Here is a 72,089-nt window from a genome sequence, read left to right as displayed (position 1 = left end):
ATATATTATTAATATGAGGAATTTTTTAGAAACAGAAAGCAAATATTTTAAACCAAAACAATACTAATTTACAGTAACTAATCTTCTAAGTGCATTTAAATTAAAAAAATCTCATTATTTTTACAATAATGATTAATATATGTCAATTTATAAAATATTATAATAATTTATATTAAGTAATTTTTTAATTATTTTTAAATTGTTATATTTTTTATTTTTTATTAATTAAATATAATAATTATTAATATATAATTTAATCAAATATTTTCTAAATATTTTACTTTTACAATAATTATCAATATATGTTAATTTTAAAATATAGAAATAACTAAATAATACTCAATCTTTGCGACAAAAGTAAACAGAGTTATAGTTCCCCGTGATCGCTGGTACAGATGTTCTCCCAGTACTCTACACTGTAACTGTATCTCCCTGAGCTGACTTGAATCCTGTCTCCTCCACGTCAGCACCTCGTAGCCGTTGTCCCATTCGGGTCCCACTCAGATATGCCGTAATTACCTGGCCAAGACTACCCACGTTAACGCCGTTAATCATGGAAGTCGGTATCAATACTATCAAATCTCAAGTCAATCCCCTTTAAAATCTGTCTTGTACAACGTCCGTCGGGAACGGCGTCACTTTTGTGGGCTCCACTTTTCACGCGCAAATTAAAAAAGTAATTAAATTAAAATAATTTACCGTCTTTTGTATTTTTCTTTTAACTTATAAGGAAACGCGCACACTGTCTGGGAAAGGACTCAACGGTTATATGCACTATGCTGTCGTGTGGTACATGTTAGAATTCATAGGATACAAGATAACTAAAATACGCATTGGGTGAATCTCCATGCACGCATGCATGGGAACTTTTCGATTAGATTTTTACTGGTCGAGGGATCCCAATATGCATCCAGGATGATGCTATTTTCAATACAAAATTAGAATCCCAACATTAGCTTCTGTAGCCAATCTCAGCCGTTGATTAATAATAATAATATTTAGATTAAACCAAAGTGGGTAACTTCTGTTCTTCTACTAAAGTTAGCGACTACAGTAAATATTTTTTAATATAGTCGTAATATAAAAGTAAATATATATTTATATTAGATTAAAATTTTAAATATTTATTTATAAGTTAATTTTTATAAAAATTTTAAATCAAAATAAAAATAAAAACATTATTTTATCATTAAATCTTAAAACTCTAAAAGTTAAATATTTCTTTCTCAAAGTTTAAAAATCAATATTTGATCTGATTTTTAAAATTTATAAAGTCAACATTTTATTTCTACGGTTTCATTTCCTCCTCTTCATTCTCTGGTGATTATTCTCTAATCAATCTCCTATCTATTGTTACACATTCTCACATCTTAGATGACGACCCAATGACAAAGCTACAACAACATCTTAGATAATGACAAATCTCATTCATCAAATAAGATTTGGAATGAATTTCATCATCCCTATCATCTATTTGGAATATATCTTGTTATTTTTGTCATTGAACATATTTGGAAAACCGATTTGAAACAAAACTAACCAAAAATGAAGGAAAATGAATTGGAGACAATTTTGACTCAACAAATGAGATTTGGTGGATTCAACTGATTCCACCAACCCTTCTATCATCAAGAGAGAAGGCGGATAGAGAAATCGTTAAGAAAGAAAATTGTTAGCAGAGAAAGTAATTGGAGAGGAGAAGCGGCCTACAAAATGTAAGAAAAAATACCTTAAAGAAAAAAAGACATTTTTCAAAATAGAAAAAATTTAGAAATGGTAGTAGTTGTTGGGTTTCAAAATTTTGAAAGAAAAATAAGATAAAATTATATATATTTTAATATTTATATTAAAATAATAATTTTATCTTTATCTCTAATAAAAATTAATTTATAGATAAATATTTAAGTTTTTAATTTCTTATAAGTGTGTATTTGTCCTTCAATTAGCCGTGATTGGGAAATAGTCCTTTGGCCTTTAGTTAATATGCTAATTTTTATATATTATGAATTTGAAGGAGATTGAAAAAAGGAGGCGAATTGAAGTAGTCATGGAGATACAATTGGATGCCAAGATGTGGGGCAAAAATTAAAAATGAATTGGTTGGTTAATTGCTGTCGAAATTAAGACACATTAAATATATAGTTGACTATTACATTTTTACTTTTTTGACTTGGCATACTCCATTTTGTTAAAAAATTAAGTGTATTTAATTTAAATATATAAATATATATATTTTTATATATTATTATATAATTAAATAATTTTAAAATAAAAAATAATATTTAATTTTTCATCTTTTAATTTTAAAAAACCAAATTTTCACCGTTATTCACTTTTATTAATAAAATTTATTTGATTCTCTTAGAAAAAACTATTTTACTTTTTAATTAAAATTATAAAACTACCATTAATACTTAAAATAAAATCAAAGTATAGATATATATTTTTACTAATTTAAAAATTATCACTAAGATTTTTAAAAAATATCAATACTCAAATTAACTTTTAAATGCAATAAAACTATGTTTATAAAATTTTGATATATATTTTAAATATACAGTGATGTGTTATTATATGATTAAATGATTTTAAATTAATAATAATAATAGTTGATCATATGATGATATATTATTTATAAACTTAAATTATATACTAAAAACGTATACATATAACATTATTTATTTAAAATATTATATTTTGTTTAATTTTTTAAAAATATAACTGATATTTTTTAAAATATTGAGAGATATATTAAAATTTAAAAATTTTTAAAAGCACCTTCAACCTTTTTTAATTTTTGAAAATTTCGTTAACACTCTCAATAATTTTAGAAATCACAATGCATCTTCCAAACTTTTAAGAAGAAAAACAAAATAGTAGGGGAAAATAAAAAGTATAAAGGAAAAAGATACTATATAAATAATAAAAGGAAATAAAAAAATCTATATAAAATATATTTTTTATCATTTTATTTTTCATAATTCATTATCAAAATGGTGAACGATTAAGAATATTGGGGTGGGAATTGTCATTTCAACAAATCTTAGGTAGGAATAGTCTTTTAGTCTTTGGGAAACTATTAGTTAAACAAAAAGATTGGCAATTTTATGTAAGTATATTTGATTTCGAAAATGTGGTAAATTAATATTTAAATTTGGAATTTAGATGGTAAAAATAATTAAAAGTAAAAGAGGGCAAATTTCGGAGAATAATATAAAAGTAGTTGGAAAGAAACAAAACTACAAGGCTGAGCCACAAGACAATAACGTTGGGAAGTAGTTGTCTGACTTACGGTGCACACGTGAAGAATCTGTGACAGGACGGTAATATAGTAAAGCCCACATGGGTATTTAAGTCCATTAAAATATTAAGAAATTATTGTTAGGATGAAATAATTTTTCTCTAATTCCCTACAAATTTAATTAGAAACCCAATTCAAGCAATTTTAAAGACAAGACTGGGTTTGAACTGAACTCATTCAAATTTGGATTCGAATTTGGTTCGAATGAGTTAGCTCCAAATGAGTTTAAGTTTGAGTTCAAGTCTGTAACTTCGAGTTTGGGCTCAAGTTCAAACTGTTCATCAAACTTATAAATTAAAAATTTTGATATAAAACGATATTGTTTTGATTAATATATAAAAAAATAATAATATTGTTTTGATAACGAGTTTGTTAAAGCTCGACTCAAATCGAGTTCCAACCAATCTTGAGCTCAAAACAAGCTGAACTTAAGCTCATTTGCAGTAGATTCTATAAGCCTGAGCTCAAGCTTAATGAATATAAATCGAGCTGAGCTTTTGAATCCAACTATATTTAAAGATAACATTAATTCTTAATAAATATTTTAAATACAAATCAATTTTAAATATATAAATAAGTATATATTTAAGTGAGCAAGTCGAAAACTTTCTAGTAAAAGAGGTTATAAATCTCAAGTGTTACCGGGGGCTTTTTAATTAAGTTTGATTAAAAAAAAATCCTCCTTTTTGTGGCTTGTTAATGAATGTATAAACAAAATTATATTATTTTATTCTTCAACAAAATTGTATTATTTATTAAAACATAAAAGTCTGAATAAAAAATGATCGATTCTAAAAATTAAAGATAGCTAAATTAAATTTATAAAAATGTTTTCCAAGTTCTTTGCTTGACTTTCCAAAAGCAAAAAAAAAAAAAAAGAAATACTTTTCTTGTTCCAGTCACAAACAAGGGGATGCTGGCCTTTTTATTTATTTATTCTAAAATTGGCTAATTTACATTCAACACGTGTCAACAGTGGATTGTTTATTGACTAGTGATCTGCATGGTCAGTATCTGTCACGTCGTCAGAACAGCCTAGGGGTTTCTTTCTCTTCCTTGGATAGCCGAATTCGGGTTTATCCATTTCATACTTGGGCTGCCCCACCAAAATGGTCCATACCCATCTATCTGTTATTACACAGACAGATGTGTTCAAAACTAATTAATTAAACTGGTGTAATAATTTTTCGAATCGAATCAAATTTTTAATTTAGAAAAAATAATAAATTGACATCAAATTGACTTAAAAGATTAATTGAACTAAAAATTTTAATTAACTAAATCTAATTTTTGATTAATTAATTTTAAATCAAATTTTAAAGAATTATTATATTTTATAAATATATTCACTTTTTTATTAATTTTTTTAAAAACTATTCCAATCCAATTAACTAATTTTAAAAAATTAAAAACTAATAATCAAATCGAAAAATTAGTTTTTTTATATTTTTGAACTGATTTTTCAAATACCTTATTTTTTGGCTCAATTGTTTGGTCAAAAATTTGTTCAATTTGATTATCAAATATTTTTTAATATCCCTAATGCTTCTCATTTTAAATTATAAATGTCCCTACTTGAATCAACAATTTATCCTTAAAAATAAAAAAATTATATATACATATTTTTAATATAATATTTAATATATAAATAATATATTATTATATAATTAAATAATTTTAAATTAAAAATAAAATAATAATAAATCATTTAACCATAACGTCCAAAGAGATGACTTTGAAATACGAAATAACTGTAGAAGGTCAAAACAAAGCTCGTGAATGGTAGTGTGATTGCCAAAGTTGGGCAGCTAGCTAGCAATTTGTTCTTGCAGAGAAAGCCAGATTGAAGCTGACCCTCAAAACCCTAAAACGACAAACCATACAACAAAACTTGAGAATCTTGCTTCTAATCTTCAACTTGTACGCTTTTAAAATCTTTTTATAATTGATTTTGTACCGGACTCCCCCAGTAACCAACATCGAATAAAACAAAGTTGGTTGTAACTTGTATAAGAAACGGTTCATAATCCACTATGCAAAAAGTAATGAATATTTTATTAAATAACTTTCGGTTCACAATAATATTATAAAATAATATATATATATATATATATTGAATTCATAAATAGATACATATTTATATGTGTAATCATATAATAAAAATATATTTAATAAAATTTTGGAGACAAAATGTTGTTTATTTTTAATAAATAATGAAAGTAATAAAGGGATTTTTTAAAATATGTCTATCCTAAAAATTACATAATTTTATTAATAAAATTTGATAAAAGATCTCATTTTTTAAGATTAAAAGTAGAAAAGTGTGTCTAAACAGTTATTTCAAAACGATTTTAATATAATCTATAATTCATACGGGTTATGTCAGGTTTAAGACTCATATAGTTGTTGGCTTTCGTGCCAATTTGACCGACAAAATTTAGACATGTAGTACAACTTATGCTACAATGGCTCGTGGCCAAACTTCACGGCTCATGGCACAGCTCGCGTAGCCTGTATATTAGTCTATGAATTGTTATAGTGTATGTTGGATTTCCATAGATTAGACCAAAAAAAGAGCGTTTAAATCAAACCCAAATCAATCGATCCCCTTCAACATATCTAAGTGTGCCAAATATGATTGAAGAATAGTCATTATCCCTACCTATCATCATATCTATTTATATTTTTAGTACTTATGCCAACTCACAATCTAACCTAAATTTATGATTTACTATATGTATGATGATTTAGAATGATTATAATTATATATTAAAAGAAAGGTTTTAATGAAAGCATGAAAGGAAATAAAAATTTAAAAATTGATGTGCATAGAAGTGAATAGATTCCAAATCCACCGAAGCAAGCAAGGAAAGGACGCCGAAAACAAAAAGAAATAAAAAAATATATATATTTATATCAAGTATGACCAGGTGGTGGGGAAGGGGGAACTGCTACATTTGTTTCAACGACTCTTCCTTCTTATTATCATCGACATTAAAAATTTTACAAGAATAATTATGTAGGTCCATTTAAATCATTTATTCCCGACACATCAAATGAATAACGCAAATTTCAACTCCCCTCTCCCTCTTTATCTTTCTCTTTTCTCTCTCTCTCTCAAATTTATGTATGATATAACACATATTATATGATTTTTATATATATATATATATATATATATATATATATATATATATATATATATATATTAAAATATTTAAGATGAATATGTCGATATTTTGTAATCTATAATGCTGTTAAAAAAAAAACAACAAATTTAGTAGACTTAGGTGGATTCAAACTTTTAGATGGTTTGAATGCGTTACAAGAATTAACGAAAATAATTTTTATAACACATTTGATTAAAGTACAACAATTCTTAAGAGATATGAACTGTTGTGCTTTCGGTTCTTAGGGGAAGAAATTTTTTATTCTAAAATTAATACCTTCATCTCTACTATTGGGTGTAGTTTTGAATATATATATAATAGTTTAACTATCATCTAACTGTCACGTAATTGTCTTTCAACAGTTTTAATGAAATTGGGTTAGATCAGTCTGCTATTAGTAGATCCAAACTCAAAAACATATTATTAATATAGATTAATATATTTTTTGAAGAAGTGATGACATAATAAAAGTATATCTGAAAAATTTAAAAATTTTAAATGTATTTATAATATTTTTTAAGATAATACCAAAATTTCATATTTTTTAATTATTTTTTAAATAGAATTATACAAATAGTCAAATAACCACTAGGGTATCATGTAAACAATCATTAATTAACAAGTGCTATTTTATTTAGCCATTGAATTCCAAGTTGATAGCTTGATGAGATGACTATACTTAGAATTATTATAATCTTAAATATATACTATTATATATTTATTTAAAATTGGTATCCTTTGTATTAGTTTGATTAGTTATAATTTTAAATAAAGGAGTGGGTAAGAAATGGGAGGCGGTGATAGTGAGGAAATGAAATGAAAATTAATTTTAATATGAGTAGTATTATCTATATAAATAATACGTATAAACTTATATATAAATGATGATATATTATTATATGATTGAATATTATTTTATTTTTAATTTAAAATTATCTAATTATATATACATATATCTCTATTTATCGTTTATTAATAAGTTGGTGGTAAGTTAACAGTCTTTGTCTTCAACAACTGTATTAAAAAAAACAGAAATGGAGATCAACATCATATTATTATATGCAGCCATGCTGAATTTTGGCATGGACTAAAATCCCACATCGAATGTGGGCCAAAAGCTGCCAAACACTCTTTCACCACTTAAAATTTCATCAAATTTTGTGTTCAGATGTGCATAATCCCCTCTTACAAATATCCTTCCATCTATCTTCTTCCCTCTTTTCATTTCAGTATGGTCCAATAATAATGTCGCAGGTTGCAAAATAACATAATATTAGATTTCATATTCCAACTATATATTACATGGTGGGGCAGAAAATGAACAACCCATGTTCATAGAAGAAATGCCCTAACCAAGCAAAGGGAAATATGATGGCAAAAAGTGTGTTGCTTATTTAGTAGATATATGACATGGGGTAGGGGGTGCCCACAAAGCCAAATAACAAAAGCTATATCGATATCAAAATGTTTATTGCTATTGTTGAGAAATCAAATCAACCACTTAGAAAAGACTACACAATATGATGAGAATTCCAAAAGTTTCTTTTTTAAATTGCTTAGCTTAATGGTTCATCTTCTGATTATGATCATATTTGCGTATTTTCCAAGTATGGAAGTACTAATGTGTTGTTGGCTTCATAATCACATATTATTTAGAGTAAAGTAGGAGTTATTCATTAAAGTTTGAAGAACATGCACATAGTTATAAAGTATGTAAATTGCTTTTGAATAATCTCAAGTTTGAGATTAACTACTTTTATCGATTATGAATAATATTATATATATAAATAAATTATTTATACTATATAATATGATAATATTTAATTAAATAATTTTAAAATAAAAAAATAAATAATTATATTACCTAATAAAAAATTACCATATTTTATTTTTTGTCGGGCGTCATTGTCAAAATATATAACAAAACCCTAATTCCAAAGTAGTGATGGGATGGGCTCGAGCAAAAAAGTCTTCCTGAAAGAGCTCAGAAAAGAATGCTTATCTGACAACCACTAAATCCTGCCATAATTTATTTTACAAAAGTCCAAGTAATCATGCCAAAACTATATTCAACAATTTATTGGGAATGCCTTTATTATTTATTGGGTAATGCTCCAATCATAGCTGCTCTTTCACTCTTATTTTCACTGCCTTTTTCCCTCATTTATATGCTCCATGTTTTGGTTGAATTAGGAAGGCTAATGCACAGAATATTTAACCCAAAATCATAAATTTTATGAAGGAGTCCCCAGGAGTTTTGGTGTTTTTGTGTGGCCATGTGAGCTTAACAATTCACTGTTTGTCACTATAGAAAAGCTTTGGAATCTTTTGACTCATTATGCTTCTTGGACCATGAAAATGTATGTTGTCTAAACAATTTCAACATGTTACATAATATTTTGATTTAAGTTGGACTTTTATTCGGTTGAGTTGAACCCAATAAAAAGTTATCTATATTCTTAACAAGAAAATTTCATCAACCTCATCAATTTTTTAAAAATAAAAATTATATAATTGGAATTCTACCCTATGACATGAATTTTTTAAAAGAAATTATCTTTGCAAACATTTTCTTGGAACACCTATTGCAGAAACATTGACGGTAATAGAGTTCGGGCCTGTATAGATTGGCCCCTATTATTCCTCTCATTGTTTTGGTAATATTTTTTACAAGGCCATTTTTCATTTCCAAGTTGAGACTCCATATTAGGCCTAAATTTGGACTAAAAGCCCAAACCGATCCATGGAGAGTGAAGTTTTGTAAATGAAGTTAAATTATACATATTAACAATGTGTATTAACAATAAAATTATATGTACATATTTTAGAGATGTTATAATATGATTAGGTGATTTTGAATTAATAATAAAATAACATTCAATCACATAACGACACATCTATATGTGTATACACATTTGTGTATCAAAAGTGTGTATACATAACATTGCTCAAATGAGTATACACTTATATATGTCATTATATGATTAAATAATTTTGAATTAAAGATAAAATAATACTTAATCACATGATAATATATATAAGTGTATATTTATTTTTATACTCAAGACTAGTATGTATAGTATTGCTCAAACTAATATGACATCCTAAATATGAACATATATTTTTCTTATTGAATAAGATAACTACCCATAATGTAAAACATAAAAACTTCCAAATTTGATACTACAAACTTTATATATGAGATACATAACACGACATTACAAAACATTAAACACATAGATGGATTTTGAAATATCGGTAAAGAGGATTTTTACAAAATTTATTGGTATAAAATTAAGACATTCGATCCTAAGAGTTAACAAAATTGATAGAGTATTAAAACTTTTAAAGTAAAAGTCTAGGTTTAAATCTCTGTCATTTTTTAAAATCATGACTTACTAATGCGATAATTATGGGTCTAGTCATTATACTATAGGTTTACTCATCTAATAAATACAAGCGGAGTCTCCGATTATTAAAAAAAGAATCAAGACATTCAAGAGTATATAAAGTTTGGTAGCATAAGCTTTCCATTTTTTTTTTAATAAAATGTATAGTTTTGATACATTTTAAGTGTAATAGTGTGATTAATTATTGTAATGCAGGGAGCACACTAAAATTGCAGAGTTAGAAACCAAAGGGACCATGGAGGCAATGGAATGTAAAGCATTTTTGTTATGGTTAAAAGTCGGGTAAGATTACAATGTAAAATTTTTTTTTTGTTAATAAAAAATATTGTTAATATCATAAAGGCTTTATATTGTTTAAGAGTTCCCTTTTGGTTTGTCAAATCACGCAATTGGGAAGCAGTGGTGACTTGAATTCATCATACTTTAGTCAGGAATTATTCACAATGCAAAGTCAATGGTGTTAGATTCCATGTAGACAGCCGTGAAAAAAAAAAAGACCTCCAGAGCTCAGACACAGTGTACTAAGGTAACATGGCGAATATTAGTTGCAAAGTTACGAGTCCCTGTTCGAGGTGATTGAGAAAAAATATATGAGTAAAAGCATAATAATATTGGAATATATGGGTCAACAGTAGTCCCATAATTCTTTAGGAGCTCCATGAAAATAACTAAAACATGAGGGACATCTGTCTAATTTTTCTATTTCATATATAAACACCTAAATATATGTACATTGTAACTTTAATTTTTATTTTTTAATAAAAACTACGCTTTCTCTCTCTCTCCTCCTGGATCTTTCCTTTCTGTCTCTCTCTCTCTTGTTTCTCTTTATCTTTTTTTGTAATTAGGGTCTTTTTTGTTCGTCTTTTTATATTTAATTATTTTCGATAAAAGAGCACAAAAATAGTTAAGTATAAGAAGGCAAATGTTTGTGCATGGTCAAGGTGCACATTTATTCATGTGTTTGTCAAATTCGAATTTGGATATAATACATTTTCGATGATTTTTGGGATATACCTTAATTGGATAACGACATGAATGGTCATTCTTGGATGAGGAATGGTCATTTATTAGGCTTGTTTGGCTCATTATTTTTACCCTAAACTTAGTTTCAGAGCAAGTAAAGCACAAAAGCTAAAGTTGAGTGATCAGAGAGCACCAACGAGTGTTAGATCTCTGAAATCTTCAAAGTCATGCAAAAAATTAGCAACTGTTAGAGGACAAGTAGTTGATCCTTCTTCTTCTCTTTTGTATAGTAAATGAATACTGGTTGTTGTGGTTTGATCAATGAGTATATATGTATAAGAGCATGTTATAATGATGGATTATGGATTAAACATTACAAAATGCATTGATTGAGGAATAGAATGACATGTTGAATTTGGTTTATATGTGCTTGCATTGACAAAGTATGCTCTTAGCATGGTAAAGATTGTGATCTTTGATAACCGGATTGATTTGATGAAATATGGGCTTAAAGAATGTAAATAAGATGGTTAGAGGTTGATTTGAAAGTGTTATGATTAAGAGATTGACATTGTGCTGATTGGCAAATAGAAACCAGTAGGGTACACAAATTCTAAATGTGATGAACACTGCTTGCAAGAATGTCTATTTATCTTCTAGATAGTAGACGAGTTTTTCATTCATGTGAGGAATGTTCATCCCAAGTATTAAGTTGGAACGTACATTTAGTATAGGATGAACGTTTGTTTTTGTCATTGTTGGGTAAACAAAAAGGCTAACAGTTGACTTGATGACGTTAGTCGAGGGTTAGTGCATCATTAGTCAAGGAAAGTGGAACATTTGTGCATCACAAAAGAAACAACCATTCATGGGTTTATAAAGGAACAATGAGAGAAGGCATAGTAATGTATGTTTTAGAGGTCTAGAATTACCATTTTACTCCTATGCTATGTGCTTTAATGGGGATTAAGTTAGAAAGGTCCAAAAAGGTAGAAATAAGATAGCAAACTATAATAAAAGTGTCAACTACATAGAAGATGACATAAATCTTAATTGAGTCAGATTCGAGTAAAAAATAAAGAGAGTTAAGGAAAACGATGTACACCTAAATAACCACCAACTGTGTACATAAGTGATAAGATATGAGAGACAGATACTTATGAGATACATTATGCACTGAGGCACATTAACCATATAGTACAATTCAATTTAGGTGTGCATGGTATGCTACACCAAATCCTATCACTCCATTTTTAACCTCTTTTGACAACTTCATTATTATCACCCAAGATTTTTATAATAACCTCTAAGAAGCTAGAGAAAATTTTTCAATAAATTGCTGAAGGAAATTCTTATCCAAAGTCTATCATACATGATTCACATTCCACACATAACTCAAACCAAAAAGATCATTAAAATTCACCGACCCTTTATCCTCCTATTGACATTAATGTTATGCTCCATATTTAATCACGAAATAATCAAATCAAGGATATCATATTAACTTTTTAACATAATTAGCAAAATCTTATTATAACAAAATATGGGCACTTGATGATCTAAACTCATTCATCACACAATCAAATATACACCAATTATACCTTAGGTTATCATAGTCATAATCATACACATATCCAAACATTAAAATACCTTAAGTTAATTACACAGATTGATTATCAAGCAAATTTCATGTATGCAATTTCAAGAATTAAGTTGAACAGATTAAAGAACCAACAGATTCTCTACTTACCTCTCTTACATCGATGCACTTGATCTTCATGTAGCCTTGATTAAGTTTTTTGGAGTCTCCCCTGCATATAAGGTCCCCAAAAACTCAAAAGCTTTCTTTTTTTCTCTATTTTCTATAGAAAATAATAGGGTAAAAATAAGTCAAACGTGTTTGCGATCACTTTTATTTTCATTCCAAATAACGATATATAAGCGTGTACTTAAGGCATGCAAGCATGCATGTTGTTGTGTGATTAAAACACATTTTGAAATCCTCATGAAACGCATTTTTATCTCAAATTCAAATCTATTGGCAATGCATGAGCATGCATGGGTGTGCATATCACCCAAACTTAGCCAAATATCAAACAACAATCAAGAAAAGACAACTTTGCCCTATTTACCACACATATACAAGTGTGTGGCCTCCCCACACGATATTATTTTGACTATTTCACACATATTAATTATTCAAATATCAATACACATATATAAAGACAAAAAGAGATATACCTTGGACACACCTACAGGTGTTATATAAATGGACAAGGATTAAGGTATTTAATCCCCGAACCCAACTTTGATCCTTATGTACCATTGATAACATATGTTTATCCACTTTCTTGGACCTACAATTTTGGATATTTGATCTCACCTTCTTATATTTTTCTCTTTTGTGTCATTTTGTTTTCTAATTTCCTTTTTGTTTAAAAAACCGTATGTGTCTGTTGCCAACTATTTGGTTAGGATGAATTTATTTTTTCTTTTAACTTTTGCCTTTTGTCTTATCATTAAAGAATTGGGCTTAAAGGTTATCTTTCCATTATCATTAATCTTTTATAAATACATGGATAAGTATGTTACAATAACATCAATTTTATCATACATTTGAAATTTAAATAATAAATTTATCTTATCTAATCGTAATTATATCCATCTTATCTATCAAAAATAATAAAATTAATCTTTTTCCTTAATTCTCTCCCAATTAATGTTATCAACATTAATAACATTAACCATATGTTTATTCTATCCTCATTACTCTTGCTCAAGTTGAGCTTTCTTGTAAAAAATTCTCAACTTGTCATTCAAGTAATTAAACTAATTCTTTGACATAGTCTTTTGAGCACATCAACGATTTGGTTTGTTATAGAAAGATGAAGAACTTGTACTTACTTTTGAGAGATCTTATCACGTACAAAATGGACATTGATTTACAGGATTGACACTTTAATAAGTTAGTCCAAGATTATCACACCACAATTTTGGACATTTAACTTTATAACCAAGTTCATGCAAAAAATTTTATATCCATGTAATTTCAAAACTAACATTGTCAATGCCCTATATTCTGCCTCTCTAGATGACTATGAAATCGCTCTTTGCTTTTTGCTCGACCATGAGACCAGATTAGCATCAAAATAAATCGTATAACCAATCATTAATTTTTTATCATCTATGTTACCAACCTAATCAGAATCTAAATAAGCATTGATATGATCAAAATTGGACTTATGCATAAGGCATGAAAAATAGTACCTCTTAGATAGCAAATTATCCTTTTAATAGTTGTCCAATATTTTTCATTTGGTGAATGCATGAATTGACTGGTTTTGTTGACTGCAAAGGATATATTTGGTCAAGTTAAGGATAGGTATTGCAATTCTATAACAATACTACAATATAAGGTGGCATTAGGAAAGAGAACACCATTTATGCTTGTTAGACCCCTAGGTGTTTTGATGATAATAAAACCCTATGTTAAAATTGCTAATATATCCAAAGAATATGTTAAAACATTATAAAATGGACAAAGTTTGAAAATTAAAGGAACAATCATAATGAATGACAGTTAGTGCAAGATGAACATCTATCACAAGACTAAAATTGACATGTTTAGCAAGTCATTCACATGTTGTTCCTCTGCTCATTCACACTTTTGGAATTTTGGACAAATCAATTGAACGTTCACCAAAAAGTGACATTCGTTGATGACCATTCTAAAGCAATGAACGAAAAAGATGCTTGTCATCCTTGTGCATTTAACTTTTTGATGAAGTCAACATGGGAAAAAGTCAACACTTGGAGTGACGACCATTCATCAAGATAGTGACAACTATTTATCCATAATTGTGACGGCTAACGAGGATAGTTTACGTTCATAGCACCCGTTCATGGTCAAAATCAAGGTAAAGAGATTTAAAGTCAACAAATTAGTGACAACCATTCATAAGAGAGTGATGCATGTTCCTAGTGTAAAATTCAGATGTTAAAGAGCTCGTTCCTCTACTGTCAACACATTCATTCTTGGCTTTGGAAATTTCAAAGACTTAAAAGTATGAAAGGATGAACAACTGTTCACTTTGAAAGTGATGATCGTTCAATCGTAGTGTAAGAAATTAAATTTGACCATTGAGAGCTCTGATTGATGTTAACTTAAGCTAAAAAGAAGATTTAGATGTAAAAAATGATCGTTCCTGGTAAGAGTGATGACCGTTTGCCCATTAATGATTGTACTTGGTAAGAGTGATGAGCATTCACCCATTACTTTCAAAAGGATATAGTCATTTTCGGAAATCAACAAATAGTTCCTCAAACTCAATGATTTTATCATGTTGTCCAACTATATTTGTCTATAAATTGAACACATTTGAAGTTGAAAAGGTTGGACAATATGTTGATACATTCTTTAAGCTTAATTCTTCAAAAGCTCAAGCATTCTCATTTGCTCTCACTAAACCTTGTTTCAAATCTTTGAGAGACTTTTTGGACTAATCTTGTGTAATACAACTTTGAGAAACATTTGTACACCAAAAACTTGTATTCATATTCTTATGGGTAAACTCCTATATAAATATTGTATTTGATGCAATCCCAAACAAACTAAATGTATAAGTTTTAAATGATAGTAGAACTTCAAGCTAGTTGTTTGAGAAAATGGACGTAAGAGGCTTGCAAGAGAAAATTCTAAACCACTATAAATATTGAGCACTCTTTTCCCTTAACTCTTTAATTTTTTCTCATATATATTATTATGTTTAAATTTAAATTTGTGCATTAAAATTTTTAAAGATCTTATTCAACCGCTCTTCGCTCTAGGATCATTTTAGCTTCTGAAGGTTTTTCAATTGGTGTTAGAGTTTGGGCTCCAATTTTAATAAAATCTCACGATTTTTAGAGTTAAAAATCATATTAGAATGGCTAGCACTTCTATACCTATTTTTGCTAAAGGATAATGCACAACTAGACCTCTATTATTTAGTGGCATAAATTAAACTCAATGAAAAATTAGAATGAGATTGCATGTTAATTTCAAATTATGGAAGATTATTGAGCATGAAGACATAATTCCTAAAGACCCTAGGACTACTGAGCCAAAACGCAAATTGGACTTTAATGAAGATGATGAAAAAAAGGATGAGTTTGAATGCTAAAGGTACTAATATCTTGTTTTGTGCTCTTGATACAACAAAATTTAATTGAAACTTGGCTTGTGAATCAAAAAAAGAGTATGGATTAACTTTAAACTACATATGAGGGAATAAGCCAAGTGAAGTAAAGGAATCTAAGATTGAACTTGTGTTCTGTGAGTACGAGCTTTTCAAGATGAAATCTAGAGAAACAATTATGGACATGTTCAAACGGTTTTCAAACCTTGTAAATGATCTAAAAGGGTTTGGAAAAGGTTTTGAAACCATCGAACTTGTCAAAAAGATTCTAAGATCATTGCCTGATGCATGAAGCATGAAAGTAACAACAATTGAGGAGTCAAAGGATTTAAATAAGGTTGGTATGGATGAATCCATAGGAGACCTATGAGATGAAAAGGAAACCTAAAGAAAAGGACACCAAAGCTAATAGGGATATAGTCTTAAAAGTAACTAGTGAGAAGGGATATGATGAGTTTTCCATGGATGAGTAAGGTGTAAGCCTCCTTGCAAGAAAGTTAAACAAGTTTCTCTTAAGGACTAATAGAAACAAAGGGAAAAACTTTTTAAGGCCAAAGAGTAAAGAGAATGGTGACAAAGGCAACAACGAAGTAATTTGTTATGAATGAAAAAAGTCAGGCCACATCTACCAAGAATACCTCTTGAGAAGAAAGAATAAGGAAAAAAAATTAAAAAAAGTATAAAAGGAAGGTTCTTGTGACTATCGAATGGAAGTGATGATTCAAACAATGAGTATGAGTCGGAGGAAGAAAGGGCCAATATATGCTTTATGGCCAATAGTGACTTGGAGGATGAGGTAAATGATTCTAACTTATACTTTTTAAATGAACTTCAAGAAGCATTTGACTCACTAATGGAAGAATGTGAATGCATGCAAACTAAATATAAATCCTTAAAGAAACGATTGACATGCAAGAAAAAGGAATTTGAGACACTTACACATGATCACATTGTCACAAAGAAAGAATTGGAAATGATCTTAAAAGAAAAAGAATCGAGCTTAAAGGAATTAGAATGCGTTTAAAAGCAAAATGAAGAGTTAAAGGAAAATGTATCTAGTTTAATGAAATATTAGAAAAATTCAATGTAGGTACTAAAAGGTTGATGAGATGTTTGCATATAAAAAAAGTGGTCTTAATAAAGAAGACTTAGGTTATAATAGAGGTAACCCTTTCACTAATACTCATAAGCCATTCAAAAAACCTCATGCACTACATTTGAAATGCAAGTATTGCTCTTTTATTGGTCACTCAATTAGACAACGTCCAATTATGAATAGTAAACCTTTCAAGAATAAGAAGGTTTAGGTTCCTAAAGAGGATGTTGAAGGCTAATCTTATGTTAAGATTTTGTGGTCTTTAACAGTATAATAACAAATTAAAAATTCAAAAAAACAATTCAAACATTCACAAAACCCCTTTTTGGATCATCCCCGTAGAATAATTAATTCACAAACATACAAAAACACGTAAAATGTGTTTTTTTGATATAACTGAGTTTATAACTCCTTTATCTTTTTTTAATGTATGTAAATTCTTATATATTAAATTATCTTTAAAAATTTTAAATTATTATAAATATATTTTAAAATTTAGTAAATATTTAATTATATTTTTATGAAAACAAAGAAAAATTAAGGTATTTAAGGCCTACCTAATTTATTGTCATCTGTAGGTGTATAATTTAATTTATGTTCAAGATCTTGGATCATGACTAAGTATGAAGCATACTGCCTCCGAGGTTTGATTACACGAACCTTGAACAAGTCAAGGTGAGTTCAAATTTGAAAACATTGCCAAAATTTGTGACAGAACCTAACTCGAAAGGGGTGATGGGATGGGATGGGATGGGATGGAGCAAGAAAGTCTTCATGAGGTCTCAGAAAAGAATGCTTACCTGACAACCACTGTATCCTGTCATAATTTATTTTACAAAAGTCTAAGTAATTGTGCCATAACTATTAGGAATGCCTTTATAATTTATTGGGTAAATGCGCCAATGACAGCTATTCTTTTCCTTTGCTTTAAACACCTTTTCCCTCCTTTATGCTCTCCATGATTTGGTTGAAATGGAACAATAAAATTATGTTTATATTATATAAAATAAATATATAAATAATATATTATTATAAGATTAAATAATTTTAAATTAAAAATAAAATAATACTAATTATATATTTATACATTATTTATATATTTATTTTATATAATTAAATTATATAAATATAGTATTACTCAAAATAAAAAGGTTAACACAAAGAATAATTATTCGCAATCATAAATTTATGGAGTCCACAGGACTTTTGGTGTGGCCAAGTTCACTGCTTCTAGTCTCTTTATATATGGGTGTTTACTGTTTACCACTATAGAAAAGCTTTGGAATCTTTTGATTTATTATGCTTCTTGGACCATGAAAATGTTGTTTAAACATTTTCAACATGTTACATAATATTTTGATCAAAGTTGAACTTTGATTTGATTGAGTCGAACTCAATAGAAGTCACCTATATTGTTATCATTAAAATTTCGTCAACCTTATCAATTTTTTTGAGTAAAAATTATATAAATGGAGATCAGGCCATTGTAGATTGGGCCATATTATACCTGTCATCATTTTGATAATATTTAAAAAGGCCATTGTTAATTTCTAGCTGCTCTAAATTAGGCCCAATTCAGACCAAAAGCCCAAAAAAATACACAGTAGTGAAGGCTTGTAAAATGGCTAAAACTGTGTAGGATCAACCAATATTAATTTATGCATTAATGATAAGGTGTTCTAATTAGCCTTCACAAAATTATAAACATGAAAAAATAAACTAATATCACATCCTAATATATGAACATATATTTTTTTAAATATGAAACGAAATGAATAATGTTATGTATACATATTTTTTGTAAACAAATAAGTATACAGATTATATGTTATTATATAATTGAATATTAATCTATTCTTAATTCAAAATCACTTAATCATATGATAACATATCAAATATGTATCTATTTGTATATAAAAAAATATATACATATAGTTTTATTAGTATGAAATACATAAAAATTCTATATATAAAATATATAACTGTGTCATTACAAAACATAAAATATATCAATGGGTTAATTTTGAAATATCAATAGAGATGATTTTTACAAAATTCATTGGTATATACTTAATGATAGAGACGATGCTCAAGAGTATATAAAATATGTTTGCCTAAGCTTGATTTCCATTTTTTTTTTAATCCTTTTAGTTTTGACACATTTCAAATGTAAATATTTGATTAATTATTATAATGCAGGTAGCTAGAGATGGCTGGGCCGTAGGGGCACGATTTGTTATTGTAGCAAGTTTGACACGACTTGACACTATATTATTCAAAAAATTTTAAAAAATAAAAATTAACCATATATATTTAGGGAACTCAAAAAACCATATATTAGGAATCAAAAGATATTAAAAAATAAAAAATAAAAAATAAAATTATATTTTAGAAAATCCAAAAGTCATTAATGATTATTAATGTCTTTTGGGTTTTCCATGATATAATATCTATAATTATTAAATCTTTTAGGTTCTAATAAGATATTAAAAAGTATAATAAAACCGTGTATATATATATATTTTTTTTGTATATAATTTAAGTACATAGATAATTTATTATTATTTGATTGAATAATTTTGAATTAAAAATAAAATAATATTCAATTATATGATAATATATTATTTATGTACTTAAATTGTGTATCAAAAGTATGTATATAAAACATTACTCTACTAAGTAATATCTTGGAAACCTAAAAGATATTATTATTCAGTAGGTTGGCCTATAGAAACACGTAGATTAGCCCACTAAAGGCCCACAAAGGCACGACCTAGAGCACTTTGGGTCGTGTCACAGGCTTTACAATTTTTGTAAGTCAACCTACCCTATAAGGCCCACACTGTAGTGGGTTGAGCCAAGGTTAACCCCACCTATTGCCACCTTTTAAGGGAGCACACTAAAATTGCAGAATTAGAAACCAACTAGACCATTGAGACATTGGAATGTAAAAATTTTTATTAAGAGTCAGGTAAGACTACAATTTAAACAATGGTATAATGTTTTAATTGAAAATGTCATTAAGCCTTATATTTTGATAAGAGTTTCCTTGTGGTTTGTTAGAATATGCAATTGAAAAGTAGTGGTGACTTAAGTTCATCATACTTAATGGTTAGGAATTATTCATGTTGCAAAGACAATGGTGTTAAATTCCAAGTTGACCATCATGGTAAAAGAAGATAGAGAAAGACCTCAGAACTCAGACATGTTGTTCTAAGATCGCATGACAATATTGAGTCACAAATTTATGAGTTACTAGGATTATATAATAACATCATTGTACCCAAGAGAAAGACATTGATTATGAGGAGACTTTTGTTATAGTAGTTTATATTAATTTTGTTTGCAGTCTTATAACTGTTGAACTGTTAGAAAGTGATAGCTTTTCACATAAATATGAAAAACGTCTTTTTGAATTAGGATATTTCTGAAGAAGTTTATTGAAACCCCCTCCTGGATATAATCATCCTCCTGGCAAGGTTTATCATCTTCATAAAATCTTTTATGGACTTAAGCAAGCTCCAAGAGCTTGGTTTTCTAAATTCAACTCTACCATCAATCAATTTGGGTTCTCTTTTACCTCTTATGATAATGTATTTTTTATTTGCAAAATTGAGAAGGGATGTATTATATTATTGTTATATATTGATGATATAATCATTATTAGAGATGATTTGCAAGGTATTACAGAGTTAATACAATTCCTTAACACACTGTTCGAAATAAAAAATCTTGGTCACTTGAGTTATTTTCTTGGGATATAAGTCTCTTCTAATGGTGATGGTTATTATTTATCTCAGGCAAGTATCTTACTAATCTTTTATCTAGTGTTAGTCTGTTTGATAATAAAACCGTGAACACTCCACTTGAAGCTAATGTCAAACTTTCTTTTACAGAGGAAACTATTTTAGATGATATTGACAATTGGTTGGAAGTCTTATCTATTTGATTGTCACTCAACTAAGTATAATATATGTTATTCATATTGTTAGTCAATTTGTGGTTGTTTCTCGTACTACTTATTTTGTGACAATACTTTGTATCTTTCGATATGTCAAAAGCACCTAATTTAATCGTGTTCATTTTTCTACTCGATCATCGCTTAAAGTACATGCATTTTCTAATATTGATTAGACATGAGATCCCATAGATAGACGTTCCATTATTAGTTATTATTTCTTTCTAGGAGATTCTCTCATCTCTTGGTGCAGTAAAAAACGAACAAGCATTTTTAGTTCAAGTACTGAAGCAAATGATAGAACACTTGGAGACACTACTTTTAAATTCATTTAGTTTCGATGGTTGTTGTAGAATATGAGATTTTCTCAATCCAAAACTACAAACATTTAGTGTGATAATCAAAGTGTCATTCAAATTGCTTATAATAATATTTTTCATAAACATACTAAACACATTAAGATTAGTTGTCATTTTGTTCGTCATCATTTGGTCAATAACACCCTTCATCTTGTTTCAACACCTTCTATGGATAAAATAATTGGCGTCTTCATCAAAACTCATTCTCTGTGACACTTTCTTGACTTATGTCATAAACTCAAGTTAGCAAACTTTTTGCCCACTTAAGTTTAAGGAAGGATGTTAGAATATATTGCAAATATAAAATTTCCTATTTCTATTTTTGTATATTGATTATCCTATTATTTGTTTTCTTTGTATATAGTGTTACACAAGTATAAATTCATCATGTACGATTATATAAGAAATATACAAAATTTATTTCATTCAACTATTCTCACAACTGTCTTTGAAATGACCTTGATTAATTATGTTGAAGTCAGGGATAGACTCAAATGGGGTTAAAGAAGGTCAATCGACCCTCGTTGACTTTAAAAAAAATTTACTTTGATATTTATAAAATATTGATGATCTTTCTTAATTTTGAAAATTTTTTAGTTTTACATGTGTAAAATATTAATAAAACTTTTAGAATTTTACATTGACCTATTAATTTTTTTTTTGGTTGACTCTTGTATATTTTACTTTAATCCTCCTAAAATTTATTTCTAGATCTGCCGCTAATCTGGAGTACTTGATATGCCATTAAGTCTAAACGATGCTAGTTTCGCAGGAAACAACGACAAGTTGGTTAAGTAAGAAATATAAAATATAATGGTAATAGTGTAAAATAATATAAATGATTATTTCTCTTCTGTGATTATACCCAAGTCTAGCTGAATCAAAGACTACATGTTAAGTAATTTTCTAAATAATAGTCTCGACACTATTTCCATTTTCATTTTATATATATATATATTCCCGAATTCTAAGTAGGTGAAAATCCGAGTAGACTCTTGCATTCTTCTATCATGAATAAGATAAATAGGTAGTGTGGTTGTTGTTGTACAAGTCATAGCATCGCAGATAACTTATTTTGCTTGCATTCCTCTTTATTAATAATTATATTAATTTATTTAAATATTTGATATGCCTTTTCCTCTTGATAATCCACCATTTTCTGACGATTTTCACACCATTTGATGCCTTTGGTAGATATAAGGTTTACTTTTACTTCTTTTTCTTTTATTTTGTATCATTTCTTTTCTGCTAATTCATGGACCTTATGCATGCACAAATGCAAATAAGCTTACACACAATTTCTTCATAACTGCTATAAAAGTATATATAAAGTATTACTGCTTATTTATAGAAGGGGGAATTACTATTTTTCATTCGGACCATACCATAACAATAAGTTGTCATCCTTAAAATGTAAAATTGATAAATTTTCATCTTTTATTAGGTTCTATTAATAAAATTTGTTATATTTTAGTCATTCAGTGCCAAAGTAAAGAAAAGATGAAAACACACTTATTAAATTGATAAAAAAAGGGCTTTAATGACTGGACTTAATTTATCTTTTGATGGTAATAGATAAAGTCAATTCTAGAAATAACCAACTCAGTTACAAGGGTTGACAGTCAATAGAGTCTTAAGATATATCAAGGGGACAATATTTTATGCAATCTTGTTTAAACCAACACACTTATCATTTTCATATGTTGATTAGGCTGGGAATATTGAAGACAATATACTATAGGATCTATATTGGGAATAACTGTTGACTTTAATTCAAAATATATTTTAATATGAACACAAATAGAATATAGAATACTGAATTTCATAACTAAACTAAACACATAATTAATAATTAGGGATATAGAAAAACCTATTTGAGTCATATTTTTGAAACCAAAGATCTTCGAAAACCACTTGAAACTTTAAAATTCGTTATGACAGGTCTTCCACTCCAAAAACCCTTTATGATAGTTTTGAATGGGTAAACATATCAAAATTAGGTTTTGGAGTAGGGCCCTAGCCTATTTATAAGAAATTATCTAGACTCTCCCATTAAAGGTCCAATAACTGAAGGTTCACACTAAACTGTCCACCCATACTAAGAACTTTTAAGTGTATTAGACATATCTTTATTGATCACTCAAACTCATTTGTAAACTGGCATTAGACTATCTAATTACGTGGTTTTATAAAACCAAAACTATAATTAATGTTAGCCTACATTAGAAAATTTCCAACATTCTCCCTCTTGGGCAACATTAATTATTTTATTTTAAGAAAAGAAAACAATTTTAAATCTCGGGAAATCAATGATTTTAACTTTAAGTGCCACTATTTTATAAAACGAAATAATCCAAAGATAAATTACACTATATGATCATCAATAACAAACCAATACATTACTTATATATTATATCGACACAAGATCATCCTTGATTATAATTACTAATAATCAAATTAACGCAGATCAAGTCTGGGAGTGTGGCAAAATAACACACAACAAGATGATTATAAGCAGTGTTATATCTTTGTCAATTCTCTTTATGATTTCTCTCTAACTTTTATGTTTCAAAAGAAACAAGAGAAATTCTTTTGCTTATAATGAAACCTGTATTTTTCAATTTTGCTCAGGACTAATGAAACATACTCATACAACTATCATTCTCAAGGGAAACTTTATCTTTAGACACATGTTGTTCCTTAACCTTATACATGCACATATATCTATACACAGATAAAAATATATATAATCAAACATCCATATAATAAGTTTTGCAAAACTCATAATTATAATAAATCATCCAATAAAATAATGTCATTAAGTCAAACAGAAAATAACCAGAAGTTACTTTAAGACTCCCACTAACCTAAGATATCAAAAGATTCTAATACACTTATATTCATCACATGACCTTTAAAAATAATGAGCCCGAGTCTTTTGGTTAGGGGATCGGCCAACATTGTATTAGTACTAATATGCTCCACCATGATGTCTCTTTTTTGTAAAATATTTTAGTTTTATATGTTTTGGCTTGCTACTAACTTTATTATTTTTGCAAAAGAACACAGTTCCATAATTATCACAGTAGATCACCAGTAGTCTAGAAATGGAGTCAACCACTCGAAACTCAAAAATATAATTCTTTAACCATATGACATGGGTAGATGTTCTATAGCAAGTAATAAATTCTACATACATGGTTAAAGATACTACTAATGTCTGTTTGACACTTTTTTAGAATATGACCCCACTTGCAAGCATGAAGATATACTTTAAAGTGGATTTAAAGTCATCAAGACATCCACTGAAGTCTGAATTAGAATGTCCTACCACTTCAAGAGTTTCCATTCTTCTGTACACACGCATGAAATATTTAGTCCTCTGCAAATATCTCGTAATTTTCTTTGCTACTACCCAATGATCAGAACCATGATCAGCAACGTATCGACCAAGAACATTCACAGCAAAAGCTATGTCAGGTCTCGTTCACACTTGGGCATACATCAGACTCGTAATCATACTAGCATATGGTTTATCTTTCATAAATGCCCTTTTAATATCATTTTGAGGACACTGCTTGTTACTAAACTTGTCTCATTTTATAACATGTACATCGTCAGCTCTACAATCTTGCATTTGAAATCTTTTAATAATACGCTCAATATATACCTTTTGAGATAAGCCGAGCAAACCACAATTTCTATCTCAGTGGATTTCAATGCCAAGAACAAAAGAAACTTCCTTAAGATCTTTCATGTCAAAAGCTTTAGATAAAAATTGCTTAGTCTCAAAAAGTATACTGCTATCACTGCTTGCAAGCAAAATGTCATCAATATTGAGTACTAAGAAAATAAACCTGCTCCTACTGATCTTCATATACACACTGATCAAATTTATTTTCAATGAAGCCATGTAAGGTCACAAACTGATCAAACTTAAGATACCATTGTCGAGAGGCCTGTTTTAAACCATAGATAGACTTTTTAAGTCTGCATACTATATGTTGTTTCCCATCAATTATAAAACCATCTGGTTGTTTCATATACACCTCCTCATCAAGATTGTCATTGAGAAAGACTGTTTTTACATCCATTTGATGAAGCTCCAAATCAAAATGTGCTACTAAAGCTATTATAATTCTGAACGAATCTTTTGAGGATATAGGTGAAAATGTCTCATTAAAGTCAATCCCTTCTCTCTGAATAAACCCTTTTATAACCAATGTTGCTTTGAATCTGTCTACTTTTCCCTTAGGATCTCTTTTAGTTTTGAAGACCCATTTACAACCAATAGGCTTGAAACCTTTAAGTAGCTCCACAAGATCTCAAACCTTATTTTTTTTCATGGATTGCATCTCATCTTCCATGGCTTTCATCCATATGTCTGCACTTGAGTTTTTAATTGTTTTAGGAAATGAAACTGGATTAGTTATATCTCTAATATCATACTCATTTTCAACCAAATAAACATAAATGTCTAAAATGGATGCCCTTCTTTGTCTTGTTGATCTCTTAAAGGGTACTTTAGCTATAAGATTTTGAGTTATATTTTTAGAGATTTTAGTTGGTGCAGAGGTTTTTTGAGCTTCAGTTATTTCTCTTTGGATAGAATCATTAATCCTAGAGAAAGGAGACAGAGGGAATGTGACAACTTCTTCGTGATCCTTGATAGGAGAACCAACAATAACATGAATTTCAATGGATACTGAAATATCATGAATATCAAGTTCAAAGAACTTAGCAGTTTGAGACTTAGTTATCCTTGTGCCATGAAAATGACAATAGAACCTGTATCCCTTTAATTGATATGGGTATCCAACAAAATAACACCTGATTAAGCAAGAATCAAACTTTTTCTCAATAGGATTATAAATCCTAACCTCAGTAGAGCAACCCCAAACTCGAAAGTGGTTAAGGCTGGGCTTTTTACCAATCCATAACTCAAAAGGTGTTTTGGGAACTGATTTACTAGAAACTCTATTCAGAATGTATAAGGCTATTTTGATTAACTCTCCCCAAAGGTATTAAAGCAAGTTAGTCCTACTCATCATGCTTCTTACCATATCCATAAGTATATGGTTATGTCTTTCAGCCATACCATTTTGATCAGGACTCCCAGATATAGTGTATTGAGCAACAATACCACATTCTTGTAAGTACTTAGTGAACGGACCCATCTGTTGACCTGATCTCTATGTCTTTTATAGTATTCACCCCTTCGTTCAAATCTTACTATTTTAATAACTTTCTCCAATTGTTTTTCCACTTTAGTTTTGAAGATCTTAAATTTCTCCAAAACATCAAATTTTTCTTTAATCAAATAGAGGAAACCATAATGAGAAAAGTCATCAATAAAAGTGATAAAATATTGACAACCACAAATTGTAGTAGAGTAGGGCCCATTAATATCAATGTGAATCACTTCCAATAAATTTGAACTGCGAGTTGCCCCTTTCTTTTTAGTTTTGGTTAATTTTTACCTAATTCAATCAACACAAACTTCTAGATCATCAGAATTTAATGAGGGAAGAATATTATTTCTTATCAGTCTTTCAGTCCTCTCTTTAAAGATATGCTCGAGCTTTTTATACCACAATGAAAAGGATTTTTTATCAATCAAGGATCTTTCTCCCATATTATTTTCAACATTCATGAAAGCAGGAGTATTAGTTGAGGCTAAACACACATAATATAATCCATTATCCATAACACATTTACCAACAATTTTAGAATTTAAAAATAATGCAACTAAAGATTTTTCAAACTTAAAATAAAATCCAACCTTATCCAAAATTGAAACTAAAATCAAATTCCTTTTAAATGAAACTACATAGAATGTATTTTTTAAAACTAACTCAAAACCACTTTTCAACGTAAGACAAACAACTCTTATATATTCAACTTCAACTTCTGCATGGTTTCCAACTTTAAGTGTCTTCTCAGCCTCACTTGGTTTCCTTTTACTTTTGAACCCCTGTGAAGTAAAAACAACATGCACAGTTGCTCCACTATCAAGCCACCAAGAATTTGGAGATATATCAACAAAATTAGATTCAAAACACACAAGACTTAATGGGTTACCTCTCTTTTCTAACCAAAATTTATATTTCATGCAATTCGTTTTCATATGACCCTTTTTCTTGCAAAAGAAGCACTTACCAGGATCTTTCGTACTTACCAGGATCTTTCTCCTCTATCGCATTTGTATTTTTCTAACCTTGACCATGCGTTTTATTCCAATCATTTTTAAGAGTAGTAGGATTAAACTTGCTTTTCTTATACTTTTTCTTACCATTATCATTTTTAGAATGAGAGACAAAAAGAACCACATCACTTTTTCCTTTTTGGATCTTATACTCCTCAACAACACACTTAGTAATCAAACTATCCAAGCTCTAGATTCCTTTTGTGGTGTTATAGGTTGTCTTAAGCTAGAAAAAAGTTTGAGGTAAGGTAGCCAAGACATGATGAACAATAAACTCATCAGGTAAGAAGATCTTATGATTCTTGAGTTTATCTTAGATGTGAACAAGCTTCAATATATAGTCCCTAACAAATTTTGTGTATCTCATACTAATCAACTCAGTAACAAGAAATGAAGCTTCAGCATTGTTGGAGATCTAAAATCGTTTCCCTGCAATATTGAAGAATTCTTTGGTAGTCTCATCAACCAACAGCCCACTGAGAAGATGTTCAACTATAGTCTTTTTCATAGCCATCATGCATAAACAATTCAACCTTTCCCGCTTAGCAAACAAATCTTTCTCTTCAATGTTACTCTTATCAATAGTATCAACTAACTTATCTTGAACAAGTGTCATATCCCAATCACCTATTGCCATAGCAAATTCAATATCTTACTTCCATTGCTTGTAATTGCTTCCAATCAGGACCCCAATAGTAGCACTGCTATTGTTCACAGAAATAGAGACTAAAAGAAGATAATGTCACAAATTAAAACATGAGCGACAATTAATTAAAGTAGCTTTAAAATAAATAATGAAACTTGATAAACTACACCTTATAGGGATTCCTCGGGCATCATCATCAACTCACCTTTGGGCAAAGAAAATGACACACAATAAGGGTCTCAAACACAAGGTTATAGATAAATTTTATGAGGACTTTTAGAACATATGATGTTCAAAAATAATATCACCTTTAGACAAATATATTTTCTAGATCATAGTTCATCCTTCAATTTATGAGATCGATTGATTTATGTAATTAACCTTATGTTTTCTTTATATTTAATACACATAATAACTATCTTTAGGTAGGAAATTATATGTATTAAAATTATTTAATGTATCATTCCTAAAGGGAATATTTTGTAAGCCTCAAAATGCGTCACTTTGGCAATCAATATTCTAAGAACTCACAAATTATTCCTTAATACAAAATCATATTGCTCTGATTTTAAGATTTCATGAGACCTAATACCTTATAATCTCTGACAATTTTTTCTTAGGTTTGTTACATCTAATTTTGTGAACAATAATCGAAAAATTTTACCCAGAATATTTGAATTTTAACAATTTTAAGCTCTAAAACACTAAAACATGCCAACATAGCAACAAAACACTATTACATGCACCGACACGATCCAGGAAACATGTTTCATGCACCTCCACACGTCGCCAGAATGTTACACGCACTAAGACGCGTTGTCATGTGCTTTCATTCCTCATCACGCCTTTAGCACGACTTTATGGCACGTGATTGCACATGCAAGGTACCCGATTTGTTTGGGTCGAGTTAGCCCACATGCAAGTCAGGTCAAATGACCTAGTTTGACCAAATTTGGTCAAATAGGTTATTTGACCCTGCAGGTAGGTTAATCAGGTTAGGAAACCCAGATCCAACTTGTAATCTGCAGAAACCCTAATCGTCGAATTTTGCACTTTTGCTCCCTAATTCTGCCACAATCGACCACCAAACGAATCCTCAAAGATACCAGATCACTTTATTGTCACTTTTCCTACATCATGGAAGCCACCGGTAACGTTATTTGGCCGTGATTTCACGATAGTAATCAAGATCAAAACTTGAAGATCTGATGTGGGGAATGGCCGCCGACAACCCTCCAGTTACAGGAAAGATCATCATGGTTGCCACGACTCATGTCGACAGCGATTGTGGTGGTGTCGCCGCTGACATGCATTATCATCAATTCTAGGGTTTGTTTATACATGCATATTTTAATCAAAATAATAATAATAATAACTAAACAAAATAATAATAACCATAATAAACCCTAACTGAATTTAAAAACCAGTCCTAATTTCAATTCTTCAAAAAATCCAGATTCTATATCTATGTTGATTGGCTCTGATACCACATGTTGACTTTAATTCGGAATATAATTTAATATGAACACAAATAAAATATAAAATATTGAATTTCATAACTAAACTGAACACATAATTAATAATTAGAGATATAGAAAAACTTGTTTGAGTCATATCTTTGAAACCAAAAATCTTCAGAAACCACCTAAAACTTTAAATTTCATTATGACAGGTTTTTCACTCCAAAAATCTCCCTATGACGACTTTGAATGGATAAACATATCAAAATTAGGTTTTGGAGTGAGGACTTAACTTATTTATAAGAAATTATCTGAACCTTCCCATTAAAGGTCCAATAACTGAAAGTTCACACTAAGTCGTCCACCCAGACCAATAACTTTTAAATATATTAGACATCTCTTTATTAATCACTCAAGTCTATCTGTAAACTGACATTGAATTATCTAATTATCTGGTTTTATAAAACCAAAATTATAATTAATGTTAACTCACATCAGGAAATTTTCAACAATAACTTGATTCAATGGAGCTCTAGAAAACAGTTTAGTGATAGTTCTTTCTTCAATTGAATCAGAGTATATGACTTTAAGTCATGCAACCATAGAGATTCATGGTTAAAAATTTTGTTTGAAAAATTAGGAATGTCCCGGTTTGGCAATGCAATTACAGGGTGTAATAATTTAACTACAAGTTTCTTGGCTATTAGTTCTGTGTTTCATAGGAGAACTAAAACTAAGTTGTTGTCAATTCAGTATGTACCCACAGAACATCAAACTGCTTCTGTGCTAAGTAAGCCTTTATCAGCACCTACATTTGAGTTACTTAGAGCAAAACTAAATATGGAATCTTATTTGCCAATTTCAACGAAGAATAATATTCCTTCAAATACTGATAATCAGTCAAATTCAGTGGTGTGTTTTCTCGTCTTTCATTACCAATTTGGTTAAGTCTAAACAAGTACAAATCTAGAATATTGAGAAGAGCTTCTTCTGTGGGAGGAACTAAATTCCTTCTTTCATGGAACAATAGCGTTTTTTTCAAAAGGGATGAATAGTCTTCATTCTTCTCTTCAAGTCAAACATTCTATATTAGACTTGAGGGAGATGTGAAGAATGAAGATCAAAGAAGCTGTTCCAGCTTTGTGTTTTTTAGTTTTGTTTACTAACGACAACCTTATTATTTCTGGTACTATTGAACAGAGAATATTGATGGATGAAGTAACGGAGGCCAGAACTATTCTTTAGTATTACAAAAGAAACATCGACAGAAAAAGGGGATTAAGGAGTCTGAAGAGTACTTTCTAGGTTTCTCATTAGATCTTTTGCATTTTACAAACTTCTCCTTCAATATTCACCGGATGGTTGTAAACTTGTAATTCAACAGTTCTAGATTTTTTTTTATTCGATCAAGTTGATGTGATTCAACATTGCAGCCTAGCTTTTCATGATTCAAGTGTAAAAATGTAAAATTTTTCTTTGATTTTAGATTAAGGCATACAGTCAATAAGAAAAATCTGGATTCTTCTTGTCTCTTTTTCTTTCTGTATAGTTTCAGTTCTCACTTATCATAATTCGTCTAAAGTGATAATCCACCACTTTAATTAGTCTTTACAACAATGTGATTCTTAACTAAAGCTCAAAGCTTCCTTGATATACCAAACCTTACAAATCAAGCAACAATAGAATAAATAAAAAAATTCCCATTTAGCTTTGTACTAGCCAATCAACGCATATTTAAGAACAAAAACCTTCTTTACCTTCATCAGCTTGAACATTAACCGCCAGAAAACCTTCTCCCACCAGCCATGTTTACCGATGTCGGCTACGAAAGGACCACGTACAGGCGGTCTGCCTCTCGCCTAACCATAGCCGCTCATTTGTTTGGCCTCTTAGCCTTCATTCTTATGCTGGTTTGGCTGGTGCATTATCGAGAGGGCATCGAGTATGATTCTTCCAATCCAAATCGTGTTTTCAACGTAACTTCATTAAACCTCGACAACCTTGATTTTCACACTCAGCACGTTTAAAACGTCATTCTATAATTAATTAATTAATTCTTGTTCTTGTTTTTGTAGGCTCACCCATTTTTTATGTTCTGTGGGTTCATCTTTCTCGCCGGTGAAGGTACAAGTTTCCATTTTGTTTTTGGTCGAGATACTGTCGCCGAGTGCGTAAATAAGAAGCATATATAAATCCATGTTGTGTTCTAGATTTTTTCGCAAAAAAAGATTCCGGATGGCAAGATTTATTTTGCATCAACTAAATAAAATTGATCCAATCGTAATATCACATGATTTGCGCATTGATTATAATTAAATTAAAAACTTTAGTTTTTCAAAATTACTTATATCGAAACAATTGATATTTTACTATTGAAGCATTTTTGAATGGTTTTAATTTTTTGAAATTGCTCTCAATGACAACTTTCAATAGATTTCATATCAAAGTTATTATAAACTTTAAGACTTATACTATTTATACAGATCATAATGTTTAATTGTATTGAGTTTATTTTTATTAATTAATATAAATAAATTATTATTAAATTATTCTTTTACCCCGTTTTAAAATATCAAAATTACTGCAAAAGTTTTAAAATGCATTTATTTCAAAAGATGATCTTTTCATGCAATCCCCATATATATTAAGGATTAGAACATGTTGTATGTGTGTTACACCATTATTGTCTTTCATACATATATATATGTGCAGCGATGATGGGATACAAGACGGTTAAAGCAGAACACTCAGTGCAGAAATTTTTTCATGCGATACTTCATTTGACTGCCTTATGTCTGGGAGTAACTGGGATATGCGCAGTTTTCAAGTATCATGATATGGTGAATGTTGAAGATATGTATAGCTTGCATTCCTGGATTGGATTGACCACTTTTGTCCTATTTTGCTTACAGGTTTCAACAAATTCTAGTAATTATAAGCAATAATATGTATACACATTTTAAGTACACAAATAGATACATACGTATGTGTGTCATCATGTGATTGAATATTATTTTATACTTAATTCAAAATTATTCAATTATATGATGACACATATCAAATGTTTACTTATTTGTGTATTCAAAAGTGAATATATATAGTTTTATTGAGTAATTATATGCAATCTGCCTATAAATTTTAATTACTTTGGCACTGATGTTAATTGGGTTTCTATTGGCAGTGGCTTCTGGGGCTGTCTGCATTTCTTTTTCCAGGATCTTCAACCATAACAAGGGCTAAAATGCTTCCATGGCATGTCTGTGGGGGTAGGGCACTTTTCTACATGGCAATATGCGCAGCTCTTACTGGACTGATAGAAAAATTTACGTACATGGGAATTCAGCATAACCGCGAAGCTCGTTTGATCAACTTTACCGGACTATCAATCCTCTTATATGGCATTTTTGTTGATCTTTCTGTTGCCCTTGCTCGTTATGTGTGATTTCATAACAGATGGTTTTTTTTTTTTTAAAATCTTTTGGGTTTGGAAGTGATTTTTTTTCCTTTTTCATTTCCATATTATTATATATTCTTTCATTGAGTGTGACCATATTTATTATGTTGTAACCTGAATTGATATTGATATTATTATTGGTGGAGAAGCATCTAAAGTATAATACATTTTCAGAATAAAAGAAAATATTAATTGATATTTTCTATACAAGTTCTTTTTGTCGGACATAAAATTATATTTTATCTAAGATAAGCACAAAACATATAAGATGGAAACTAAAATCATAAATTTGCGGAATATAAAACTAAGCTTTCACCATTATTTGAAGAATTTGCTGCAAAATTTCACCGATTTACTTTCAGAATACAAGGCCTTCCGACTGATACGAATTTTACAATAAATGGTGTATGTTTTTTCAAATTCGTTCAGCTTGGGAACCCTTTTCATAACACTTAATATTCATCCCACCATTAAGGATGAAAAACTAAAGAGGAGTGAAGCAATTATGGACCCTATCAGCTTCATAACTGTTTCTTTATTAACAGCTTATAGCAGTTATATGGAAAAAGAGAAAAAACCATCACTTTTCTCTTTTTACAGTAATGTCCGTAATTACTTTGTCATTAATTTTTGTAAAATTAGGATCGTTTAATAACTTAATATTATTAGCTAGGCATATTTATTTTTTAATTATAAATCAGGATCCTTCAAAAGCATAATGTCATATTATGAAGACCGAATCGATTGGTTGACCAAAAAGTGCAGAAAATTAAAGCAAGCTGCTTCGTATTTTGTGATATACCAAGCCCAGCATACCAAGCAATCTAAAGAATATTAACAATTAAAGTTAAATATGAAAATGCATTATAGATAGAGGGAAAGTCGTGTATGATTACCACAACTTAGATTTTGTATTCAACCTAATTTTATTGTATTACCCTCAATTATATACTCAAATATTCCAAACAAGAACACAATATTTATGTGTAATATCCAATACAAAAAAAATATAAACAGAAGATAGAAAAATTTTCACTGTAAATGAAATAGATTACACGATGTAGAAGAGATTAATTATTCTCTATAGTTGATTTCTCAATCTTAACTCTTATTTTTCAGAACACTCATTCTCTCACTTTTTATATCTACTGAAATACAACTTTTATATGAAAGCTAGTTAGCATATATTTTATATACGTATGTGCAAGTTGCATGTTTGTTGTAGATTGCACCTATTCTACATGCAAGTGGTATCAGTTTACCAAGAAGTCACTTAAATATTACCTATTAACTGTTGTATTTATTACTAACAATACTATATTTAGTTTATCAAGTAATCAAAGTTTTAGTAACCTTATATTATTAATAGTGATATAATAAGTCATATAAAAAATAATCTTATTATCATATTCACTTTATATATTAAAACATTACTAACATAATCTTAATTTTATTATACTTATATACTTCTTATTTTTTTAGGATAAAAATAATTTTATTTTTAATTAATGTAATAAGTAACATGTATAATATTTTAAAATAATTATATTTAATAATATTTAAGTAAAATAATATTTTAATATTATTTTACTATCTCAAATTAAACAAAATAATTATTTATATTTATTCATTTTTATCAAATATTATTAAATATAGTAATAATTTATAATAATTAATTTTTCAGTAATAAATCTTTATGATAATATTTATTTTTAATAATAAAATATTATCCAAATCAAATACGGCTTAAATATAACAAAAATTCACGTTAGGATTTACACTCCCAAAATTCAGATAACCCCTCCCGGAATTCGAGCCATCACTATACAACAACCAAGAAGTTGTACCACTGTTATATAACATGTATTTATCTGCTTTCTAGGACCTACCCTTTTGACTATTTGATCGCACCTCGTTTTCTTTTTTCTCTTGTGTTTCCTTCTTTTTTGGTGAACCTCATGCGTCTGCTGCAAGCTGCTTGGTTGCCACGAATTTCCTTTTTATTTTAACTTTTACCTTTGTCTTCTTATATCGTCACTCCAACGCAGGATCTGACCTATCTGAATGAACTAACTTTGATTTAAATAACTCAAATGAAAATCATTTCAATTTTTTTAATGCTTCTGCTCTAAATTTTTTTCATGAACTCTATATCATACTAACGATTTGTAGCTAAAAAAAATCCATTACATTAAAGAGAAAAATAATAATAACAAAACAATCTTAGGTATTACATCAAATGTCCATAATTTATTAAAATTTTTGGAGTGGTCAGAGGTGTTTATTACTGCTAAATAGTGAATCTGTAGGTCCAATGACATGGTTACTTTGAATATCGATTGACGTAGTTGATGGGAAAAGTGAGGTTAATTTGCTGAATAGTTTTTTATAAAACTTGTCATGAGGAACTTGTATTGAGGTCAAGCAGTTCAAACAAATTTATTTTGGGAAAATATTCCTCAAATTCCGTCAAATTAACCCATGAAGTTTTAATCTGTTTAAGAGATTAATCTTGAAATATCATTAGAAAGGATACAAACCTTTTCTCTCACATTTGGAATTACATTTTTTGGTTATTCAAACAACCCTGGAGACTAGAAGCTCGGTTTTACAATATTCATATATCCACCGACTTTTATAATTATCAATTGAGGGAGAAAGATCTCTTCTAACCTAATGAATATAATTATCATATTCATGCACATTTTATATTTATATTTTTTCATCATTTTGACTTTGGTGTGTGAGAAAAATCTGTCCTATACTTGAACTGAAATTTTACTTAAAAAATTGATATCCGTATCAGGGAAAAAAAACGGAACGAATAGCTCTTGAAAGCTTGCTTAGTTTATTTAGAATGAAAACTTCTTCAAATATTATATATAGAGGTTAACTTTTACACACAATGCCTCGTTATATTTGAATTCAAAACTATTGAGCAAGTCACACCGTAATTTATTTGACTGACTCTTCAAATAATTCATATTTCTATATGTTTTCCATATTTGCCGACATCTTATTAATAATAAAATATATTTGATATATAAATATAAATATCAAAACTTATATTAAATAAAATCAATTAACTTGTATTAAGATCCAATATACTAGTGTTGAAACTCATATTACATAAAAATTAATTAACTTTATGTTAAGATTTAATCTATCATATTTATATATCACTCACTTGTATTATTTTTATTTGATTTGAGACTCTTTAGTTTTCACTAATTATAAACTCCATATTTGATAGTATCTTTCTCATGTATTAGAGATTAAAGTCTCACATCTAATAAATACAATATAAGTGAGTGGTATATAAGTATAAAAGATTAAACTTTAACATAAGTTAATTGGTTTCACTCTCCATATTATAGACTTAATATATTTCGACATAGTATCAAAACACGAGTTAAACAATGAGTTTTAGATAATGCACCTGTCAAAAAAGGGTGACTTAACAACCTATAATGGTTATATTTAAGGGGAAGAGTGAGAGACTAAAATCCCAAACCATAGTTCCCAAAAAGTCTATGATTGTTGCTCTTACTGACCTGATATATTTTGACATTATGCAAACCACAAAAATCTCTGTGTGGATTTCCCACGTATGCTGGCGTTGAATTAATACAAAAATTAATGAAATACTCTTGACGAAGCAAGGTTTATGTCTCTTTGTCCATTTTCAAGAATAAATAAATATATTATATAGCACAGATTGTTTCAAGAGAGTTGAATTTATAATTCATTGATTACCTCACTTCCATTACAGCCGATCTTTCTTCGACATAACAAGGTGCCATGGCGTCGGAAAGTCGTAGCTTACAAATTTCGACGGCTCCTGTTACAATGTTCGCTCATTTAATAGTCACTGCAGTGGCAACACTTCTGCTTGTATGGCTCCTAGCCAAACAAGAAGGCTTTGCTTTTAAATCTCATAACAAACTGAAGATTTTCGATGTGAGTTTTCTTAGTCGCCTCTTGCACTTTATCTTCAGTGCTATGTGTATATTTCTCTCTAAATTTGTCTTCTTTTTTTTTTTTTCTTTTCGTTTGCAGTTGCATCCTTTATTCATGATAATCGGATTTATTTTAATTGGAGGTGAAGGTAAGGGAAACGCATACAGTTTCACTAAATAATAAATAAAATAATTTACACATATTTGATCTAACTGAGTATAATGAATTTGATATAAAAAACAGCTATGATGGCATACAAGACAATCCCCGCAACAAAAATAGCTCAGAAGACAGTTCATTTGCTGCTGAATTTAGTAGCTCTTCTGGCAGGAATTGTGGGAATTTATGCAGTTTTCAAGTATCACCATGAATCAGGAATTCCGGATTTGTATTCTTTACATTCTTGGTTGGGCATAGGCACCATCTGCCTCTTTGGTTTACAGGTATTTATGTTGAATAAACTGATCCCCCTTTGTCCTATAATGGCTCTGTCATGCCCACGGTCGTGTGGAGCCGTATTCGGCACAGCTTGTCTTGCCCTCAGGCCATGTTGGGCCTTGGCTTGTCAAATGCCGGCCTTGTGGGCCATGCCAACCCAAGACAGGGGAAAACCCAAGGCACGGCCTAGGGCCTCTAGTTCATGTCTTCGTGAGCCTTTAGCCCCATGTGTTTTAACAGGCTTCCGTCATATTGCATATATTTTTTTTAATTTATATATATATATTTTCGTTGCGAGTTATGTTAGGTCAGCCCAAGTTGGACCATAAATCCTTCGATATGACTTACAAAGTCCATGGGTCTGGCATGACCCTCAATTTCCCCCATCAGCCACACCAAAATTGAGGGGTTTCAGACCCAATCTTTTGACATGTTTAATTTAGAGTTTTAAAACTATAATGATCAAAATGGACATTATGGTTTTTAAACAGAAAAATTCTATCAATTAATTGATCATGTAAATGTTTGTTAAATTTAAAGGAAATTATCAAAGTAATTTTATAGACAATACCTGAATACATGATCAAAACCTAGAGTGAATAAATTATTTCTTTCTATATTATATATACATTCGAATTTTTAATAGTAAAGCCCTATCAAGGACATTTTTATATTATCAAAGGCTCCTTTGTTAGTTTCACAAATAAGGATATATGTTTATCGAGTTGGAATGGCCTTTGGCACAACTTGAGCAGTTAGAAAAATCAAGACCTGCAAGTGGACCTCAGGGCACAACCTAAGGTTTAGAGTTTAGGGCCTCAGTTTCACTATTTTTGTAGGTCATGTCGGGTCTTAGGGCAATACCCATGGGTGGCCAGTATTAAAATAAAAAAATTAAAATTAAATAAATATATAATATGGCATATTAACTTATTAAAGTAACTCGATAAAATCCCATGGAGACTTGACCCAAGGAATCTTGGGTCATGCCCCAAGCCTTCTCATGTTGTGCATTGATACAGATTGCAAGACCCATTCTTTGACAAGTTTGGCATGACACAACTTGTAAATGATATTATGTCTATTCGGTAACATTGTTCATCTCGTTAATGATATTATTTACTCTGATAACAATCCTTTGGCAATTAATATCATACACTAGCTTGATTAGTCTCGAATTGGATATTATAAATTCGATTTAAGCTTAAACTATTCTCATATTTAGTCATCTCAAATCAAATCTACCCCTGTATCACAAACCTTAAAGAATCAGCGATCATATACTCATCTTTGATTTGTTCCTAACAAATTTAAACACATCCTCATCTGAAAAATTTTCAGTCAACTAAAATTTCGTAATATTTTTACAGTGGCTGCTTGGTTTCCTCTCTTTCGTGTTCCCTGGAGCGGAAATGTCAAGAAGGGCCTCATTCTTACCATGGCACAGATTCTTCGGACCGGTGTTTTTCTTAATGGCAGTGTGCACTGCCGAGGCTGGACTCGTTCAGAGACTCCTTCTTTTACGCATATTTCAAGGCCAGGAAGCACTTATTGTTAACTTCATCGGAATATTGCTCATTCTATATACAGTAAGTGTTGGACTTACTGTCGTCCTTCCACGAGCTCATTAATTAAAAAAAAAAAATTAGAAATTGGGATGTATTTGTTAATTAATGTAATTAAACGTATATAGAAATATTACATTATGTTGTTGATTATATATATGACCTTTTAAGAAATTATTTCGTTATACAAATTTTTTCGTAAAAGAGAGTTCTCCTTGTAATAATTAAAAAGGAGATTTTTGTAAGAAGTAATCACGAAAGTATTTTTTTTGACTTAGTTTTTCACTAATCAAAGTATGTAATTAAATATTTTATGATAAGACAAAAAATTTTTAATGTAATTCAATTCGATGATTAGAATCTTACATTTACGTGGTGACTTATTGATTGTTTAGTGTGTCAATGCACAAAGGAATATGGGTGTATATGTGACTATGTGATGACTATGTGTCTATTTCTCTTGTATCTTGTTTGCCCCCCTCCCAATCAAATTAAAATAATTAGTGAATTTTTAAATCAAACATGATTCTAAAGATTTATGGAAAAGAAAAAAAATAGTTTTCTCATGTAGCTATTAAAAAGAATACAAAAATCATATTCTAGATATATTCTCCGCTAAGTGGAGGTCTTCTCTAAACACTGCAATTTTGTACCTCTTCGAGTGGGGGTACAAATTTTAGTAAAAGTACAAAAAGGAAAATAGCTTAAGTGAAAAACTGAAAATAAATTCAATATTCTTTATTCTACACTTTTTTTTTTATAATTAATTCAAATCAAGGTTTCATAAGTATGATTAAAATTTAAACTTAGCCTTTTTTTTGAAAATTTTAATATTTTATTAGTTTTATTAATTCTTATATATTATATACTTTCTCATGTAAAATAGTAATAGGCCAAAAGACTTTTTCTTACTTAAGGTATTATGAAATCTCAAAATTCTACACTTCAACTTTTAAAAACTCAAACACTCACCTATGAGCCAATTTCTATTAAAATTTTTAATTAAACTTAAAGGTAAACTCATTATTTTAATAATAATATTAAAAAAATAATTTATCATATTTTCTTTAAACTAACAACTTCCCTCCAAATTTAGAGTTTATTTTGTTCCCCTCTCTAGCAACTGGTGATAATGTTTTCAATCCACGAAACTCTGACTACCAAATCTTCATCTCTCCGATGTGATTTCTTATTGACGAAAATGTGTCGTTGTCGATTCCAAATCAATTGACGAATACGCATCGATTCATTTGAATCGATAAAGATTTCGTGAGTTAAAAACATCATCGTAGGTGGTCAGAGATGGTAGTCAGAGAGAGGAAGAAAATAAACCCTAGGTTTTGGGCGGGGGGAGGGGGGAATGTTATTTTTCAAAGTTAAAAATATTTAGACAAAAATGAAATTATCAGTTTTTAAAAACTATGAGAGAAATATAATGAATTTTATGTTTTTTTAATATTATTGTTAAAATAATGATTTTATCCTTAATCATAATTAAAAATTTTAACAAAAATTGGTTTATAGGTGAATGTTTGGTTTTTGAAAATTAGAGAATGAAAGTTTAGAATTTCACTATACTTTACGCAGGAATAAGTGTTTTGGCCATAGTAACATTATATTCATATTATTAGCTAATTTACTACATTATATGCACATAATATAATGTGTAAATTGAATAAAAGAAGAGCAAAAGCCTAATCATACACTATCCAATTTCTCAACAACTGATGAGAAATTCCAATTGCATCCAATTATTTTATTTATTAGTTTTTTTTTTTTTTCAATCACTAATCAAGCAAGTAATTGGGCTATGGTGCACGCCCCTTGCATAAATGTCAAAACAAAATATTTCACACTTTTTGTGCCTCCAAATATTAAAATTAAGGCCAAAAGACATTTTCCCACCCAAGGTATAGTGAATTTCCAATTCCCACCCACCAACTTTAAAAAACTCAAACATCCACCCATAGTTTAGAAAACTAACACCTACTCTCCAAAATTAAGTTAAGATTAAGGGTAAAATTGTCATTTAACAATAATATTTAATATTTATATCATTTTACCCCCTTAATTTGAAAAACTAACAATTTCGTCTAAAATTATGTTTTAAAAAGTGACATTTTCCCCCCTACCTAGGGTTTCCAATTTCACCGATGAATTTTTGGCCAACGATGGCCGATCTCTCTCTCTCCCAGTGTTGTCTCTCTCTCCAGTGCTCAATATTGGGCTAACAAAATTTGGATTTGACAGAATCTAAACAAAGAGTCGAAACTTTTCATCTGGATCTTCGTCGTCTAGACAATGACAGTCTAGATGAGGAGATCGATCTCTTCTGAACGACGAAGATCCAAATTTCTCTATAAATCTAGTAGATCTATTATTATATCTATATATTTGGCTTGCAATCCTTCGAGGATGCATTGTCGGTAAAATAATAACCTTGGATTTATCCTTTTGGACATTTTATTTAATCACTTTTTCAAAGCTCATAAATTCTAAGTGGAGAATCGTGTAAAAAGTTTATTTAATTATCCCTATCTAATTTTATAAACTTCAAGTTCAAATATTATCTTATATTCACAAAACTTTTAATTTTATAGAGAATATATTGAGATTAATCTTTAAAACTTTAGGTTTAGATATTATCTCATATTTACAAAACTTCTTGTTTTATAATTAACTTCCAGAATATTATAGTATTTAAAACTTTAATTCTGATCATATTTAAAATTGCAAATCTATATTATTCACAATTTATGCAAGTTCAAGTTACGAATGAGACATAGTTATTATAAAACAAATAAATATTTTAATGAAATTTGAAACTGTCAGCCAATATATATAAATATATATTCTCGTAATTTTACAAACTTTAAGTTGTAAATTGAATACAGTTATTATAATATAAATAAATATTCAAATAATAGTCAGAACTTCGAATCCATATTTATAATTTTGTAAATTTTGGATTGCAAATAGGACATAATCATATTTTGTATTTACAAATATGAATCAGTTATAAAAATTAACATATCTATAGTTTGTTTTTGCAAACAAGAAAATAAATATAATGGAAAGATTAAACTGAATAATAATAATAATTGAAATAATCATAGTTTATATTTTGTAAATAGGATAATATCACAATTAAAATATCCGTAATTACATTATACAAATAACACAGTAATATAATTAAAAAATTACTAATATATATATATATGTTGATTGTGCTGATAATTTGTTTTAAATATTGTGAAAATTTTGAAAGATTTGAATGAATAAAATTGAGATACACGACAGAAGAATAGAAACAATATGGAAATTAAGATATACAACAATCGGATAAGAGAATTAGTCACTCTAAGTGGAAGTGGGGATGGTCTTTATATAAGAAATTTTCCTGCAGAAAATTAATATTGCCTTTTAATGCAATCCCACCAAGTTTCACAAATTGCCTCCCACGTGGTGGAAAAATCCACCATGTATGTGACAAGAATCCATTATTTATTATAATGGTGGTAGCAACCAGCAATGTAATCAAATAGTTGACACTTGGGACTTAAACAGTGCTTTAGCATTTCAGACATCACTTTCCTTTCCATTAAAAATGCCTCTGAATCAAGGCAAATAAGCCAATGACCTCACTTTCCATTAACAATAGCCAATGATTCAAGGCAAATTAGGCATTTGATCAGTTGATTTTCTCCAAATCAAACCTACCGATTTAGAGAGTATCAAATAATATCTAAAATTTAGGATCATTTCCTAAATTTACAGAAATTTACCATACTTGGAACTTTTAAAGAACTCATAACTCATGTGCAATTTTATTTATCTGTGATTCATATCTATTTATCTAATATATATTGGATTCTGTAACTATTACCCACAAACCTTCAAAAGTTCTTCAAGGAATGATCCTGGTCCAAAATATTCTAACTAATATTCAAAATAAATCAAGTGGGTATGTTATGACATGTAGAATAAAAGCCATCAATTTTCCCTCAGAAGAAGTAAGTAGGGTTCATAATGGTGAAATCAAGAACAAATTACACACACGTGGCAGAAATTTTAACCAAAAGAGAATAACTTCAAATGTCAGAAAACTACACCCACTGCTGCTTTGTGGCTTCCATTCTATCCAATAACCCAGAAATCTCGGCTTGCATGCGCATCTTCATTTTGAAGTAATCACAATGCGAATCTTCTAAAACCTTCAGTTCATCGAGTTTCTTCCTCCGCCTTTCCTCAGTCTCTTGCAAACAAAGTTTTGCAAGCTTCTCAGCATACTCTTCATCCAATTTCTCAGATTTGGCGCGAATCATCCGCTTGTATTCCTCTGCCTCTCGCCGTGCATCATCTGCTTTGTTCTGGAACATTCTTGCTTCCGCTTCTTTAATCCGAACAATGCTTTCCAAGCTGTCAAAACCATCATTCTTTGATAACTTACCAAACTGGAACTCATCTTCAATTTTGAGGTCACCTGTGAGGTCTATTTGACGGAGATCATTTGCAAGTGAATCCTTCCGGCCACTTGAGGAGATTATGTTATACACGGAATATTTTGGAGGAAGAGAAGCAGCTGGTGGAATTGGAGTTCTATCTTTTCTTAGGCTAGCCTGAGCTGCCATCAATTCATTCAAAGTACTGGAAGTAGCAGCATACTCTGACATATTATCGGCACCTATTTATCCCAAAAGAGAAGGATTTTAAGAGAGTAAAGGAGAAAAATCCAGTGTGCAAGCCATCAAATTGAATGCATGTGAGAATAATAAGAAAAAAATAGATCTTTAACTCATAAAAGATCAGGCAAACAAAGAAATCAATTAAAAGGCGGAAAACAAAACATAGAATACGTAGCCTAAATTTTCTTGTCAAACTCCAAAATCGGTGTTAATTTTTTTAACTTCTGGATAAACTCAAATAACCCCGTTGATAACTTAAGGCCATTATATGTCAATAGACTGTAATATGATTCCAGATTTCTTTCCAAACTGCATTATGTAAAGCACTTTTTAGTCTCATACATAAATTCTCCGGTGTTAGCCCATGACATCAATTATTTCAAAATCCCGGACTCAGATTCTCATCACCAAGAGTAAAGAACATGTCTGTTCAGATGGGCAAACAGCAATAGATTTACATCATCTAATGGAAATATGCAAGTTTTAAGGATATAGAGAAACAAAACTACAATAAATAATCAAATTCTCAACCAAATTCAAGAAACAGAAGAAATTTTCAACCGCACAACTCCTAGCACACAGCCAAACGAAGCATCTACTGTTCATAACTCAAAACACTAAACTCTTAGCTGATTAGAAGTAATTTTCAACTGTCCTACATGCATTGAGATAAAAGGATAAATTATTTGAAGGATTAAGCAGAGATGTAAGTAATTCTTCTTAGGTTTTGTGTACTTTAGATTCATTTTAAATGTGTGAAATCCCCATTTTTGCAGTGACTTGGATTTTAAGAAGGGATGTAAATAGCTATGTCTTGTCATGTAGAATAGACATTGGATGTAGAAACAAATGTGAGGGCAGTAAAAACTAATCTAATTATTAGAACAATGAACCTTGGTCTTGCCTTGTTTAAAGTTTTGAGCTGGTACGATCCATATCTAGGGCCAGAAGCCCCTAATTAATGATAATGTCATGTTAAGCAGGCTTAGAACTCATCACTTGTTAGGATGAACTTGCGAATGGTTTACTCACTGGTTGGCATATTGATAAGGTTTCCATTTGATAGGTTTATAAATCAGAAGAATTAAATCAGCCTCATTGGCCAGAAGAATACAGAAAGTGGCAATGGTTGCATTTATTGTCCTCAAAACTCTTCAAATATTAAATGACACTATAGAAGAACAAGAAGAAATTGGATTTCCACAACCTAATTCACAGAGATTATGACAAACATGGAGCCACTTTAACGGACAAGGAAGAATAACATATGAACTTCAAGGAAAAAGAAATATGATAAAGTTAGGAGACTCACGGTTGAAGAACTGAATGATGGAGCTGCAAGCTTCTGAAGGAGACATCTTTTTGTTTTCCAGCTTGGAGACCAAATCATTAGCCTTAATATGCAACTCCTTGCCTTTAAAATCATCACTTCCCTTGAAAATTTTCCTTACACAGTCAAGCTCCTTAACCAAGTTGTCTAGGCCCCAATGCTTTGCGCAAAACAAAAACACATCCTTAACAAACCCAAACATCTCTGAGGCATGATCACACCCAATACAATGGAACTGCATCTCTGAAGTTCCTGATGGTCCCTTCAAGCTTGGGCCTGGTTTAATTAGGTTCCTCTGAATACCACAAGCGGCATGACACCAATGTGAACAAACATCACAGCCAACCCAACTGCAAGTATTGCTGGCACAATCAAAATTCATACAAACCGGACACATGCATGAGCTGCAAAATCCTTTATTTGCTGAGCAAATTTTGCAGTCGCAATCATCAACTGGTAATATACTCTTGCAATTTACATTCCTACACCTCGTTAACAAGAAAATCTCCACCAACTCATTTGTAGGAAGCTGAATTTTTGGAGACAGAAAGCTCCCAAGCCCCACTTTTACTGCAACCAATATTTTTAGTTGATCCTTGTGGCATTTTGAGAGTGTCTCCTTGTTAAGATCAGATCTTCTCTCAAGTCGTTTTTGCAAACTTATCAACTCCTCTTTCTTCTCAGGCACCACAAAAATATTTTTGAGATACTCTTTAATAGATTCAAGAATCTCCTCTGAAAGCTCCTGAATTATTTGAGCCATGACAGGAATAGACTCCGATACAATCTCCCTGAGAATTCTCTCTGGTCTAGAAACCTTCCGTGCTCTCCCTCCATCAGTATTCTCCAAGCCTCTCAAATTCTCAGAATCCTTTCTCCTTGAATCCCCAGAATTGGTATCTATCAGCGGCCTTGCAGGCAATTCAGAAGGGAAAAACGAAAGATTATCCGAACTTGTAGTCTTATAAAGACTGTTGTTACATGAATCCTTATTCATCAACCGACTACCTTGCAACATAGAAAACCCACCTCCTCCTCCACCACCACCATGATTGTTCAAAGCAACAAAGCCATCTCCAATAGGCTTGAACCGACTATGAACTGACCCATTAGTCCCCTCACCACCACACCAAATTTGGTCATCCCTTCCTACAGAATAATCATAAGTGTCGGTTGAATTATGCGTCAACGAACAACTAGGATTGTGTGAAAACGGGTGAGAATACGAATACGAAAGTGAAGCAGCAGTGAAATCATTTGAACAAGTCGTTTGTGTGTTATTATCCCTTGACGGTGCCAGAGATTGTACACTCCTAGCAGGCTTTTGCAAAGCATTAGATGCAGTTAAAGAAAGAGACACATCAGGCAAAGACAGAGACAGATTAAGAGTCTCTAGCTTTGGTTTCTTGTCTCTACTATTAATATTACTCTCCCCCTGAAAATCTTCCTCTTCTTCTTCTACTTCTCTCTTAGAACAAAAAGTATTCACTCTACTTTCATTCAAATTCAAGAAATCCCTCTCTACAAATTTATCATCTTGACTTGAATTGTCAACAAAAACAACCTCTTTCCCCTTATGAGAAGCATATTTTTCCATCAAGATTTTCTCACCGAGTTTGGGATTTTCACAGAGATACCTAAGAGTGAGCTCTTGAGAAGCAAAATTCGAGGGTTTAGAAGAAAACCCATCAAGCTTCATACTCGATTCTTTAAAAAAATCAAGACCAGCCTTTTGAGACAAACCAATTTTCTCATGTGGGTTTCCTTTACTTTGCTCTAAAAGGATGCTCCGGCCATGGGAGAGCTTGTTACTCACAGAGTTCTCCCCATCAATAGGAAGATCAGCAGAGAGATCTTTCTCTCCAAACATGGCCTCAGCTTCCCTTAACTCACACAAAAAATAATAATAATAATAAACAAAATAAATAAAAACAAAGACTTACCAGAGAGAAAAAGAAGGTCTCAAAGTGGGAAAAATGAAAAATTAGAGAAGATCAAGAAGTGTTTTAGTCATGAAATCTTGTTTTCATTTCATTTCTGAGTCTTGACTATTTTTTGTTCTGCTACAACGACTTCATGAGGTTTCAAAGCGTTCACACACAAAAACTGGAAACTAAAACAGCGAGGCGATGATGCTTTTACTTCTTTCTTGATCATTTTTATATGATTTTTTTTTTTTTTTTTGTTTGAATTGAGAGTGAGAAAATTTTCAAAGTGGTCCAACTCTGCAAAGCCTTTGTCTCTGTATAATCAGTGATTCCTTTTACTTTGATAAAAACAGTTTTCTGAACAACCTCGGATTTTTAATTTAAAACACTTGAATTTCTTTTCTTGACTGATGTTGAAAAAACTCAGGGACTATACTTCATTAACATGTTTCAAATTTAAATAATTTTATTTTAACAAATAAATGACACAATTTTATTCAAACAAAATGATATAATAAAATTTGATTAAATAATTTTAAAATAAGAGAAAAAATAAATAATCACGATATTCAATTTAAAATTATTATCTTAATTTATACGTATCATTTGTTTATATGTATAATTTTATAGTCAAAAGACTTATTCCCACCAAAAGTTTATTGTTTTCTCAAGTTCTTACACAATATCTTTTAAAAACTCAAATACTCACGTATAAATTATTAAACTTAACTAAATCAGTTAGTTTTAAAAGTAAAATAATCATTTAACCAAGAATATATTAAAAATAATAAATTTTATCTTATTTTTTCTCTTAAACCTTAAAAACTAACAATTTCTCTCAGGTTTAAGTTATGAAAAATTATATTTTCCCCTTTAGAGTTTCATTTTCACCCTATTTTTCTTTTGTGACCCTCCTCCAACGGTGACTCTTTTCACCATCTTCGTCTCTAACAAAGATAAATCGTCTTCATCTTTAACAATAATGAGGCAACGATGGTGGAGAGAGTCATTGCCAAAGGAAGGTCATCGAAGAAAAATAGGGTGAAAATAAAACCTTAAAGGAAAAATATGATTTTTCAAAACTCAACTCTCAGAAAAATTGTTAGTTTTTAGGGTTTATGAAGGAAAATGAGATAAATTTTTATTATTTTTAATATAATACTAGTTAAATGATTATTTTACCTCTAAAACCAACTGATTTAATTAAGTTTAATAACTTATGAGTAGATATTTGAGTTTTTGAAAATTAATTGATAAAAACTTGGTAAAAAGGTTCTCATCTAGAGACGAAAACAATTTATCTTTGTCAGAGGTCAAAGAAGTCACAATTGAAAGGGAGGTGGCTAGAAAAAAATATGGTGAAAATAAAACTCTAGCTAGAAAATATGATTTTTCAAAACTTAAACATAGAATAAATTATTAGTTTTTAAGGTATAAAAATAAAAATAAAATAAAATTTTAAATTTGGCAAATTTAATTAATTTTAACAGCACATATATAAGTATTTTAGTTTTTAAAAAATAATAAAAGAATAATCTTTAAATGAAAGTAAATATTTTAACAAAACATAAATAAATAATTTAGTTTTTAAAAGGTTATAAATAAAAATTTGAAAAATAAAATAACCTTTAAACGGAAATAAGTCCCACAGCCTAGCTTTATTCGTTTAAATTTATACAGACCCACCAAACCTTAACACGTAAAATATCCCTGCAATGTGCATCTCATGTTACACTCAAAGCACAGGGACTAATTTCATATTATTGTTCGCAAAACCCAAGTTATGTGGGAGATAATTTAGCATATAATCATTTACATTTATTTTTTATTACTTCAAAAAATGAGATTAAATACAACTAGTAACATAAATATATATATATATTCACAATTATGTTAATGACTTGTTAAATCTCATGGTAGTTGTAAACTTATAACATTATGGGTATTTTTGTATTTTCATTTCCAAGGATATTCCTATTCACCTATGTCAATATGTGATTGGTCTATTAGAAATAGGGTTAGATTCGAACTAAATTGATTCAAATTTAAATTAGTTAAACTCAAACTGAAATTATAGTTCAATAACTCAATTTGAATTTGAAAGTTTATTGATGATTCTTTTCCAAAACTCTTTTTCTTCAATAATTTTTTTTGACTCAGGTGACTCCACATTTTCTTTAATATCAACGTTACCATTTGAGCCAAATTCAATTTATCGCTCCAAATTAAAGTCAAATTCAGACAAAGCATTATTTAAGCTCAATTTGACTCAATTGCACCCTGATAGGACCATTTTTTATATATAATTTAAATAATATTTTTAGTTTCTGAAAACTGAAAGATACAAAAAAAATATAATGAAATTATCTTTGATACAATCTTTTCTAGGAATAATTATTAGATACAACATAAACTAGTGCCATGAAAAACCAAAAAATTATTCAAACTATTGTTCTTAATATTATATTAAATATTTTTAATATAATTAATATGGAGATACACTCAAAATTTTCATTGTGTTTTAATTTCTAAAAATTATTTTCAATTTATAGATCAAACAGTTCAACTATTTCGATGATTAAACAGAATTCATATATGTCAATATTGTTTAATGATAAAAATTTCTTTTTGATCGAACTCACAAATTCAATATTCATGAGGTTATTTTATATAATAAATTATTATACATATTGTCCATATACAAATTAGTTCGGCATACATATATAAATCTTAAACTTCAAAGACAATGAAAAGTGTAAGACATGGCGATTATTGAAATCCTAATGAATTCCTTAAAGGTACAAGTGTTATATTTTATTATTATGCGACCATTTTTTATAATAATATCAATTATAATTATAGTGTAACTATAAACACAATCACTAAAATTCTTTTATGATTTTTTATTTAGGTCATACATAGGGGGTGTGTACGGTTCAATTTAGTGTGATTTAAAAATTTTTCTAAACCAAATTTGAAAAAATTGTTTGAAATTTTTTCAAATAATACCGAACCATTTTAAATTTCAAATTAAACTAAATTAAAAAAATATAGTTTACTTCAGTTTGAATTACAGTATGAACCAATCAAAATCATTCATTTATAAATATATATTATTTAATAAAATTAATTGAACTATAATTTTTTAAAATATAATATAAATACGTAAAATAAATATGAAATATATATACAATATGATATAAAAATGACAAATTGAATATGAAAAAATAAATTATACACATAATTATTTATTAAAAAATTAAATATAAAATATATATACTAATTCACATCAGCCTCTTTTCTATTTTATAAGTATCTAATATGTTCTCCTTTCCTCGTTTTTGGGATTGCAAAAATTTGAAGAAAACTTAAATTATCATTAATCATTTTATGCATCTCGTTGGCTGTTATTAAACCTCTGTATAATTTTAAATTTAAAGATGAAAAAAGAGACTAATACGTACAATTAAGGGTATGTATAATTTACTTTAAATTATAAAATTATATTAAATTACCTAAAAATTATAGTTTAATTTAGTTTTGTTTATAAAATATTTTGGTTTGAATTGATAAATTAAAAAAAATAATTTTTAATTTGAATTATAGTTTGAAAGATTTTCAAACCAAACCAAACTAAATCATAAATTATATTTTTTAAAATATATTTTAAAAAATACAATTTATGATTTAGTTTGGTTTGTCAAACAGAAAACGTTAATGAAAGCTTCAATTCAATGAATTGAAGCTTCGTCTTCAATTTGACAATTTTTCTTTCATTGGCGTTTTCTATCATCAGATCTTCGTCTCTTGTTAGTGCTTTTTGTTTGTCTCATCTTCATTTTTGTGTGCTGTCAATTTACAGCTAGAGTTTGGCCATGAAAAAAGTAAGGGAAAAAAATACAAACTCTAACAGAGGAAAAATATAATTTTTTAAAACTTAAACTGAGAAAAAATTATTAATTTCTAAAACTAAGATAAAAAAATGAAATAAAATTTTATTTTTTTAATATTACTAATTAAATGATAATTATACTCTTAATGCTAACGAATTTTGTTAATTTTAATAGTTAACAAATAGGTATTTAGATTTTTGAAACTTAAAGTGAGAGTTTGGCAATTGCCTAAACTATGGGTGGGCATAAGTACTTTTGCCTTAATGGTCAAAGTATACCTACCTGAACGCGTGAGCTTTGAATTTCCAATGGGCTTTGAAATCCCATTCCACTTCCCACCAACATCCTTCTTAACTTTCCCGGTTTCACCTTAACTTCTTGAAGAATATTGGTCATTTTGAGTTTTTGCTATTTATGTCACGTGTTGCCAATATATATAAATTTCAATAGTATAAGTTTGCAGTAAATTGGGTTTTAATATGTTAATAATATTCAGAGGATAAAATTAAGAAAAGATTAGAGTGTTTAGAATTTAGTTCGTATTACAGGGGACCATGGTCAACCCCTCGATCATGACACCAATATAAACCAGTTCATAGCATCTCTGCACAACCCCATTAGCAAGAATAATATATAAAAAGTGGCCACCACCTGGAATATGACAACTGATTTTAGCATAAATCATTTAAAATTATTTGGGCATTTTGATTTTAAATTAAAATTTTTAATCACATAAACCCAAACATCTTGTACTGGGTAAACAAAACATGACAAAGGTGAATTTGAACCGAATCGATTTAAGAATTGTCAACTTATTTTGTTCAAACTTATAAAAAATGATCACGATTTAAGCTCAAATCATAGATATGCAATGCTATTGAATTTGAGTTATAAGAATGTTTAACTTGATAAAATCATGATTTGCTTATATAAACAAAACATTTTTTAGTCTAATTCAAAACAATACCGTTTTGTGTCAGTATCATATTATATAAGTAATATAAAACAATATTGTTTAGTTATGTAATTTCGATTAAAACGATATTGTATTACTTTAAATTTATCGAATATAAACTTAAATTCTTATCTATAATATCGAGCTTATGTGACTTTAACTCGAATATTATCAATTACATCAAACTCAAACCCATATCTTTTAAAATTATGTTGGGGTTTGAATAAGATCAATTCCGTTAGAAGAGGATAATAATATTTTAAAAAGATTTTTATATTTTGAACTTCAACCTGAATTAATTAATATAAAAATAACTGCAGCCAAAAAAAAAAAGAGAGAGAGAGGAAGATTCGTAGGTTACTTCTTGGTGCTTGCAATTTTCAATCAAGAAATTTCACTGTCAAATTTCAATTATCGGCACGACTTTTTCAAATGAGTGGGAAACTTCATCGATATTTCCCTTCTGTTTGAAAAATAATTATAATTTTTTTTTTCATATAATCTATTTTGCATATTAATTATATTGTAATTTTCCGTAAAATATTTGTTTTATTCTGTCACCCTTTTGTTATCCTGTTATTGGCTTCTATTAATTTTATTTAAGATGGTTTTCTTGAGGCCACAAATATTTCAATGGCGTTTATATTTTCTCATCGTTTTCTATAATTTTAAACTAAATAAAATAAAATTCATAAAACAAAACATCCTTATTATTTATTTTTTGAAAATAACTACAAAACAATCATTCAAAGATTGAATTTTACTTCTCAAGGTAATTCAATTGGCTGAAAAACTAACAAAAAAATGTGGTTCATTTTATTCGAAAGTCAATGATAATATTGCCATCAACCCTACCATTACGGCAGGCCAGAACAATGGACTTGGTCATATAATCTAAATTATTATAATCTGTTTACACATTTATTTATAGAGATTTGATTTGGTTTGAGTAATATTATATATATATATATATATATATATATTTATGTAAATTTAGAATCATAGATAATATTTTATTATTAATTTAAAATTTTTTAATTATATTATAATATATTTATGTGTATATAGATTTGTATATCAAAATTATATATACATAATTTTATTCATTTATTTTTTACTTGCTATGTAATAAATCCAAAGTTTATTATATAATATTTTTAGAAATTTTATATAATAAAATTACATATACAAATAATGTATATAATTTTATATATAAATAATGATATGTTATCATGTGATTATCTGTTATTATATTTTTAATTTAAAATTATTTAATTAATTAATAATATTATATTATTTGTATGTAAAATCATGTATATTGTTTATGAAATATCACTACTAATTTGTACAAAATGATTTGACATTAACTTAATTTTAAAGTTGGTTGTATTATATACTTCTTTTTAGTAATGCATTTTGTAGTGGGTTCATCACTAACTCAATTTTCTTATATTAAAAAGGGGTATTTGTTACATATCTAGGTGGCTTTCCACTTAAGCAAGTCAAGGCAAATCCATGGGAAAACATTTATGGAAGGATGGCTATACATGATGAAAGTGGAAAATTGAATGAATGCATTAAATTCCTTTTACATGAGAAAGCCAAATTGTCAAGGGGAGTTGGTAAATTTTTTTGTATAAATCCCCCCCTCATCTCTCACTTTTAATGCATAATTCTCTGTGTATCCGGAAAATACTCTCTCAAATTCTTTGCTTATATTTGTCCCTTACTCCATTATAAATCCCTTTCAAAGCTTCATTATCTTTCATTTTGCTATTATATTTATAACACGTTATCAGTACAATCAGCTCAGGTATATTATAATTTTTCCATTATGTCGTTATATTATTTATATATACGGATATTCTAGTTGTGATATCTCAGTTAACTTTTAATTTCTGTTATGCTTCTATTTAATTTTTCTTTATAATTGTATCCTATTTGTAACCCAAAGTTTACAAAATTATAAATCTAAATCATAATTATAATATGTTCTTCGTCTCCCAAGGCGAAGACGAAGCCGATCGAGCCTCCAAATGGGAGGAAAACATTCGTCGGAAGGAGAGATTGCTTCGGGAGGGAGAGGTCGTTGGCAATGGAGCTGGAACGGTCATCGGAGATTTCAAAATCAAACTCTAGGGTAAAACTGCTATTTTTTAAAACTTAGGCTGGGGGAAAATTTTAGTTTTTAAAGTTTAGGGGGCAAAATTAGATTTTATTTTAGTTTATTTTTAATATTATAGCAAAAATAACGATTTTACCCTTACCACCGTTAGAGTTTTGTTAAATCTAACTGGTCATGGGTGGGTATTTGGTGTTTCCATAGTTAAAGGGTGGAAACATGAGAAAACATCAAACCTTGGGTGGGAAATAGTCGTTTGGCCTTTGTAAAATCATGAAAATACATATTATAGGCCGAAAGTCCCAAGTTTCATCAAAGTCTTTATTTTAAAATAATTATATCACCTTTGCAACTTGAAGTTTACATAAAATGTGAAAAATATGGACTTGAAGTCCAAAATATAATCAGAATACGTATTATAATATTCTGAATACTAATTACAAAACTAGAAGTTTTGTAGATATGAGATAATATATGGACCTAAAGCTTCCAAAATTAATTTTAATATTTCTCCTACAAAATCAACTATTTTAAATATGAGATAATATTTGAACCTGAAGTTTCAAAGATTAACTCATATATATTGTCTATAAAACCAGAAGTTTTGTAAATATAACAATCATTGAATCTGAAGTTCCTAAAATTGGATGGATAATATTAAATAGGCTTTTTGCATAAGTTTCCACCTAAAATTTATGAGCCTTGAAAAACTAACTAAATAAAATGTCCTAGAAGAACAAATACAAGGTTATTATTTGTCAGCATCATATCCCTGAAAGATTGTAAGCTGAAATATGTATATAATAATAAATCCATTAAATTTGTGGAGAAATTTGAAAGATAGATTTGAACATCAAATTTAATAATACTCTCAAAGGCTCTATAATTTAACATAACTCTGCAATATTTAGAATCTTTTCTTGAATGTAAAAAACAAAAAATTTCTCACATTTTATTTTATGTTCCTGTAGTAGCAATATCGGAAAAGAAAATTATGATTTAATATTTTCTTGTTATATATCATTCTCTGAAGTGAACACAACTACCAGAAATAGTTATCATGAGTATGAGTAACTTGCCCTATAAGTATTATATCATTCTCTGAAGTGAATACAATGGCGTTTATATTTTTCATATTTTCTCACCGTTTTCTATAATTTTAAACTAAATAAAATAAAATTCATAAAACAAAACATCCTTACTATTTATTTTTTGAAAATAACTACAAAACAATCATTCAAAGATTGAATTTTACTTCTCAAGGTAATTCAATTGGCTGAAAAATTAACAAAAAAAAAGGTGAATCATTTTATTCAAAAGTCAATGATAATATTGCCATCAACCCTACCATTACGGCAGCCAGAACAATGGACTTGGTCACATAATCTAAATTATTATAATCTGTTTACACATTTGTTTATAGAGATTTGATTTGGACAGTTTTTAATGTTCATTGGCTACTCGTTGATGGTCAATATTTATTTATTTTGAGTAATATTATATATATATATATATATATATATATATATATATATATATAAAATTTTTTATATATAAATATAGTATCATATAATTAGATAATATTTTATTATTAATTTAAAAATTTTTAATTATATTATAATATATTTATGTGTATATAGATTTATATATCAAAATTATATATACATAATTTTATTCATTTATTTTTTACTTGCTATTTAATAAATCCAAAGTTTATTATATAATATTTTTAGGAAATTTTATATAATAAAATTATATATACAAATAATAATATGTTATCATGTGATTAATTATTATTATATTTCTAATTTAAAATTATTCAATTAATTAATAATATTTTATTATTTTTATGTAAAATCATGTATATTGTTTATGAAATAGCACTACTAATTTGTATAGAATGATTTGGCATTAACTTAATTTTTAAGTTGGTTATATTATATAAATTTTTTTAGTAATGCATTTTGTAGTGGGTTCATCTCTAACTCAATTTTCTTAGAACAATGTTATGTGTATTTATTTTGGTACATAATTCATATATACAGTGATGTATCATCATGTTATTAGGTGATTTTAAAACATGTGTCATCATATGATAAAAAAATATCTAATCATATGATAACACCTCATCTATGTACATAAATTATGTATCAAAAATAGGTATACATAGTTTTATTGATTTTCTTATATTAAAAAGGGGTATTATCAATTGGAGGTCAAGTTTGAAAAGATAAAAATTAAAGAAAATTGTTGTGTAGTCATTATCTCCATTAGAGAAAACGCACACAAGCCTCGCTAATGCGGATTAGTCATGCGAGTAAGATTTAACAATTAGCTATAAAGAAGTATTTTATGACTTACATGTTGTGATGTATCATCCACTTGCATGTTAATTTAAAATATGGGCAAAAATCTTATACAATGAGAAAGACAATTTTGACAGTCCCAGAGATTTGTTTAATCACTTTTTATCTTTACCCCTGATATTGCGAGATAATAATTATCTCTTATATTAATAAGATAACATGATTAACATAAGTCATTAGGGTTTAGATTTAATGTTTTAGGATTTAGGTGTATCCCAGTTTTTTTTATTCTATAAATATAAAATTATATAAGGGTAAAAAGATAACACTTCTTTTGTATTTTGTTATTTTATTGAATTTAAATTAAAAATAAAGTAATACTCGATTATATGATAACACGTTATCTGTATTTTTAAATAGTATATCAAAAATATATACACATAATATTACTCTAAATTTATTGTTAACCATTATTTATATATAAATACATGAGTAGTATTGTACGTATAAACAATAATATATCATTATATAATTTGATATTATTTTATCTTTAATTTTAAATCTCTCAATCATATTATATCATGTCAATATTCATTATATACACATAATTTTATTATAAATATACAATACAAAAGTATTAGTATTCTTTAACAATTCTAATCTCCTACCAAAAGATAATTTGAGAGGGTATTGTTTTTACAGTATTTAAGTAATGAAAACTTTTCAAATCGGCCATCGTGGGTTGGAGAATGTATACCTATTATTTATTTTAAGAATTAGATTCTCGATCTGGTACTTTTATGGTGTTCAGCTTTCAACAATTTTTTTATATATAATTTTTGTTCGCCCATTGTTTCCTAAAATTAATCATTGGTACCCGTAAAATGTTCCATCAGTGCTAGCTTTTCTTTGTTTTTTTTTTTTTTTTTGGGTGGGTAGTGCTAGCTATTCCTGACTCAAACATAAATCTTTAAAAAAAATCCACCAACAAAATTCCTGAAAATATTCTATAATTTTTTAACACACGAGAATTTGTACTTAAGGGTCTTGGTTGTAAAGTTGTTGGCTTTTTCTTTCCCTGGATTCCAAACAAAACAAAAAAAAAAAAAAAATTAAGAAGCCATCAGCCTTTCAACTAAGAATCTTCTCCTTTGATTGTCTACAAAACGCTTGCTGTATTATTTCCTATAAAGACTGTCTTGTCTTCTTTTTATGACGTATGATTAGAGCAATGAAGGGTTTTTATAGGATAATATTGCGAATGCAAATTATTTATTATTATACAAGTAAATGTTCTTCTATAGCAGAATAAAAATTGTGTAATTATATTATAATATATTATTTATATATTTATTTGTATATATAAAATATATATACATAATTTTATTATTTTAATTATTACATCTTTATATGTTAAGAATATTTAGACATTTATTTTTAAATATTCTTAAAAAACATGTTAAAAATATATTACCTATATATAAAAGTTTTGTTTGAAGAACAAATATATATTTAAAGCATTCACATCGATAGGAATATATATTAGGATATTGGAGTCTGAACTAATTATGTGAAGGCAACACAAATAGGTAACATTCTTAGGAGATTCGATTGGTGGAAACAAGAAAATAATAATTTCTTGTTATGATTTTAAGTGTAAGATATGAGACTTAAATCTTACATTAGAAAATATGAGTAACTAATGAGGTTTATATGACTTTAGAGTCTTTCATTTCAATAATTAGTTTTTGAGGTATAGTTTTTTCAAGATTCGTATAATTTGATATCAAAGCAATCCCCACATCTCCTAGGCAATCGTGCAGTGCAGATAGTGACACTGGCATTGTGTGTTTGCCCAAGACTAACAAAAACCTAATGTACAACTAGTCCACGTGGATGTAGGGACTACAAAGCACAGTGGTATATTAGAATTCCAAATACAATGTGTAAAATTTGGATTTTACATTAAAAAGTATGAACAACTAGTATGACGTTTATATGACCTTAGACTCTCTTATTTTAATAGTTAACTTTTCAGATGTGATTTTCCCAAAGTTCATATTACCTCTCTCAACATTCATGCTAGTAAAGTTTTAATAATTTATTTAGAGTAATATTATGTATATTAAGCTTTAAATATCTAATTAAATACTTAAATAATATATTAATATATAATTGTATAATTTTAAATTAAAAATAAAATAACATAATATTATATAATAATATATTATCTAAATATTTAACTAAATACTTAGAACCAAAAAAAGGTGGTTTTATTGGTTTAAAAAATAGCACACTTGATATGGGATATTATTAAAATTTCTTTAGAAGCATAATAATTTGCTGTATTTTATTGAACAACATCAGAAGCTTGGAATTTGGATAAGTACAAGTTGGCAAGATGAAATGAATTTGCACGTTTTATAAATACAAACAAACACCATCCTTCAATTCAATTAGTCAAAAGACAAGAATTTTCCGGGTACTTTCTGACATTTGGAAGTCTAAATTTTCCGGGTTCTCATTGACTTCTTGATCAACTTGTCCCCAAAATTTGATCAAATATTGTTTACATTTTGTGCAATCTTTTCTGTATCATGTTCATTTGATGGCGTATTACCTAATAAGTAATAACAATTTTTTAAATAATATATATAATTTTATATATAAATAATAATATATTATTATATAATTAAATATTATTTTTTTAAATTTATGATTAATTAATCACATAATAATATATTATTATTCATATATATAATGTTACTTTATCTAATAAAATAGTTATTTCCTTTGTAGAATCACACTACCATTCTTATACGTTTTGCGCCAATTACTTTGTCAAGTGTATATGTACCCACGAGTAATTAACTCACATAAAACAGTTAAATTATCGCTAAAACTGAATACATACCTCATATGACAAAGAGTCCTAACAACACTATTGTGAAATTAAAGGTGAACACTTCCATTGTATCTAACCTGCACAATCTCTTTGTTACTAACCATGATATCACTAAAATTTTCATTCTCGTCTAACTCCTTAGAGCAATGTTTATCATTGCAAATATGAATAAAAGTAGCAGAATCTAAAACCCAACCTTTTTCACCTTTCAAACTTTGAGTCTCATCTACACAAGTTGTCAAAATAAGGTCATCATCAATCATAACATTTGTATCATCATTCTTTTTTATCGTATGTCTTGTTAAAGCAATCATAACCTTTCTGAGTTGCTTGTTGCGTGTTTGAACATGTCATTTCTTACCATAGTAAGAGCACTCTTGTCTTTTTAATCTTTAATTTCCAACTTAGATTTCCTTTTAAAATCATCATCTCTCTCTTCAGTCATTCGTCGATTAGAATCTTCTATATCTAGTGTATTATCTCCAAATGATGAATTCTTTATTCTTATAGATCTTTCATTCTCACACAACATGACAATCATATAATCTAATTTTAAAGTAAACTTACCTATCAACAAAGTTTGAATAAAAGGTTTATAGGTCTTAGGCAAAGATAACAACAATAGTCTTTTCTCAATCCTCTAACTCATCGACATTAATAACTAAAAATTAAGAAACTAGTCTATTAAATTTATTCACGTAACCATGGAGATTTGTACCTTCTTCTATGTTTAACAAAAACGTATCCATCTTTAAACACAATTTATAGTGAATGACTTTGACACATAAATGCCCTCAATTTATCCCACAAATTCTTTGGTGTAATCTCAATCATAACATTATATTTTATTTTTGAGGTTAGGGTCAATCTAATAGTACTACCAACTATCTTTTGAATATTACTTTAATCACTATCAGTCATTCCATCGGGCTTAACATCTTCTAGTGCCTCATCTAACCTTTGTTGCACTAACAAATTTTGAATCATACTTTGCTATAACATAAAATTACTTTACCTGTCAAATAGAGAAATCTCAAATTTAAAAATACTAGACATACCTCTTGGCATTTTGAGATATTGGTCTCACACAAACTAAGCTTCAAAATATAGAGGAAGTCCAAATAAAATAATAAAACACAAATAAATATTTGGTTTAACCCACCCCAAAATGGTCTACTTCAAAATTCAATCAATTAATAAATAAATCTTTACAACTAAGGAGACTTTTAAAAGAAAAAAGTCATAATACTAACAATCAAACTCAGAAAGCCCACAAACTCAAAAAGTCCTGTTACATCTTTTTCAATAATCACTAGTTATTCTATTGGTATCTCTATTTTTGTGATAACTTATTATAAAACAAAACAATCAATTTATAGGGAAAAGTCCACTTATAAATCTAGCAAACAAGCTACGTGTAACAAAAATTCAAGGTAATTTCTCAAGAATATGCTTTCTTAATTTAACACATTTTGGGCATGGCCCTAAATAAATATACTAAATCTATCTCATAAAGACCTAAAAAAATGATATGGAATGCATAACCTCGTCATTTGAAATAGGGTTATTGTCAACCATTGAATACTTTTTATAAAAAACCTATAGTTGAAAGATGAAGGAAATTATTTAAATGTGTATGTTTTGACCAACCTATTAGGTTAACATGATGACCATCAATTCCAAATTTTAGTTGTGGAAGGTTTTCAAAGCTCTCCAAAATGTAAAGAACATGGATGCACAATTTGGCACATTTAATGAGAAAATTGAAAAGCTAAAAGACAGCTGGTTATTTCCATCACACTCAAAACAGCAATTTCTAAACTGTTTAAAGCTGACTCTAGCACTCCATTTAATACCCCAAAACTTCATATGTAACTACCCAACTACCATAACAACATATATATGAATAGAAATTAAAAGGGAAATTATAAAGTTCTGGCAAAAATTTTCAAGAAACATCATCACTGTACAGAGTAGTGAACACTGTAAATGGCTTTGTCTTTATGACAATAGGGATCTGAAAACATCAATCAGAGCTTCAAGGTAAGATCAGGTGCAGATGAATCTGTCCTTGATGGTGGTGCTGATGAATCTGTCCTTGATGGTGGTGCCGATGAATCTGTCCTTGATGGTGGTGCCATGGCCGCAAAATCCACACTTGAGTTTGAATTTTGAGAGAAGTCTAATGTTGAGTCACCTCTAGCTCCGTCGCCAACCTGCCTAAAACTCCCTGGCCAAAACAAGTCCATATCATCGTCTTCCATGAACATTGGCATTGCATAATACCCTTGCTCGAACCTTGCTGCACCTCTCATATCAGGAGGCCTTTGTGGTGGTATGGCACCTTGGTGCATTGCAGCATGAGCTTTGATCCCAAGGGACCGAAATGCAGTACCATGAAGTGGCAGAGATGCCAAGCTGGTATACCTATCAGAGAATATCCCCATCCGCATTGCACGTTTTGCCATCGTCCTCTCTCTTTTATGAGCATTTTGGTGTCCCCCAAGTGCCTGTGAGCTGTAGAATTTGCGGCGACAGTAATTGCAAGAGAAAACTCTTGGGATTGTGGCTGCCTGAGAATTAGCTGCTACTTCACCAGAAGTCTCTCCTGTGCCCTTCAACTCAGTGTCACTAGAGCTAAAACGGAGTGTTAAATCGAGAGAAACAGGAACCGGATCCATGTTTTGCTTTATGCAATCTGTGAGGCAAGAAGAATTGGTGTTGCTATCCCTGCAAGGACCAGGGAATGCTTCTTGCACAGATATGCTGGAAACTACTTGGCTGCAGGCTTCTGAATCATTTTGATCGGTTGATTCTAGGTTGGAGCTTGGTGGCATCATTTTTGGGTAAAGCAATGTTGAGAGCTTCCTCCTTTATCTTCAAGTGCTACTGAAACAATCATACAAATTGTCAAAAGCAGTAATTAGCTCTTCACTTCAGAATCACCTGCATGTATGGTAGAAGGATTACTACTTGTTGGAAAAATTTTTAACCACCAAGCCACCAAGTCCTCAAGGAGTTTGCCTCAAGTGAAACATTCAAGGCTAATCTACCAACTGTTAGCAAATCAATTCAGAGCAACGTTTCCCCTAACTCCAGTACCTCAGTTGCTTTCATTTGGATTGCCAAAAAAAGTCATTTTTAGATTCATGGATTGTTTCTTTCTCCTCTTTGTGTCGCATATCTATGTGGGGATAATATGGTTTTGAATGAAGAAACTTTCTTATATAGGAAATTCTTCTCAATATGAGGATCAAAAGACGTAGATGAAGATGTTAATGATTTACAAAACTATCAATGACAGCTTAGTGACCCTAAATAATCAAACCCAAAAAGACAGTGTAATTGAGATGTCTCAACAACAATGAATTATATACCAACTAATTAACAAATTTTAAAGATCTTGAAGAGCTTCTCAGAATTGTGAAAGCATGTTAACCATATAATTCAATCCTGATGTGTAATTCTTAAGGAGAAACCAAAAACAAAAAAAATAAACAAAGATTTATGGTCTGCAAACAAATGATAATCTAGATAACACATAAATTTTCTGTACTAAATTAACCCATATAACGTTTTCATCTAACTCATTTCACCTTCAACTCCCTAAAATTAATCATAAAATTAAGTTCTTCATGGAAAAGTATTCAGAATTCCAGAACCTTGGAACAACAGTTTCCAGAATACTAAAGTTGAATCAAAATTTTCATTTTTGTCCTTGTCACAAATCACCTGACTTTAAGATTCCCTGAGAAAGCCTTTAAGCCCACTCACATTTACGGCATTTACTTGAACTTCTACCTATAATATTCTACTCTCCTATTGTATTATTTTCAGCTTAATATGTTAATTAACTTCCTCATCGACCACCTACTCATCATCATTTTATAGGGATTACATGAATTAAATGGATCAATTATCACTATTAAACAATGGATATCCATTCTCTACACATATGAACATTTTATTCATACCCTCAACCTTGTTCATACGTTGCATACTACCGATTCCAAATTAAGCCTGATCATGCCTAAAGGACATCTTCATAGCAATATATTTTATATTCAATTTCGATGATTCTATTTCCATGCACAAGCAGCTCAATTCTATTTTCAATGGAATTGTTTGCAGCAGGGAGACAGCTCTAATCAGATTTATTACTCAATCAGAATAACATAAATGCTTATCAACAGAAAAAATGTGCAAGCCAAAACAATGTCTTGCTACATGTCAACAGTGAGCTCACTCACTCCGTAGATTGTACACTTTTCTTGGGGTATACCAGAAATCTGAATACTAATGCAGGAAATTGTCACACAATTTCATTCTGCAGGCAAATGAGGGAAAAAAATTACAGTTGCAAGTGTTATAATTAAAAGTGAGGAAAAAACACTGCTTCAGTAGTTCATGAAGTGAGGAAAAAATACATTTTTTTCAATGTATTTGCATCATTCAATTTTATTTTTTTTTGGGTTCTTAAAGGCCATTGGCCAAAAGCCCTCAAACATACATGTAAGAGTTTAAAATATACTGTACTTTACTGTTTTTCAGTCTTTTTGCAGATGAATTTATCTCTCCTCCTATTTCTTTTCTTTGTTTGTGCTCTTTGAGAGACAGCTCTGCGCTGCCAGCAACTATGAAGGTCCTCAAATCTCCATACCACAATATCACAAACTGTTTATGGTTATGTGTTGTACTTAGTATTGTATCAGGGCAATCTCCCTGGAGATCTAAAAATTGGATTTAAAATCGAATTAAGCACAACTGATGATTTACTTAACAATATGAATGGTTTTTAGGTAGAATCTTGTAATGGATTATAATTTGAAACCCCCCGACACAGAGCTCAGAATCTGAAATCACTTTTCCACTTCATTTTCAGCTATGGAGTAGGAAATTAATGGAAGATAATATCTGAACCCTTTCTTCTAAAAGGACCAGAAAATTTCCATCCACAAGAGATCAATAACCATGACAATAATTCCTTAGAATATTATCCAAAAACATAACGACAAAGATGCAACATCATCACTATTTCAACACCATCTTCAAATAAAGCAAAGATTAACCAAAACAAAAACCACAAAAAGTAAAAGAAAACATGGAAAAAAGGTAGCTCTTAGAACCCAAATCTTTAGTCTATATAAGAAAGGCAGGAAGAGTTGCTCACCTAAGCTTGAGTGGTAATAGCATCTTCCTTGGTAAAAAGATATGTTTCAGTAGACTTAATTTTTACCACAAATGGGAATGGTTAACAACAGGAGATGAGATTGTAAAGTGAGCAAGAGAGGAAGATGTACATGTACATGTACAATCAATCTATGGGAAAGGTAAAGCAGAAGAAATGAAGAAAAGAAGATGGAGGAAAGTCAGAGAGAGGAAAAGCAGGTAGCATAGAGTGAGTGAGTGAGCATTATGTGTTGAAAGAGAGAGAGACAGAAACAAAGGCAAAGAAAAAGATAGCAAGTAGTTAATAGTAAGTACCACAAAAAAAAAATACTCAAATGTTCTTCTTTCCACTTTAAAAAGTAGTATGTGGTCACAGTCTTTTCAAACAGCATTTACCAAACTTACGAGATTTTGTATATGAAAGGAGTTTGAGTGGCAGAATAAAGATTCTAAACATATATAGGTAAGAATTCAAATCTTATCAAAGATTAAATTTTTAATTTATATAATATAATAATTATAAATACAGAATTTTACCTATTTAATATAATTGAGCCACCCAAAAGAATGATATGTCTCAAATTAGGATTCCCCCCAATCCCACAAAACTCCAAGTCAGTCTTCCCCATCCCTCAGCATGCTGAATTGCATGCACATGACTCAGCTCCCTTCTAGCTTTTTCGATCTCTCATGCACTGTCTTCGTGTTCTTTGTGTGGGTTGTTTTAGCATTGCGATTTATCAGAAGATTCTTGTCCCTAATTATTTTTGTATGGATAAGAACTGAACTATGATGACAGTTATTGATTTCTTCTATCATTATGTGAGGAATTCCCTAAACCCTCGAGTAATACCTTGTACCCAAAGAAACCCACATAGTTTTTTTAGATAATTTTAAACCCCTATCAATTTTCAAAAGTTTTCATTGTAAAGCAATGCTCTATATATGGATGATTGAATGTTATTTTATCATTAATTCAAAATCACTCAATTATATCATAACAAATTTATATATATATACATTTATGTATTAAAAATACATGTACATAGTTTTATTGATTGTTGTTTATCAAAATTTGACAAACAAATAGAAAAATGATTTTTTTTTTCAAACTTAATGATGAAAATCATTGTTTCATGGAACCCCTAAGTGGGCAATTTTTGTTTGCCTAGCAAAGAATTATATGTTGATGCCAAAATAATGTAATGGGGCGATGTTACATTGAAATGAAAGGTAGTGGATATGAAATAATGAAGAAATGTGCCCATAAAACAATGGACAGATGAAAATGTTTCTCTTTCTAATTTGGCCAACAACTATTTCCCACCCAAACTATGATAAATTCTCAAAGTTTCCCCCATTAACTATGGAAATACCGTTTATCCACCCATGACCGGTTAAATTTAACAGAACCCTGACGCCTAAAAATTTTATCTCTTTTTGCCCCCCTAAACTTTAAAAACTAAAAGTTTTCCACAGCCTAAGTTTTAAAAAATGGTAGTTTCACCCTAGGGTTTCATTTTGAAATCTCTAGCGACATCTCCGGCTCCATTGCTAACGGTCTCTCCCTCCTGAAGCATCATCTCCTTCCGACGATCTCTTTCCTCCCATTTGAAAGTCCGATCAATGTCGGAGAAATCTTAGGAGACGAAGAATTTCGTCTTCCCCGAAGAAGTTCTTCGTCTCCCAAGGTTTCTCCGACGTCGATCGGAAGTCCAAATGGGAGAAAAGAGATCGTCGAAAGGAGATGATGTTTCGAGAGAGAGAGGTCGTAGGCAATAGAACCAGAGATATCGTCGGAGATTTCAAAACAGAACCCTAAGGTGAAACTGTCATTTTTTAAAACTTAGGTTAGGGAAAACTTTTAGTTTTTAAAATTTAGGAGGACAAAAATAGATTATATTTTAGTTTATTTTTAATATTATAGAAAAAATGATGATTTTACCCTTACTACCGTTAATTTTAACTGCTGATGGGTGGAAAAATGATATTTTCATAGTTAATAGGGAGAACTTTGAAAATTTAACATAGTTTAGGTGGAAATAGTCGTTTGGCCTTCTAATTTGATTGTTGGGACAAGCACAGCAAATCATTGCTCACCTTCACTTGCAAGATAACGTGTGTCACATACCACTAAGACATGACAATGCCTTTGAGAATGGCCGATTGGACCCACTCTTTGCTTTTCACATTTTAATAAATAAATATATAAATAATAATAATAATAATAATACGTCAAACCCTACCCAATAGCATATACTTTTTCATAAAATACACCTTACTTCATAATCAAACCTGTGACAGTCCATTTCAAAATCTGATTTTGTATTAAAATTGGAGACTCATCTTGACTTTACCTAAACATAATATTTTATTTAATATAATATTATTATATATTTATTTTGAGTATAAAAATAAATATATATTTATAAAAACTTATTTATATGTATTATCATATTATTAAATATTATTTTATTTTTAATTTAAAATTATTAAATTATATAATAATATAAATAAATATATACTTATTTGTAGGTAAATATAGTTGTGTTGTTTTACTTTGGAATTTGACGCCTAAGAGTCTTGCGTTGTAGTTGAGTTATTGGAACTCATCCCCGAAATTAATTGTTTTATTCATATGAGAAATTACGATAATCCCAACTTGGTTTTTTTTTTTTTTGCAATTAATGTTTTTTCACATTTAAACTTCCAATCCTAATTTTTTTTTATTATTATTATTATTGGAATTCGAATCCTTAAAGAAAAGTTTATTTGATCTTCCAACTAACAAACTTTAGTTCGCTTAATTTCATAATTATTATTTGGCCGAGACTATTTCCGTAAAGATAAATAAATAAATATGAGATTTTAAAAACTTATATACTTATTTATATATTAATTTTTATTAAAAATAATGGTAAAATCTTAAAACTATAGAAAACTAACAATTTTTTTTAGGTCGAATTTTAAAAAATTTGTTTTTTTTTCCCCTTGGGTTTCAAAACCTTGCTTTTATTTTTCAACAACCGGCTTTGGCCGGCTCATCTTCTTCATTGATGATGATGATGGCTCAGAGGCTCTTCACTCACTCAATTCGATGACCTTTGACAACTAGGATGACAAGCTCCGTATCCAAAAAATAAATCAAACCCAAACGACAATAAAGATTAATCATCTTCATCATGGTTTGGATTTGTTGTACAACGAAGAATTCGTCATCCAAATAATTTCTTCATCACCTTAGTTGCCTAAAGTCACCAGATTGCATGAGTGAGAAGCCTTTGAGCCATCATCATCGACGAGGAAGAAGACACATCGACCAACGCTAATAGCCAGAAAATGAAAGCAAGGTTTTGAAACCCTTGGGGGGAAAATAAAATTTTCAAAACCTAATCTTAAAAGAAATTGTTAGTTTTCTAAACTAATAGGGAAAAATTATATAAATTTTGTAAGGTTCTATGAGTATAGTAAAATAACAATTTTTTCTTTATTTCTAATAAAAGTTAGCTCATGGGTGAGTATTTAAATTTTTAAAATTTCACAGATATATATTTCTCTTGGCATTAAAATTTAGATGGAAAATTGTTATTTGGCCATATTATTTAATAATATCTTTTGTATTATGGAGAAAGTGTAGGCCTACACTTTTTTTCCATATAGTTTCACAACTCAACCCATTTTTTGTTCACGACAATGGACTGGCATATAGCCCACATTCCAACTAAGCCCAATCTCCATTCTTCCAGTGTCTAGCCCACATTGTGATAAAAGAAATGGTCCATTTTTTTTTTTTTTTAAACAAAAAACCTCATTTGAATTGGATTGTTCTTTTAGGAGGAAACATTTAGAATAATAAGGTTGACCTGATAATTTGGTTGCATGATACAAATCTAGAGATTTCCAATAATAATTTATAGAGTAGTATTATAAGTATAAGTTTATACATAAAAAATGACATGTCATTATGTGATTAAATATTATATAATACTGAAAGAGAGACAAACTTGTGAAAATATATATTAAATTATTAATATAATATATTTTGTATTTATCATATACAAAAGATGTTTTAATAATCTTATTTCATAGTTTAGGATTTAGGATTTAAAGTTTACAAATAAAAAAATATTTAAATACTTTCATGGCATCATATAATATATATACAATTTTTCATTATTTAGGAACAATTTATTCTACATGAGGGAGTTGGATTTCTAGGAAAGACAAAGAAAGTGAGAAAAAGATTTATTGATTTACTTGCAATAATTTTCAATGATTTATATAACTAGTAATGAATATGAATCCTACTAAAGAAGTCTTAATTACAAAATAATAGAATTCTATTAACTTTTCTAATAGTATAATAATGGAATGCTACTAAAATAACTATTATTAAATTCCTAACTTATATAATCCTTGAACCAAGTAAATCTGGTAATTTGTGTTATTGGATTTTATTTATATCATGTCAGTTCAAATTTTGTGTTAGAAACTTTTAACTTTTATCTATCTGAATTAAAATTATATCGAAATTTTTTAACCTTAATCCAACCCTTTAATATTTAAGTTGACCCGATTCGATCCAAATTGACCCAAAATTATCTATTGTTTTTATTCTTCAAAGTGTTTTTACCATTTTAATTTTTTCACTAAATTACCCTAAGCTACTGTTAATAGAACACATAATATAATATTTTGTATTATTTACAAATAATTTAAAAATTACATATTAAAAACATATCAATAATCTAACCAACCAAATTATATTCTTACTAGTTAATAATAAAATAAAATATTTAAATATAAATAAAAAATAATATGAGTAATTACAATTTTATAAAGATAAACTATATGTAATATATAAATATTTCAACTGTTATTGATATTGTCTTTCAACATTTCTATAATTTATCTCTAATAGATTCTATTAAAGTAATATTTCTCTAAAACATTCGACTTGATTCGGGTTGTATAAGGTTATTTTTGTGTGAAACCTAACATTTTTTAATTTAATTTTGAGTCATATCAGATTGACCCCAAATAAATTTCATATCAGAAAAACTTAATCTTAATTCAATTTTTTTATGTCGTATTATGCCAAGTTAACCGATCATATTGAAAATTGTCAGCACTAGAACCAAGCCGCCTTTAAAGGCTATCTCTTTTTTGTTGCATTTTCCTATCACATTAAATATGTGTGAGCTTTAATTTTTTTTTTCTTCTTCATCTATGTTAAAATTGAATGTGATTGATAATTTTAAAATATTGTAACTACTTTCGGTGTATATATTGACTTATGATACTTCTTTACAATATCATAGATTTAGTGGTAAATGGAATATGTTGCCAAGGTAGTTGAAGAATTTGTGAATTGGATGAATATTGTTGACAAAATATTATATAATATATAGTATTTACAATATAGTCTAAAATCGAATCCTAATAATATAAAATAGAAAAAATACTATACAATAAATCATATCAAATAAGAACCAGATCGAATCTAAATTAGAGCAAATCAATATCGTATTAAATCAAAATCAGAATGAATTAGATCAAATCAGAATCATGATCAAATCGAATAAAAAAATGTTGACTATAATATTTGATTATGAACTTTCTTTATTAGTAGTTTTCTATTGAATATTGATATCAATATGATTATTAAGTTTACATTCCATAAGTTTAAACTTTTTTAGTAGTCAGTTATATAGTTGGTTTGTTTTGTATAAAAATTTTAGAGAGATGTTTGTAAAGGGTTATCTTTTGGAAATTTAAAAAATTTTCAGTTGTAACTATGAAAAAGATGTATCGGGAAGACTGTATTCTTATGTATGTTTCTATGAATCTTTTTGGTTTCTTTAGGGTTTTCTTCTATCTCTTGAAGATCCTTTATATTTATAAGATTTAGAGGATGAAGTTACAATCAAATAAAAATATCAAAAAATTTCTAATTCAAATATAATTCTATGGATTTATTCATATTATAATTAAACTAAAGGTGATAACATAACTATTGTGATTAGAAGGGAGAAGATAATTTTCTCTCATTGTCATAGCAAAGAATAAGAATAAATCATTTTAGTTGATTCTGAACTAATTTACTACTAAGTGGAGGTCCTCTCACTACCACAAGTTGAAAAGTCTATCTACATTCCTTTTCATGTATAACATATAAAGGATGTTTTTCAATTGTTATCCTTAAAATTGGTTGTTAGTCATAGTTGCTCAAACAAGGTCCCTTAAAGAGATGCTTTTTGGGTAGGTATCTTGTTGGTAGAAGAATTTCGTATTACACAAAGGAAGCATTATTAACCTATGTAAAATTTTAGTAGCCCCTGTTACTAAATACATCTTTATTATTTTGAAAAAATCTCTTAAAACTATATTAATATTGAAAATAATCCTACTTAATTAGGTTTAAGAGTAATATTATTTGCACTGACAATGAATATAAACATATGTACAAACATTGATATGTCATCGTATAATTAGATCTTACTTTATGAAAACATTCTAGTGGTCAAAGTAATCATAGTAGGGGTGAATAGGATCTTCTAAAATTTTAAGGCACAGTATATAAAATTAAACACAAACAATTATAATAGAAAAATAAATAGATATGGGATAAAAATTATTCAGTATTTTTAGTGATTTGAAGCTTTCTTTTCCAAGCTTCTTACATCCACTTCCTCAAACAATCTATTTGAAATTCTATTATAATTCAATGAACTTGCCACAATAAGTTTGAATACAAATACTGAATGTGGAAATGCCTCTCAAAGGTTGAATACACAAGTTAAGGGCAAGGACTCTCTCAAGAATGTGGATTTGTGCTTAGTGAGAGAATAGAGACTTTGCTTGAGAAGAAGAAAAATAGTATAGATTGATTCAATACGTATCATAACCTTTTCCAACTTGAATTCATTTCAATTTATAGGTAAATGGTGTTGGAAATGTTGAAAAAGTCATTGGATATAGATTTGTATCTGTTAACATTTGAAAGGAACGAATTTCTCTTGAAATTCGATGACACACAAGGCATGTTTGCTTTATGCATGGGCGTGCCTAACCAAAAAATCTTATTTTCAAACAAAATCAACCTTGATCAATCTCTTCTTATGTCAAACGCTTACACAGGTGTGCATTTTTTATACACAATCATTTATTGCTTTCCATGCATAAGTCTTTCAAAACCGTAAACAGTGAGCACACACGATGTCTTGAACAGTTATAATTTTGTGTACACATGGGCGTACTTAGCCTTGTGACATGCATGCATTGATTTTTCCTTTGACTTCTTCATAATGCAAAACTACTTTACATATGAGGAAATCTCCTCAATTCTTTTCTTTGTCGAAGCTACACAAACATGTATTCAAGCTTGACTTTTGACTTTGACCTAGCACGATGAGTGTGTATGAGAGGCTTTTTCCCATGAGTCTTCATATTTGATCATGTGTAAGCGTACAAAGCCCTTATGCACAGACGTGCATAAATCTTTGACTTTTGGCTACACTGACTCTAGCTTGAATTTGAACGAGGAGAATGCACAATGGCCTCTTCCTCATGAGTGGCTTGAAAATGAGCATGCACAGGCATGCAACTTGGATGCACAGGCGTTCATGTCT

At 29.1% G+C, this 72,089-nt stretch overlaps 4 protein-coding genes across 7 annotated transcripts; 2 read left to right on the top strand and 2 right to left on the bottom strand.

The window, feature by feature from the left end:
- Positions 1 to 31,449: 31,449 nt before the first annotated feature.
- On the top strand, positions 31,450 to 33,378 carry LOC123214778 (probable transmembrane ascorbate ferrireductase 3). Of its 2 annotated transcripts, none has more exons than XM_044634757.1 (4): positions 31,450 to 31,724; positions 31,824 to 31,872; positions 32,461 to 32,588; positions 32,930 to 33,378. In XM_044634757.1, the coding sequence occupies exons 1-4, from the start codon at positions 31,554 to 31,556 to the stop codon at positions 33,188 to 33,190; spliced, it is 609 nt and encodes a 202-aa protein (XP_044490692.1). In that variant the 5' UTR covers positions 31,450 to 31,553; the 3' UTR covers positions 33,191 to 33,378. The 2 variants fall into 2 exon arrangements, with proteins under 2 accessions (XP_044490692.1, XP_044490691.1); XM_044634756.1 differs by having other exon boundaries at positions 31,462 to 31,724; positions 32,461 to 32,660.
- A 3,564-nt stretch (positions 33,379 to 36,942) lies between these two features.
- On the top strand, positions 36,943 to 39,232 carry LOC123212755 (probable ascorbate-specific transmembrane electron transporter 1). Its single transcript, XM_044631943.1, has 4 exons — positions 36,943 to 37,162; positions 37,262 to 37,310; positions 37,406 to 37,605; positions 38,971 to 39,232. Exons 1-4 carry the CDS (start codon positions 37,004 to 37,006, stop codon positions 39,229 to 39,231), a joined length of 669 nt encoding a protein of 222 aa, XP_044487878.1. The 5' UTR covers positions 36,943 to 37,003; the 3' UTR covers position 39,232.
- Positions 39,233 to 43,086: 3,854 nt separating this feature from the next.
- Positions 43,087 to 47,459, bottom strand: LOC123214072 (protein OBERON 3). The gene is made up of 2 exons (XM_044633780.1): positions 45,163 to 47,459; positions 43,087 to 43,849 (listed from the first exon to the last, which is right to left on the bottom strand). The coding sequence occupies exons 1-2, from the start codon at positions 47,048 to 47,050 to the stop codon at positions 43,272 to 43,274; spliced, it is 2,466 nt and encodes an 821-aa protein (XP_044489715.1). The 5' UTR covers positions 47,051 to 47,459; the 3' UTR covers positions 43,087 to 43,271.
- Positions 47,460 to 61,052: 13,593 nt separating this feature from the next.
- Positions 61,053 to 64,772, bottom strand: LOC123212733 (zinc finger protein 4-like). Of its 3 annotated transcripts, none has more exons than XM_044631902.1 (2): positions 64,460 to 64,772; positions 61,053 to 62,235 (listed from the first exon to the last, which is right to left on the bottom strand). In XM_044631902.1, exon 2 carries the CDS (start codon positions 62,127 to 62,129, stop codon positions 61,320 to 61,322), a length of 810 nt encoding a protein of 269 aa, XP_044487837.1. In that variant the 5' UTR covers positions 62,130 to 62,235; positions 64,460 to 64,772; the 3' UTR covers positions 61,053 to 61,319. The 3 variants fall into 3 exon arrangements, with proteins under 3 accessions (XP_044487837.1, XP_044487838.1, XP_044487836.1); XM_044631903.1 differs by having other exon boundaries at positions 61,053 to 62,175; XM_044631901.1 differs by having other exon boundaries at positions 61,053 to 62,178; positions 64,460 to 64,771.
- Between the last annotated feature and the right edge of the window lie 7,317 nt (positions 64,773 to 72,089).

Source organism: Mangifera indica, chromosome 4, assembly GCF_011075055.1.
Source record: "Mangifera indica cultivar Alphonso chromosome 4, CATAS_Mindica_2.1, whole genome shotgun sequence".
Taxonomy (NCBI): Eukaryota; Viridiplantae; Streptophyta; class Magnoliopsida; order Sapindales; family Anacardiaceae; genus Mangifera; species Mangifera indica.
The sequence above is the reverse complement of the archived record's forward strand: the minus strand, read 5'-3'. Positions and strand labels throughout refer to the sequence as shown.

Coding starts and splice junctions, on each gene's coding strand:
- LOC123214778 (XM_044634756.1), top strand. CDS start 31,554: ATGTTTACCGATGTCGGCTACGAAAGGACCACGTACAGGCGGTCTGCC. Junction 31,725..31,823: donor ATCCAAATCGTGTTTTCAAC/GTAACTTCATTA, acceptor TTGTTTTTGTAG/GCTCACCCATTTTTTATGTT. Junction 32,661..32,929: donor TTGTCCTATTTTGCTTACAG/GTTTCAACAAAT, acceptor TTCTATTGGCAG/TGGCTTCTGGGGCTGTCTGC.
- LOC123212755 (XM_044631943.1), top strand. CDS start 37,004: ATGGCGTCGGAAAGTCGTAGCTTACAAATTTCGACGGCTCCTGTTACA. Junction 37,163..37,261: donor ACAAACTGAAGATTTTCGAT/GTGAGTTTTCTT, acceptor TTTCGTTTGCAG/TTGCATCCTTTATTCATGAT. Junction 37,311..37,405: donor TATTTTAATTGGAGGTGAAG/GTAAGGGAAACG, acceptor TATAAAAAACAG/CTATGATGGCATACAAGACA.
- LOC123214072 (XM_044633780.1), bottom strand. CDS start 47,050: ATGTTTGGAGAGAAAGATCTCTCTGCTGATCTTCCTATTGATGGGGAG. Junction 43,850..45,162: donor CATCATTCAGTTCTTCAACC/GTGAGTCTCCTA, acceptor TGGGATAAATAG/GTGCCGATAATATGTCAGAG.
- LOC123212733 (XM_044631902.1), bottom strand. CDS start 62,129: ATGATGCCACCAAGCTCCAACCTAGAATCAACCGATCAAAATGATTCA.